Genomic DNA, 72,089 nt, shown 5'->3' with positions numbered 1-72,089 from the left:
TTTAAAAATCCAAATATATGACATACTTTTGGTCATAATGTACACTGCATTATTATTTTTATTATAATTATTTTTAATAAATTTATTTATACAAACAAGTAATATGTCATTTTTTCATCATTTTATAACTTTTTAAAACTTATAATTTTTTTATTTTTCCAAACGCATAACTTTTTAACACTTCATTATCTTAAATATTATATAATTTAAAGTCTTAAAAACAAGTCAATACTAATATCAATAAAATTAATAAAAATGAAATATTACCCTTTAAAATAATTAAAAAAATCACTCGTCTCAAAATCTCACTCAATCGGTGTTGACTTTAGATCTCATTCGAATTAAGAATTTTCACGATTTAAGAGGATCCAACTACAGGGAAATCAAGAAAGAAAGAATTTCTCCCCTTTTTTACCCGATCCTTTAATCTTAAGAATGTTAATTTTAAAATTTTCAAAGATGAATGATTGCTTTTCTCCCGCCCTAACAAAAAATTAGATTGTTTTGACAATTGATGCCATCCAAAAAGGAAACAAATGCATATGGGCTTTGGGCCATGGATGGGTGGAAAAGCAACAGCGGCGTCATGTTCCCTCGTCCGGACTACTACGGGCCCTCTCTCTCTCTCTCTCTCCAACTTTTCTTACCCAATCCAATCATGAGTTAGGTTAGAACTGTAGCAGATTAATTAATTATTCCATTCTATGATCAGTGGCCCAGCAATTAAGCAACCTTTCTAACCTTAAAATTTGAGTAAATTGTACCCTTACCTCATGATTTATGATGATTTGGGTAGTTGTGTGAGAAATTTTCTTTTTTTTTTTTGTAATTTAAAAGTGATTCCACTGGTTCTTATAATTTTTTTTTTTTTTTTTTGTTGAGACACCTTCTTCTTTTCTAATTATGCTATTTGAATTTTAATTAATTTAAGCTAAGTTAATTAATCATAATTAAGTTAAAAGTAAAATGAACTAATAATTAAAAAAAAAAAATGGCTGTTGGGCCGACTTTGGTGTTGTCAAAAAAAAATGTGATATTTTTTTCATATTTTAATTTTTAATTTTGAATTTTAAATTTATTTTCAATTTTGTGTTTTGAGTGTCTGTTTTGAGATATATGAAAACTTGTTTTTTTTTTCTTTCAGAAAAACTATTTCTCAAAACAGAAAAATAAAAAATACGTTTATTTTAAAATTTTGAAAATAAATATTTTATGATATTTTATTTAATGTACAGCCTAAACCAACTACAATCGTCGCCACCAACGACCTCGAGCGACCACCACAAGCCATAGATTCCCATGATCAGAGCCAAGTCAAGGGGGCTAACATACACAAAAATCAGTCAAATTTAACAATTGAGTTTTTATAGATTTGATTTTTAATTTTTGGCCAAAACTGAAAAATGCACTGTCAATTGCCATTAGCCACCGTGGCCAGTGCTTTCCGGTGATCAGTTGCAACCAACCGACATCCTTATTCCTATCGACCAATATATCAAAAAATTAGCAACATCTAACGATCGAATCTTCATAGATCTAAATTTAAACTTTCGGTCAAACTAACACCCTCATAAATGCATTGGTAGTTGGCATCGGCCACCGTGACCTGTGATTTCCGACTAAACTAACTACAATCGCCGCCATCAACGATTGTCAACGACCATTACAGGACATAGATTCCCATGATCAAAGTCAAGCCAATGGAGTTAACATATACAAAAATAAGCATATACAAAAATAGTCAGATTACTGAATTTTCATAAATTTAATTTTTAATTTTTTACCAAAATTGAAAAGCGCATTGTCAATCGCCACCAACCACCCTGGCCAATGCTTTTCGGCGATCAAATGCAACCACTCGACACTTTTATCCCCATCAACCAACATACCTAGAAACTAGCAAGATCTAATGGTCGAATCTCCATAGATCTAAGTTTAAATCTCTAACCAAACACAAAATTAATGATTTACATAGATGATAGCAGTTGACGACAGCTTGTGACGATGATAGTGATGGCGAACATGGTCGACGGCTGAGCCTTGAGAAAGAAGAGAAAAAAAAAAAAGAGAAGGATTGTTGCTTAGCGAGATTGGGACGCTCAAAAGAGCCTTTTTTTGCTTTTTCACATTTTGTACTTGTTTTGATTCAAAACAAATAAAATAATTTTTTGGCTTTTGAATTTTTTTTTATAAATTTTTTTCTTAGTTTTAAAAAATAATCCATGGTTTCCAGTTGATTATAATAGTTTTGGAAGTGGATCCTATTATAAGATCCAATTGATTATAAAAATCGTAGGCGATCAGATCCAATTTGATTTCTATTCTAGAACCTCTCAACAAAAGTTCCGAAAGCTGACCTCAAGAATCCATCGTTTTCGATGCCAAAATAATGGAAAATAATAATAGATTTAGAATCAAAAGATAATTTCCATCATCACCTATACTTACTTACTTCACTTAATGACTACTTTGATTTGTATAATAATAATAATAATTCTATTATTCTACTTAATTGGTCCAAAAGGTGAAATCGTTCACCTGGACGCCCCTATACCCGGCCCGACAGGATGTGGGGAGGTTAATCATGGTGACTCAGCCAAACGTAGTGGCTAGACCCGAGCTCACCGCACACAAGGAGCTCCCTTCACTTTGGAGAGAGGTACCCTCACATTGTCGTTTGCGAGACTCGATCCTCGATCTTGGTTCAAAATTTATCATGAAAAATACTTTGTGCTCTCTTTTTGACCAACTAAACTGTTCATACGGACTATTGTTCTACTTAATTAGTAAGTGGTAGAGCACCAGAATGAATGACAGGGTGGTGGTTGCGTTTCGAATGTCTCCATCTCACAAAATTCTCTTCAAGGCTCAATGCCTACTATCTATACCCACACAGTAGTTGTCGGTGCACCCCATTTCTTAATTATTATTATTATTATGAGATAATAATGCTAAACAAGTTTGGTATACCTTTCTCTCTTCTTGTTTTTTCCTCTCTAGTTGTTGCTAGAACTTACTGCTACAAAAGGATGGATGGGTTCATCCAATCCAACCCCATCCATTGAAGCTCATTTATTATAAATAAGATTTTAATGATAATAAAAATATTTTTATGATATAAATATATATTTTATTAATTAAAATATAAATTTATTTTTAATTAAAGAGAAATATAAAAAGTAAATTTATTTTGAACTAAAGGTGAATTATCTTTAGACTATATTTCTTTATTTTGATTATTTATATTTCAAAAGTTTATGTTTGAATTTTCATATATTGATAAATGTATTTTTTACCAGATACAAAAAGTAAATTTATTTTGAATTAAATGTAGATTGTCTTTGGACATGTTTTATTGTCTTGATTATTTATGTATAAAAAAGTTTATATTTGAATTTTCATATCTCGATAAATGTATTTCTTATTTATGTAAAAAATAAATTTATTTTGAATTAAATATGAGTTTTTTTTAGATACGTTTTATTATTTTGTTCATTGTTGTCTGAAAAAGACCTAAAGATTTTTTGAATTTCAAACTTCATATTGACCCTCTCTTTAATAGCTATTTTTTTGGAAAATGTATATATATAGAGAGTCTCGAGTAAAACAAATTTGATAGAGTATTCAAATAAGAGTGAAAATATTCAAGTAGTGCTAAAAGAGTGCTGACTAGTTGAATTTTCCATCGTTGGTGATTATTTAGTATTGTGTTTGGTTGTAAATTTATTATTTTTTACTCATATGTTATGTGAGAGGATTGTTTTTACTAAATGTGTGTGATAGTGGGTCTTACTTAGGCAATAAAAAATTTGTTGGTTCTAGTTCCAAGTAAAATCTAGTATTTATTCTCTTTAGTGAAATCTCAAACTAAATCACGAGAAAGAGGATTAAGTTCTTTAGAGCTGAACTTTTATAAGCACGAATAGTTTATATTTCTATAATAATTTTATAAAATTAAACTAATTAATAGTATTTTATCTCTAGTTTTGTTCGAACTGACCCGCGTTGCACTGAACTCAACCTCGACTCAGTGAGTCTCAGAGATATTGTGTAAGGACAAAAATTAGGATGAATTAAACTCGGAATAGCATGCTTTCTTGTATCCTACTATTTTTCTCTAATCATGTATGAAATATTTTATCATAAAGATAAATATAAAAAAAATTAATTAAATAAGGCAGTTGTTACATCACGTCACATAACCTAAATCTAATTGGTAGCACTGAAGGATCGAAACAGATTGTCCGAAAAGGAAGCCCCAAATCACTCCTGATTGACTGCCTGCCTTAAAGTCATGGGACCTTAAAAGTGGCTTCATTTGATTATTATTAATTAATTAATCTCGTGTCTTTATTTTGAACCTTTGTGACGTGGACGTCCCATCACTCCCACGTGGCGGATTAAGTTACGTGATTTACGACTCCAAATCATAGTAAATTTGATAGCAACTTTCTTTTTGCATCATAATTTATTTTTATTCGATTTAAAAAAATAAAAAACTAAATTTTAATTATTAAATATGTTCTTTTAAAAATTTTTATGTTTCCAAAAATATACACACATATATATATACATATTTCTAAAAATATATTAAAAGAGTGTTTGGGGCTACAGGTTTGAATACTTATAAACTGTTAGTGAAATTTAAACGCTGTATAATTTATTTAGTTACACATTTATTAAAAACTAAATAAGTTAAATGCTGCCAAGTTTAAACACTATTTTAACAATATTTTATAAAAGCTTCCCCCTATATTTTTTCAAAACACTGTTTTATCAGTTTATTTCATTAACTCAGTGTTTTACAATTTTACACTTCAAGAATTCTAATATTTCTAACTACCTTTGCCTTTAAATATTACAATTCTGGCCTTTATTGGTGCCGCCCTCCCATCTCCTTCTCGACATTGCCTCCATTTCGACCACCGCCTCTAGTCCCATTATCATCCCCATTGCCGTCACCTCCATCATCGTCTGCATCCTATCGCCGTCACCATCATCTCCATCCTTCCCCCCCTCTCTCTATATATATTTTAATGTCTTAACATATATATATTTAATATTTTTATAAATTAAATCTAAATTTAAATATAAAACATTGTATAAATATATTTTTTAATAATTATATATAATTTATCAACATATAATGGTAAAAATTTTATCAATCGAATATCAATTTATAATTTATTTTTATTAAAAATTAATATTTTTATAAATTTTATTTGTATTATTCAACAACATGTTCAATTTTAATTTTTTTTGTTAAAGTGTGATAATTTATCAGGTTTTTCAAATCAAACACATGACTATATAAATAATAACTTAAAATATATTTATTCAAACAAGTTATCAACTTAAACACTAAATAATTTTAAATTTTTACATAATTTTTAAGTAAAAATACTTAAAAACCATCTTAAAAAACGACAAGCCAAATACCCTCTAAAACTCAAAACTTGGTTGACAGTTAAAGAATTAAAAATGAAGAAACATTATAGCCAACTAACTAAAATTCAAGATGGCATAATTGAAGCATCAAGTGATTGGTTGGGGGTGGGGGACACCATAATGCAAACATTACAATCAGATCCAATCTTGGTGGGCTTATCATAATAACTTCTTGCTTTCAACTCTTTCCTCATCTTATTCTTACCAACATTAAATTTTCTCTATAAATATTAATTTATCTTTCTCACTTTCCTCATTTAAACACTAAATTTGTTTATATAAAATAAATTTTACTTTGTAATACGAGGCCGAGGCATGAGGGAGTCAAGTATCTCTCATACATTATGTGTTACAGCATAATACTCGAGAATTATATTCTTATATTTGAAATCTCTATACTTGCATATTTTTTTATTTAGACATTCGAACTTTTTGTTATTTTGAAGACACTCCGTGAATTATGTAATTCTGAGTCAATTGTATCTCTGAACTTTTTATCATTTCATTTACATCCATAAATTCATTGTTTTCGATAAATTTATTGAGATGTGCAATTGACTGGAAATTATATAGTCCAAGTGCGTAATTGAGATAACAAACAAAATTAGGAGCGTAATTGACTCGAAATTGTAAGTTCAGGGGTATCTAAAAAAAAAACGTACAACTACAAAGGCTAAAATATATATTTTGCCTTGAATATTTCTTGATATTGCTTAAGACTCTTTTTGTGCTATAATGCGAGTATCATTTTCCAATACTATAGTACTTTTTTATTCCAGTGAAAACATTCTCTGTGCTACAGTATAATACTTGAGTATCATTATCTAAAACTCGAGTATTTTTTAAATTTTTCTTAAAATAGTTGAATATTATTTTTAAGTTGATTCCAACACTCGAGTATCTATTACTTAAAGTCTAATACTTAATTATAAACCTCAAATACTCGATTACTTTTTCATCTAAATCTCAAATAGTGAATTATTTGTCTTCTAAACATCAAGAATTCGATTACATATATTTTAAACCTCAAGTACTCAAATATTACTTATGTTTCCATGATTTGTATTGTCAAACATCATTAGTTTTCAATTATACTTTAACATATTATTTTTAAAATCATTTATTCATTCATTATCAAAATAGTTTAACTTCATTTATTAAATTTCCCCTTTTTATCATTATAATTAGTATTAATCATTATCTTTTGGGCTTGATAAAGAAAAAATAAGTCTTTTAAATATGTTTCAAAAAATAAATAATATGAACTTAAATTATCAAAAGTAAACTAAAATACCTTATATATATATAAATAACTCAAATCATAAATAATTTGAATAGGATATACTTTATTTTTTAATATATAAATATGAACATAAATTTTTTTTATATATGTAATTTCTATTTAGGGGTAGATCCAAGGAGCATGTGGGCAAAGCCACGTGGCATGAACACTTTTGTGTGAATATATATATATATATATATATATTGATTTATGAATTGAGATCAGTACGAATTGAACCCCAATCTAACTTTTTTCAGATCTGCCCCTACTTCTATTTATATAATATATTATGAATATTAGCTTTTGAGATATGGGATGATGGTTGGGTGTTTTCTCAAACCTCTTCACATTGTCAAATTTTAAAAAATAAAAAAATATTATTAAATATATCAAGTGAATTTTAAAATGCTAATGAGTTTTCCCTTGAAGAATACAATAAACTTTACCCCTCTCTCACTCCTCACTTTATTGACTCTAGGTTCGTGGGTTTTGAACTTTTGGTGCTTTTAACCCATAATAGTCAACAAACTTGGTAGGTGCACCATATAACTTACAAATTACATGCATCAAGTAAATATTTACAAATTAGTGAATATTTTAATGTGCGGACCAATGTTATTTCTCTAAATTAGAGATAGATTTTGAATTTAATTAATATTTTTTTATTAAAAATTAAAAAGATGTAATATAAATATAGACATCTGTACTTTTTCATTTTCTAATGAAATAATGCTAATTAGATTGGAGATAAATCATCGTCTTCTCTAATTTAAATAAATAACATTACTCATAATGTTAAGAGTGAAAATTTTCTAAAAAATGGTCAAAATTCTATCAAATTATTATAACCGATCAAACGTATTCTTTATTTTTTTTTTTTTATCTCGTGACTATAATTCTATTCCCAATTTGATCCAACCAAATGAGACACACTTGACAAGGAGTGCAGATCTCTTCCACCATCCATGACCAAAATTGCGCCAAAAGGGCAAGATTTCCCCTTGGGATAAGAGATTGCTAATGCTGCAGCTTCTTGTGCTTTTCTTTATTTCATTTTTTGATCAATTATTGTCATTACTTTTTAAATTTAATAAAAATATTTAAAAAATGACATGTCTCTTTTTGACTTATAACTCTAACTTTACATATACTAAAATTTTAAATATAATAAAAAATTTAAAAGACTTTTCTTTTAAATTTTTGAAAAGTCTCCTTTCAGAACGAATCTTCCTTTGTCTTTTCTTTCTGAAAGCAAGCATGCCCAATCGACACGTGTCCCCCCAGATCCCCTGACACGTGTTATCACGATGACTCTCGGGATTCAAACTCTAAAAAAGTCAAACTACAGTACTCAGAAATGAACTTTTGATAATTATCCATCAGTTTAATTTTTCTTTCGATAATACGTTCTTCTTTTAGTAGCTAACTTAAGCATTGGAGAGTCTTCGCGAGTGAAAATCCCCTGTGAGCCTTTTGACCTTTCGTTGGTTGTTCTTAGTTCTCTCTGAAAGCCCACACCATCATCATTTCTGAGAGAGGTCCCAAACTCTCTCCGAAAGCCCACGTCATCATCATTTTCAAGAGAGATCCCAAACTCTCTCCTAAAGCCCACATCATCATCATTTCCGAGAGAGGTCCCAAGCTCTCTCAGCCTACTTCATCCCTTCCGAGAAAGGTATCAGCACGAAACCTATCCTGCCACAGATCCTTTTAGAAAGACTTATTCAGGAAGCCCAGATCCTTTCGAAAATGACCCTCTCCCTTAGTTGATCTTTAGTTGACCGACTCCTCGCAGCACCAGAATCTTCCATTGTAGTTTTCCCCTACTTCACATAAATTCTAATTGTTATATTTTTGGCAACAACAAATATCTTTCTATTTTTTCTCCTCCTTTTCCTCATTGTATTTTAAATTAGTTGGTGTTGTCACTCAAATATAACAATGGATTTATTTAAGGGTGAGTAGAAGTTTAGGTAAACCGAACCAAACCGACAAGTTCGATCGGTTTGGTTTGATTTTTCATAAAAAATAGTTCGGTTCGGTTATAATTTTTCCTAAAAATTGATTATCTGGTTTAGTTCGGTTATTTATACCAAAATAATCGAATAACCGAAAGTTACCTTAGACCGCTTCCTCGGGCTCCCGAACCGAAAGTTATTACTCGTAAGTCTGTCACCCAACACCCCCTCAAGGCAGCCGCTCACCTGGAGTCTGGAGACTAAGACCGATAGAGAGAGAGAGAAAGAGAGAGGGAGGGAGAGAGAGAGAGAGAGAGAGAGAGAGAGCCTCCTACAGACCAGCACAAATTGATGGATTTTGTGTCCATCGGCGCGTTGCCATCGATAGTCGGTCGCACCGGCCTTTCCCTTCGCCGTCTTGCCGTCCTCTTCGTCTTATTCGTTAGACCCACAACCAACGCCGTTCAATCACTTTCTTGTTTCTTTCTTTCCTTCCTTGTGCTTGGACGTTCGACTGACACCAACGACGACCAACCATCTACAAAGGTTACTCAAGTTAGTATCGACAGTTAGGTTAGAGTTTTGTAAGATTTTTCAATTATTTTTTTGACTTTCAGTTGGGTTAGTTTTTTGATGTATTTCTTTGTTTGCATTACAAGTTGTTCATTTGCATTTCCTTCGTTTGCACAAATGGATTTGTATTATCTCTTGTGTATTTCTTCTGTTCTTCTGCATTCTAAATGGGTTTGCATTTTTCTGTTCTTCTTCATTGTAAATGGATTTGTATTCTTTATTGTGTGTATTCCTTCATTTACACAAACGGGTTGCACAAATGTTGTTTCTCTATTTCTGTAAATCAATTTGTTTCTATATTAATTTTTGTATCAATTTTTGGTTTTACACAATTGATTTTCGGTTATCGATTCAGTTAACTCGATTTAGATTTCGGTTAATTCGATGTCGGTTAGTTGGGATTAGTCAGTCGGTTCAGTTCAGTTAGTACATGCAGTTCGGTTTGGTTTGGTTAGTATTTTTTTGTCGAATCGGTTCGGTTATAACCGAATGCACATCCCTAGATTTATTGACTAAAAACATCGTTGTCAAGCCATTTGAACTCTCTAAGAAAGATAATGATTAAAGGGTGTATGACAATCTCCGCGCAAACACTCTGATACTTAAATCAAACATTGAAAACTTGAATGCCATATTGAAATTTGTATCAAAGACATATTTTTTCAGAATGAAAGCTCATATATTTATAGAGAAATATGGACCTCTCTGAGATATATTAAAATTAAGATTTTTTATAAATAATATTTATCTTGACATTTCAAGAATATATTAGAATTATAATTCTTATGGATGATGTTTATCATTTTTGAAAAAATTTTAAATGTTAGAGTTATCTTATTTGAACTTTGCATGAGACCCCCCCTTGATTAAGGGGAAAATTACAATTTTCAGGGACAAAAATAATCCTCCCGTATAGGTTTCTAGGAGATTTGTTGGTCTTCTGATCTTCTGTTGCTGGGTAATCTCTAGGAAATTATAGCTACCTGTTAATCGAGAGACCTTTGCAATCTCTAGGAGACTATAGCCACCTGTTAATCGGGAGACCTTTGCAATCTCTAGGAGACCATGACGGTCTCCCAGTGCCCGGAGATTGCAATGGTCTCCTAGTTTTTCATTTTATTTGAGTTTTTTTTTTTTTTTATACTTTAAAGCTTGATTTAGTTATTTTAGGCCTTTTTAAGTTTTTATTCGCAACACATCAATTATAATTTAATTGTTAGTTTGTCACTTTCTATGATTTGACAATGTTTCGAGTATCATTAAATTGGTGAAATAAATAAAGAGATCAATAAATTGTTAGATTTTTACTAATTTATTGAATAAAAGAAAAAGAATAGATTGAGGGTAGTTTTGTTATATTAATAATAATAATAATAATAATGATAACTAAAAATGTAAAATAAACGATATTATTCTTGTTTTTGAAATCTTAAAACGATATTAAGTTTAATTTACTCTTAATTTTATTAATGGCATGAAAATTGAAGCATTTGATTTAGACATATTTACACGTCAAAAGTCACCAAATGAAAGATTGCCGCGCTGTGCTGTCACTTTCCCTCTTTCGCATGTGCTCCTACACTTTCACTGTCAGCCTGTACTCCTTAGAATCCATTATCCAAACCCTAATCGTACACTTTTTGCCTGTTCTCCTTTGATTGGGATGGAATAAATATTGTTCTTGCAATGGAATAAATATTAGTCTTTTTCAGATAAAATAATAAATTTATTTAATTAAAAGTATTGCCATCAAGTCATCTAAATCTATAAGAAAAAATAGTTAAAGAACGCAAAAAACTCCTTATATAAATATTTTAATACTTTAATCAAACACCAAAAATAATAAAAATTGTATTGAAATTAGTATCAAATATCTTAATGTTATAAGACTGGAATGGAATAAATATAAATAGGTAAATAGATTTACTTCAAATTTTAAGATTATCAAAATTTAAATGCGTTATAAATTATAATATTATAATGTAATGTTTATTACATTAAATACTCTCTTAAGACTATACTACTTGTACATCAAGGATTACACATTGGGCTACACATACGTGCAAATGACTAAAATATCAATCACATCTCACCACCTCACCTCATCGCGTCGTGTGCACCTCACCGTGAAAGATAATTTAATTATGTATCTCACCACCTCATGTTACCTTAGGTGAAGAATATTTTTATTATTTTAAATGTATTATTATATAGTCTAAGGTGTAATCAAGAAACAAATAGCATTTTCCCTTTCTCAAAGTGGCAAAGCAAATCACTGCTTGCTTACGTGTACAAAAACAAGAATTCGTAAATAGCAAGCTATATTTAAATATATAATTGATGAGCCTTATATTTATTCATTATTTATTATCTAAAACTAACGTCGTAAAAACCCACCAAACGACGTCGGTCACTCTACCATTGGAAAGACAAACTTGTTCACCTCCTCATGGCGTAAAATTCGAGAAGAGAAACTAACAAATAACAATGAAATTAGAGAAAAAGCATCACTAAGCAATCTTGCTTAGAGATATGCTTTGCTTCCTCATATGTATATTTCTTTCTTTTTAAGTGGGATCATCTTTCTTTTTTGCCAACTCCTTTTTGAGAAATTATTACAAATAATACCCCCAAAAAAGTAAAAATAACAAACAAAAGTTCTTTTCGACACCTTTTGTATACTTACGTTTTGAGATTGTATCCCAAAAATAATGTTACTTGCACATTCAGATTAATACTTCATTAATTAATTATTAATATATTTCTTACTTAAATAATTTAATAAAAATATATTAATAATTTATTTGAACAATAAATATAAATACTTAAATAAATTACTAATAGACCCCTCCTCTCCTCACTTGAATGATTAATTAATATAGCATCAAGGTGAATATCAATTGAATGAAGCACCGTCCTTTTTCCGCCCTTTTTGCAAACTTTGATGGGTGGGGTCTGTGATTTTCTTGACTCTAATGCGCTCCACTTGATTTTGCTTCTCCGAGATTGTTAAAAGGTTGTTGCTGTGAACTTAATCCCAGCTTTTCTTATTTTTATTCTTTCTTTTGCGGCAATAATTACTACATTGTAAAACTTGCACTACAGCTACAACGGCACACATTCACACTCACACTCCCCAATTTGTGCTTTTCTTCGTTTTCGGTGGGCAGGGCATGTGGGTTTCTTCATATCTCGGCCACTGATTCAGCATTTCAGATTTCTGGGTTCTCAAAACCTCTTCCCTTCTACTCCAATTCTTGTAACTTGTACTGGTTTCTGAGAGATTTGGGATCTGGGTTGTTTTCAGATTTCGGTTGAGATTGAGAGTGAATACTTTTTGGGACTTGTAGAGGGTTGCTATGGCAGGAGGAGGTCCACCGAAGCCGGAAGAGCCGGCGCCACACCCACCAAAGGATCATCTTCCCGATGTTGCCTATTGCATTACTAGTCCTCCACCATGGCGTCAGTCTCTTAGCACCCTATTTTCTTTCTTTCTTTATTTTTCCTGAAGATTCTGTGAGTTTAAATGCTAGATACTTGCGGGTTCTGATTCTCTGAATCTGGTTGATTCGTTTTCTTTCAAGTCTGTCTTTCTTTTTTGCTAATTTTTGGCATATATTCTGCGTAGATTCTCGTTGAATATAGCTTGATGAGCTTTTCGTTTTCCGCATTGGTGCCTTTTCTCGCTTTCCTCTTAGGCTTGTACTGTATGGACTGTAATTATTTAATACAAATGAATAGATGAATAAATATGAGCAATGAAAATAGGAAGAAAAAAACCATTGGTTTGCAGCTAAGAAGTTGGGGTACATGTTTTTACCGCTCAATTTGGAATTTGTTTCTGTGTGTTGCGTTTCTAATTCTGCCTCCGTTTGATTTTCCTTGCAACTCGAGGTTCGTAGTTGAGTCAATACGAAGTACTTTATTTGTTTATTAGAGTCCCCTTTTATGCTGTATAAGTCCTAATCTCCTGTCTCAAATATCATTAGAAAAGATGTCCCCAGCACACGAGTCTCCCTGCTTTGCGAGAGTCGGGGAGAGGATCGTTTTTGTATCCTGTCTTTCCCTTATCCCTTTCCCCCTTCTGGCAAAGAGGCTTTTACTAAGACTTGAACCCATAACCTTTTAGTCATGAAGGAGCAGCTTTACCATAACGACTAGGGCTTGCCCTCCTCAAACACCATTGAAATGTGAAAATTTATTTGCACAGTAAAATTCCTTTTTGAGTTTTTGGTTCTAAACAAGTTCCATATTTTTCAACGAGTCGTCTTCTGCTCCTTAATTTGATATGTAAAATTGCTATTACATTTTCTCATATCGCTCTTTTTAAGTAATTAATAAAAAAAAATTTCTCTTGAAGTACTGTGATTATATGTTTAATTCTATTCTCATAAAAGTTACTACTACTGCACAAATATGAAAGCAAGAATAAGCACTACTTGGATTAACCCTTAGGTTTAACAACTAGGCATAGAATAATTTTTGACTGTCAACCAATTCGTAAAAGAAAACCATGCCACAAAATGTTGTTGTAGAGTTTATTTAAATTTAGACATTTATATATCATTATGCCAAAAAAAGGCTTTTAGAGGGAAATTTTTAACAATATTGAATGTCACTAATACTAAGTGATATCTAAATCTTCTACCATTTTCATTTCTCAATCTAGTTTGGTTTGTCTAAAGAGCTAAGTTTAAACCTCAACAATATTAATACATAATTGTTAAGAAGGCAAAAATGTAGATGATTCATCCCTGGTGGAATTCTGAACTTCCCTGCAATGTTTTTTGGAAGTAAACTTGGTCCTGTTAAGAAAATTTTGTGGGACTTAGTTATCCCTGAGAAAGGAAATCAGGACTTGTCATCCATTCTCTTTTTCTGTCTCTGCTTTCTCTTTCTATCATGGGTTACTTCAATTCAACCTAGTAAAATTTAAAGTCCTTTCATATTGATTAGAAAGTCCTCGTTGAATTGAAGGATACTTTGCCAATCTGAAGGATACTTTGAATTGAAGTTCAATGCTTGCATGTATGTTCTTAACTCGTTATTTGATCAAACAGTCTAGAGCATTTTTGGTACATCTGATAAAATTTTTGGTACATTTCTGATGCAGCTGAGGCTATCCTTCTTGGCTTTCAACATTATCTGGTGATGCTTGGCACAACAGTTCTCATTCCCACTGCTCTTGTTCCTCAAATGGGGGGAAGGAATGTAGGGTGACAATGCAAATATACATTTTGATTGTTTCTTTCCTCTTTCCCTTTTTCCTTTTTGTTTTTAAATTTTTTTATCACAACGACCAGATGTTTGATAATCCAACTGTACCCTTGTTTATCATTGTTCTAGGAGGAGAAAGCAAGGGTCATTCAGACACTGCTCTTTGTTGCTGGATTGAACACATTACTGCAGACACTATTTGGAACTAGATTGCCTGCTGTGATTGGAGGGTCATATACGTTTGTTGCAGCCACAATTTCAATTATCCTTTCTGGTCGATTCAATGACCCAGACCCCATAGAGGTTTGTGAGCCACATGCTATGCTATTCTATTGAGATGGATGGAACATGAATGTAGTCCCAAGATGTAATGGTTATTGAACATAGCACCATATAATTAGTGTTAGCTCATGTTGAATTCTTGTGAAGTTCTTTAGGCACATCTGCATTTCTATAACCTTTTCTCCAGTTAAGGATAGAACATTTGTGTCTCAATATTTTTCCATCTTTGTCTAATCAACACCATAGCCATGTTTGGAACTAGGATTTTTGAATGGAAATGACAATGAAAAGAAAAATGAAATCACTTATTAACATGCAGTTTTACATCCAAATAAGCATATTTATTTGTTTCCCTTTGTTTTCATGACAGCAACATATCAAGCCTTAATCCCACTAAGTGGGTTTGGCTGCATGAATTCTACCTTGCCCATCATCTCTATTTTTCTAGTCATATCTTCTTTGAGATCCTTATAACTCATATTATAGCTAAGAGTTTCCCACCGAGTTTTTTTTTTTTTTCCTTCACCTCTACTTCTTTTTCTAAAGACTTATTCCATCCACTCTCCTCACGTGAGCCTCTATTGGTCTTCTTCTTCCATGACTGAACATTATTATTCACTAGGAGCTACTTTGACGTTACTACAAAATACAAATAACCCCACTTGTTATATATTTATTATGGTAGCATATCCATTGTAACCTTATCTTTCGTAAAGTTGTATTTTGAACATCCCGGTGCTTTATTGCTCAACATTTTGTACCACACAACAAAGTTGGTTTTATAGTTTTCCTTCAACCTTTCTTTTTTTTTTTAGCTGTGACAGAATTTTACTATTGCCTCAGATGACGGACACACTTCCTTTTTCTTTTTTAAATTCTTTTCCTTTCATTCCACAAATATTAGTTTTGCGGCCAATAGTTGGAGACGAACTGCCTTGCCCAGTACTAAGTACAAATGTTTTCTTTTCTTTTATTTCATTTTTTATTAATGATGGGCACCCACAATTGCTACCTTTTGTGTTCCCATTTTCTGTGGAAAAAATAACATTTCTTTTTATTATACATCCTTTTGGTATCACATCTAAAAAAAAAGAGAAGAAATTGCACATTTAGATGCTAGATTAATCTTGTTTGTTTTTGGTTCTAACAATGTGATTGGTACCTCCTCAGAGATTCAAAAGAACAATGCGTGCAATCCAGGGTGCACTCATTGTTGCTTCTACTCTTCAGATTGTCCTAGGCTTCAGTGGCCTTTGGCGTAATGTTACAAGGTTAGTTCCTAATCTGTAGAAATGCATGATATTATATATCATGCTTTGCCAAGTTATACTGTAAATTTTTTTTAACAGAAACTACAGTAACACATTGTCTTGGACTTTTTTTTTTTTTTTGACCCTAGGAGTATTTGAGTTAATGAGTTAGAATATGAAGGGAAGTTCTAATGATATTGTTAGGACTCGGGGCATAATTGTAATAAAGGCTCGGGTAGTAAAATAACTAATGGGCAGGGAGATGTATTTGGAGGGAAGGTACTGTTAGTTACTTTGAGATGTATTTGGAGCTATGCCTAATAAGTAGGCTGTTGTAGAAGAAGTAAAGGGTTTTTTTGGATTGAATAACAAACTCTCCCACCCTCGTTGCTCTCTCTCTCTCTCCCTCTCCTTCTCTTCTTATCTTTCTGTTCTAGATGGAAATTCCTTTCGGAATTTCAGCCATTATCAAACCCTAAGTCAAGGGCTTGACAATTTGGTATCAAAGCGGTAGGTCCTTGGCGGCCTTTCGGTGAGGGAATTTTGGGTGGAAGATCGACGTGCGGCATGGCGGAAGGCACTCGTCTCAAACAAATGGAGGGGCGTATGGAGGCCTTTGAGACGAGCGTGACACGCGTGCAGGAGGATGCAACGACCAACAGGGAGGATGTCACGGCCATTCGGGATAGCATCAAAGAGTTGGAACGAGGCTAAGAAAGGATAGATTTTTCCGGCCAAAAGATCGATAGTATGTTCAGTATGCTGTCGGCGTTGCCACAATTCAAATTGGCTGGAGAATTTCCTCCAAGATTGGGAATCGAGTCAATCTTGGAGAGGGATGGGATCTTGCCTAGGCCGGAAGGAATTAGAATATCGGACGAGTGAGGAGTTTATGAACGCGAATTGCAGGGTAGGAGCATGGGGTTGGCAACCCACAACCACACGACTGTACCAAGATTGGATATTCCGATATTCGAAAGGGAGAAGTTGAGGTGGTGGGTTTGCCTCTGTGAACGGTTCTTTGAATTATACTGCGTAGGGGAGGATCAGAAGGTGGTGATGGCGGCGGCATACCTCAACGATGTTGCCGATGCCTAGTATCAGAATTGGAGGCAGTTAGAAAGGCCACGGGTGTCGTTGGGAACTTTTTCGGAGGAATTGTGAGGCTGGTTCAGAGAAAAAAATATGACCGACATGGTAGAAGAATTCAATAAGCTGCGGCAACAAGGGTCGATAGAGGAGTACTTAAGGAGGTTCGAGGAGTTAAAGGTGATCGGAATAGCCCATCCCAGCTTGTCGAAGGCCTATTTCGTTTCAAGTTTTATCAGTGGCCTAAAGGATGACTTGCGATCAGTGGTGAAAATGTTAGCGCCGATGACAGTTAAACAAGCGACGAAGAAGGCCTGCTTGCAATAATTGACCTGGGAAGCAGTGTTCAAGAAGAGCAAGTCGTGGAATCACTCAAGGGCATAGCAGGGAAGGGGTATAAGCTTTCTTTCGGGGGAACATTCTAAGTTGGCAATGGGAGTGGTTGGCCAAGGAGAACCCAAGACTGGTATTAACTCGGGAAGTAATAAGAATTCAACAATGGATCAGAAGCGACAACTGGGTTTATGCTTCAAGTGCGGCGAAAAATACAGCCCTGGACATCAGTGCCGAAGATTGATGCTGAAGATGGAAGGGTCAGGCAAGGACGACGAGGTAGAGGAGGAGCTGTTGGAAGAAGTCATGGAGGAGGAAGGTATAGGAGAAGAAGATCACGGGGATGAAGGCGACCAGATCTCCTTTCATGCCTTAAAAGGTGGCTCCACTTGAAGGATTATCCAGGTGAAAGGCCAGGTGGGAAAGAGAGACTAGCGGTGTTAATTGACATTGACAACACTCATAGCTTCCTAAATAAAGCTACTGCTGTAGGCCTAAACTGTAAGATGATAGAGACGGTCCCTCTATCAGTCACCGTAGCAAATGGTAATAAAATGTATAGTCACTACAAGTGTTGTAATTTTACTTGGGTCGTGCAAGAAGTGGAGTTTGTGGTCGATCTTAGGGTGCTGGAGTTAAGGGGATGTGACATAGTCTTGGGGGTCGATTGGATGAAAACTGTTAGCCCGTTAACATTTGACTTTAATAAGTTGGAGGTGATAGTGGAGGTTTAGGGAAGAAAAGCTGACTTTGGTAGGGAATTTGGAACAAGGAGATTGCAAGCTAATTTCAAGAAGGAGATTACAGAAATTGATGCACAAGGATAGTGGGCAAATCACCCATCTGTACTCTCTAAGAGGTGTGTAGGTGGAGGATCAAGCAGCCAATGTGGAGGCCGAGTTGAACTTACTGCTGAATGAGGTAACCACTTGTGACAACTTGCACTTATTATTGACTGAATATAAGGACTTATTCCTGGAACCTACATCCCTACCACCCCAAAGACCTTTTGACCATTCCATACACATTAAACCCAATGCTGAACCTGTAAATGTCCGATCCTATCATTATGCACTAGTGTAGAAGACCGAAATTGAGAACCAAGTCAAAGATATGTTGGCACATTCTCTAATTCAACCCAGCCATAGTCCCTACGCTTCACTAGTGCTCCTTGTTAAAAAAAAGGATGGCACTTGGCGTTTTTATGTGGACTATAGACAGTTAAATTCCATTATCATTAAAAACAAATTTCCCATCCCCATCATTGAGGATTTGCTTGATGAACTCAATGGTGCAACCATTTTTTCGAAATTAGACCTTCGAGCTGGGTATCATCAAATCAGGATGCACCTATTAGACATACCTAAGACAACATTCCGCACACATCAAGGCCTTTATGAATTCACTGTTATGCTTTTCGGCCTCACTAACGCCCCAACCACATTCCAATCCTTAATGAACCACATATTCAGCCCTTATTTGCGAAAATTTATACTTGTTTTCTTTGACGACATACTTGTCTACAACCCAAATTTGGACCAATACCTAGCCCACCTGTGAACAACCTTTGAAGTCTTTAGGTTTAATCAATGATATATCAAGTTGTCTAAGTGTATATTTGCCAAGAAAGAGGTGGAATACCTAGGCTATATTATTTTCGAACATGGAGTCAGCATTGACCCGAAGAAGATAGAAGCAATGGTGAGCTGGCCAAGGCCTGCAACTGTTAAGGAATTGAGGGGGTTTCTAGGACTGACTGGATATTACAGAAAATTTGTCCAACATTATGGGATAATTAGTCGGCCTTTAACGGAGTTGTTACGTAAAGATAATTTCCATTGGAATCCTAGAGCGGAGGCAGCTTTTGGAGCTCTTAAAAAGGCCATGACTCAATCTCCAGTGTTGGCATTACCAGATTTCTCGAAGACCTTTGTGGTGGAAACTGATGCATGCGATAGTGGAGTGGGGGCGGTGCTAATGCAAGAAGGGCGGCCATTGGCTTACATTAGTCAAGGGCTGGCTCTTAAGCTTTTGGGGTTGAGTGTATATGATGAGTTAATTGCAGTGTTGGTGGTAGTGGATAGGTTGCAGCACTACTTGGAAAGCAATCCTTTTATAATTCGCATTGACCATGAGAGTCTACAGTTCTTACTCTAGCAAAGACTGCACACCCATTTGCAAAGGAAAGGGGTCTCGAAGCTCCTAGGATTGGACTATACAATTCAGTATAGGAAAGGGAAGGAGAATGTGGTGGTGGATGCCCTATCAGGAAGAGATGAAAAGGGGTCTTGTAAGGCTGTCATAGCTGTAACTCCAGAGTGGATTAAAGAGGTTGTGGACAACTACGTCAATACAGCCTGGTTGCAAGAGTTACTGCCCTAATTGGTTGTCCATCCCCATAATCAGAATGTCTATACACTAACCAATGGAGTAATTCGCTACAAGGGCAAAATTGTGATTGGAAAGGATGAGTAGCTAAAATCAAGAACCATGCAAGCCATGCATGATTTGGCAATAGGTGGGCATTTGGGGGTGCGGGCAACTTATCATCGAATTAGGGGTTTTTTCTATTGGCCAAGGCTGAAAAGGGCGGTGGTAAGGTATGTATTGTAGTGTGAAATTTGCTAGCGTTGTAAACATGAAACAGTGGCCGTGTTGGGGTTGTTACAGCCACTTCCCATACCGAAGCAAGTGTGGGAAGATATTTCGATGGATTTCATCGAAGGGTTACCTAAATCTGAGGGTAAAGATACAATTTTGGTGATTGTCGATAAGTTGACTAAATTTGCCTATTTCATCAGCCTCACACACCCTTTTTCAGCTTCAGAGGTGGCTAGGGTGTTCTTGGATTTAGTAGGGGAGTTCCATGGAATTCCTAAGAGGGTGGTGTCAGATAGGGATAAAATATTTACAAGTTCCTTTTGACAGGAACTGTTCAAGAGTATGGGAGTGGGGCTGCACCTCTTAACTGCCTATCACCACCTAGAGACAGATGGGCAAACTGAACGCGTGAATCAATGTTTGGAAGGTTATCTTCGATGCATGTGTTTTGCGAGGCCTAGGAGCTGGCATAAGTGGTTGTCTCTAGCCCAGTGGTGGTATAATTCGACCTATCACACAGCTATTAAGTGCTCTCCTTTTGAAGCTTTATTTGGGTATTGTCCACCCCTACTGCCAACTAATACGAGGACCTCAGCTACTTTGGCTGATACGGAGCACTACTTTTAGGAACGGAAAGAGGTTTTGGTTGAATTAAAGAGGGAGCTCTTGACAGCTCGAAATCGTATGGAACAGTCTGCTAACAAAAGGAGAAGTGCATGAACTTTTGCAGTGGGAGATCAAGTGTTCCTTAAGGTGAAGCGATTTTTACAGCCTGCTTTCACCAAGAGTTGTGTGTCTAAGTTTGGCCCAAAGTATTTTGGACCCTATATTATATTGGCTAAGGTCGGTGAGGTGGCATATAGGCTGCAATTACCCACGGAAATTAAGATCCACCCCGTATTCCATGTGTCATTATTGAAGGAAGCAGTCAGCCCTCATGTGCCAGTCAGTTCCTCGATACCTAATTTGGAGGGCGAACCTGAAGTGGAAGTCAGTCTGCTGTTACCAACTATCGAAGAGGATGAAGTGGCAGTTGAACCCCAGGCTGTTGTGGATAGAAGGGTGATATATCAGGGTACAACCCCTATGGCGCAAGTATTGATTTGGTGGTCTCACTTGCCTTCATACTAGCCTACTTGGGAGTACTTACCAGACGTATTGAAGCAATTTCCCCATGTTATCAATCTTCTTTGACATTCTTGGGGACAAGAATTATATCATGGGGGGGGGGGGGGGAATTTTTTAGGACCCGGGGCATAATTGTAATAACGGCTCAGGTAGTTAAATAACTAATGGGCAGGGAGATGTATTTGGAGGGAAGACACTGTTACTGTGGGAGCTATGCCTAATAAGTAGGCTGTTGTAGAAGAAGTAAAGGGTTTTTTGGATTGAATAACAAACTCTCCCGCCCTCTTTGCTCTCTCTCTCTCTCTCCCCTCTTTGCTCTCTCTCTCTCTCTCCTTCTCTTCTTATCTTTCTGTTCTAGAAGGAACCTCCTTTCGGAATTTTAGCCATTGTCAAACCCTAAGTCAAGGGCTTGACAGATATCTCTCCAGTTTGGTCTGGTTTTGTTAGTATAATTTGATTTTCTGAATCAATCTGATTTAAGCAGCATAAATTTGTTGTGTTGTGCATGGCTCCTCTTGTTTGTGTGTATGCAATCTAGTCATTGCTGCTATCTGGCAGCAGGAATTTAAAGACTCCATGCTCATTTGTTGAGGTTTCCTAAATCCATTTATCTCCCTTTCAGGTTCTTGAGTCCACTCTCAGCTGTTCCATTGGTTGCTCTGACTGGTTTTGGGCTCTATGAGTTTGGTTTTCCTGGGGTTTGTATACTTTGCTTGCAGTTGGGCGATTGTGGATTTCATTTTTGTTTTACTTTCTGTTAGGGGGAGGGAGGGGGGATGTGGGAGACATCCTTTTATGTTTTTTCTGATTTATCATTGTGTCCTATTGGATGTGACTGTTAGTTTGTTTTCTAGGTTGCTAAGTGCATTGAAATTGGACTGCCACAGCTTATCCTTTTAGTTATTTTCTCACAGGTAATGTTCTTTAGTGTATTAAGAAAAGTTTATTCTTTTTACTTATAGTTAACCACTTTGCTTTCTTCCATTTTAAAGTTCCAAAAATCCTGAAAACCTTCAGCTGTATTTATTAATTTTGTTTTGCGTGCAGTATCTGACCCATGTCATGCACCGAGGAAAATTTATCTTTGAACGGTTTGCTGTAATATTCACGGTGGTGATTGTGTGGATTTATGCTCACCTACTCACTGTTGGTGGAGCCTATGATGGTAAAGCGCCAAAAACACAGATAAGCTGTCGTACTGATCGGGCTGGACTTATTAGTGGTGCTCCTTGGTAAATACAATTCCCTTTTATTAGCTGGTAACCTTAGCATCCTTTATTAATCCGCGCAAGAATGATGTTCAAATTCCATAATTAAAGAATTGCTAAATTCTCGAACTTTGTCAATTCAGTCAATGAGGTCACCATAAGAAACTTGTGCTAGTTCATCATGCAGTGTTGTTTTTGAATACATGGAAGTGGCTTAAGTGGTTCATCATGAATATAGACAATATATAGAATTTATCTGCATTGAAGATGTTTTATGTAGATTTTACCCTTTTCTTTATGTAGTGCTAGCCTTGATAGCTATGTTTACTAAGCTTGAGTATGTTATGATGCACAAACTGGATAGCTATGTTTACTGATTTTCTTGGTCATAGTCCAAATGAAAGAAACTGGTTTCTTGCATTCTAATTCTGTTAAATGAAACTTTTCTTTACTATGCACTTATTTCTTTGATGGTTGTGAATGCTTCCATCCTGTGTTTGGTTGAGTTAAGCATTGTTCTGTGGTGCTAATGATGATGAATGGTAATGTGTTTTGACCAAATGCTTGGTTCAAGTAATAAATTAGTGCATGAAATATGGCTTGGTGTTATGGGTAACATGTGCAAGAACATACTTTAATTTTGTGGTGGTGTTTGCATTTGCAGGATAAGAATTCCATACCCCTTTCAATGGGGAGCTCCTTCTTTTGATGCTGGTGAAGCGTTTGCAATGATGGTTACCTCATTTGTTGCTCTTGTAGAGGTTTGTTCTTCTCTTGATGTAACAGAGGAAATGACTGGAATGCATTGTCACAGTTGTTCTCTTGGTTGTTATTGGCTTATCTGCAATTTCAGACCAATATACTGTGCAGCCTATTTATGTCCTGTAGATACAGACATCCCATTTTTCTACTATTAATTTTCTGCACTGGTTGATGCTGCATAAATGAGTTGTTTAGTCAACTCCACTAGGTTGTATTCGAAGGCTAGAAAACATTGCAAATGTTGATACTTGTTATAAGCAGGCCTACATACATATACTGATTCAGTTGTTCTTTCATCTTTATTTTAAGTCATGTCTCTTTATCTGAAATTAAGATTTTATCTTTTGGGTTTTCTTTTTTATGTATCCCTCATAAATAGCTATTTTTTATGTTTCTAATGATATAAACAGTCCACTGGCGCCTTTATTGCTGTATCAAGATATTCAAGTGCAACTCCTTTTCCGCCTTCTGTTCTCAGCCGAGGTGTTGGTTGGCAGGTAAATAAACAATGGTTCAGTTCTTTTGTTTTTCAGTAGTACAACTGCACTCAAGAATACGAGTTTTTCTTGGTCAACCTGCTTGTTCTGTGTCTGCATGATGAGACTCATGGGAGAACCCTTTCATAAACTTCTGACATCTCATGGTGCTAGAAGACAATCCCTTATGGTCCCCCATACTGAGTTTGACTCTTAAGGGCCCTGCTGATCACCTGGAAATGTTAGAGATGTGACCTCATGACTCAATGAATAGTTATTCGGCATTTATATCACAAGTTCACATCATTGCGACAAATGATGTGAACTTGTGATATAAATGCCAAATAACTAGCTGGAGGCATTAAGAGCGCACCCGGTCTCTGTTATCAAATCTCCTTTTTTATCATTTCAATCTCTTTTGTCACACTTTCCACTGTACCATTCCTCATTTATCTTTTATCTTCTTTTGGAGAGTTACTAGATTTTTCATCCTCATCTGTTCTCTGGTTGTTTATCTTCCTTGGATATGGTTATTAGATTGAATCATGGGTGTTGCAATCAGACAACATATATACTTATTTGTTGCCATTTTTCTCTTTGTCGCATGTTCTAATTTCTATTAAAAAGTTGTCTAGAATTTTTCCCTTTTGCATTTCTGTTATGCTGTTCTATGTTTCTTAGCAATGGACTTGATAAACTGTATTCCTTGGGGAATTATTCATCCTTGAAATTTCACGTGTTGGAACCCTTGCTAAGATGGTCTCTCTATGACCGTCTTTCTTCATGTTGCTGTCTAAAACAACATATGCAAATTTGTTAAAACTTGTGTCAGAGAACACTGAGTTCGCCTTTGCTCCGAACTAACTGTTCATATGTTGTTCCAGGGAATAGGCATTTTGCTGTCTGGTTTGTTTGGAACTGTCAATGGATCCTCTGTCTCAGTGTAAGACTCTTAACAATGAAAATTTTCGTGCTTTATTTCCTTCCGACTTGTGTTAATTGAGACATAACTTATGCGTCATTTTTCTTGGTTCAACTGCAGTGAGAATGCTGGGCTTCTAGGTTTGACTCGTGTTGGCAGTAGACGGGTTGTGCAAATATCTGCCGGCTTCATGATTTTCTTTTCCATTCTTGGTAAGTTGTTTGTCCAATGTTGTTGTGGCTCTGCTTTCAACAAAATCAATGCTTCTTCACCCCAGAGAGAGGGGGAGGGAGAGCCTAGCCTCATCACTTATGGACCGAATCTACTTGCTCAGGAAAATTTGGAGCCGTCTTTGCCTCAATTCCAGCACCAATTTTTGGTGCTCTATACTGCCTTTTCTTTGGTTATGTGGGTAAGTATTTATAATGCAATCATTTACCTAGCCGATATCCTCAAAACCTAATCTATTCTAGTTAACCATACATTTGGTTCGATTGCCTGCGCAGGGGCGGTAGGTTTAAGTTTCCTTCAGTTCTGCAATCTCAACAGCTTCCGGACAAAATTCATACTGGGCTTCTCCATCTTTCTGGGGCTCTCCATACCCCAGTACTTCAACGAATACACAGCTATCAACGGCTATGGCCCGGTTCACTCCAGTGGAAGATGGGTATGCAGTCTAAAACACATTTCAAGTTTATTTTTTTATTTTTTCTTCTCCCCCTCCCAGAACTCTTGACAGATAAACTGACGACCATCTTCTTTCTCTCCTCGGGCAGTTCAACGACATGATCAACGTTCCCTTCTCGTCAGAGGCGTTCGTCGCAGGACTGCTGGCATACTTCCTGGACAACACACTGCACAGGAGAGATCTTGTAGTAAGGAAGGACAGAGGGAAGCACTGGTGGGACAAATTCAGGTCCTACAAGACTGATACAAGGAGTGAGGAGTTCTATTCCCTGCCTTTCAATCTCAACAAATACTTCCCATCTGTGTAGCTGTTTGTTGTGCTGTGGGTCTTTTGCTTTGCTTCCCAATGCGTTCTATCTTACATATATATATATATGCTAGAATTGTGTTATTTACATCATATGTTCATGCTCTATGCCCCCCAGTACATTCTTGTTTGTTTATTTTGAAGTGTTGTAAATCAGTGGATGATGCGGATTTTGAAGTGGCAATGGAAGTGTTTGCTGCCATCATGTTCAGTTTAGGAAATAAAAATATATAATAATTTTGTTTTTCTTAATTTTTGAAATGTAGTTTCTCATGAGAATGGTAATTGATTTTTATTGAAAGTAGCTAGAGTTGGAAAATGGGTGGCTGGCCCGCCTCCTGCTTGGCCAACCCATTTCATGGGCGGGGCCAAACAATAGAAAATGGGGACTCAATATGGCACTATGGCCCTTAATTAAAGGGCTAAGGTAGGTCGGGCTGAGTCATGGGAGTGCATAATTAAATGCAAGAATTTATTATTGGAAGGTTTCGGTGGGTCGGGCTGTGGGTCACAAAGCACTGGCCCGACCCAGCCTGTTTGCTACAGTACCAAGCCTGGCTAGGGCGTTGGTTGGGTGGGCCCATGGATGGCTCAACCCATTTGCTATAGATGTTTTGTTAAAGTTATAAACATTTAGTTGGTTTTTTTCCTTTAATGATATTCTTATTTATAAAAAAAATTAAAATAAGTAAAAGAAAATATTAAAGCATCAAAATTATAAATAAAGTTGCCCATAACTTATGATGTATGGCATTTTGTCACACATTCAAATAAGGATTACAAATATAATTTATGAATGTAAATTTGATTTAACCCTTAATCCTACCTGCTTAAACATAATTTAATCAATAATTTAACTTTTATATTTTGGGTTTTTTTTTTTTTACTAAACTTATTGGTGTGGAACCATCAGGTGAAGTGATTTTTAACCTCTTGTATTTTAAATTTTTGTGTGTGATAATTTAAATTTTTTATTATTACGATTAAATCATGAATTCGGCCTATTTCTAGCTCGACAATTGAAAAATCCACATCATTGAACTTATAAGGCCTGAACATTGACAGGATTTGTAATATTAATCCACATCATTGAACTTATAAGGCCTGAACATTGACAGGATTTGTAATATTGATACGATTTCTTAGATCAAGCATTTTCTTTAATACTCTAATAATGATTATTGAAAAATAGACCGTTAGAATTTATTCGAGAGTCACCTGAAAAGTCTTGATGTTTAAGTTAAAAAGTGATAATAATATTAGAATTGAGAATAAAAATAATTAATATAAATTTAAAATACAGAAATTATAATCAAGCTGGCTAATAGTTAAATGACACTTATATGAACTCAAAAATAAGAAATGAGAGTGTAACATCCAAGCGAATGTTAAAAACTTGGAAAAAGGTGTTTGGCCAATTAGTTTGAACAATTATTTTTGGAGAAAATAATTTGTAAAAATTTAACTTTTTAAAAATAACACAAAAAATTTGTTGATCTTGCTATGTTATACGAAAATAAAAATTACATTAAACAAAGGAAGGTTGTAGTAATTTCTAATGAGTTAAAGGGCAAAAAATAAAAATAAAAATAATAAAAACATTAAATACAACATAAGATATAATGACTTTACGAGTCATGACTTGAAAAATGAAGCTCGTGATGTATGGATCCTAATGTTGGAAGTTTGTGATGTATGGATCCTAATGTTGGTGTGGGACTTAAAATTGTTAAAATTAAGATTTTAAATAAGATCGAATGAGAGTTCATAATATCATATCGTAAATTTGGATCGTAAAATCGTAAGGTTTTAGAGACAATTAAACATATTCTTTAATCTATGTAAATATAAGTTTATAATGACATAATTTTATAAATAAATAAATTAATAATGCCTAATAATATGATTATTGCAATCTTATTCCTTACTATGAATGAATATATGTTACCTATTTCAAAATAATTTTATCTATCAATTTCAAAAATAATAAATAATATGAAAATTTTAAATATTAAGTCCATATACCATCATTCATCCATTCAGGTTGAAATTTTTTTTATATTAGTTTATATAATATAAATTTTTATAAATGATATGAGTCTTAACCTAATATAAATAAAAATAACACACGTTGGTAAATAGATCATCTGGCCCCAATCTTGGCCCTCTCTCTCGGCTCAATCTTAGCATTCTCTCTCGGCCCATCTCTGGGCCCAATCTCAGCCCATCTCTTGGTCCTACGCCAGCCTACTGCAATATCATTACAACTCCCACTGGGTATTTGTGCGCTGCCTCATATCCCATCCTCATTAATGATAGATTCCATCCACATTAATTAAGGTTTCATCGCCACCATACTACCACCTAGGAACCTCAACCGGCGCTGGATAGTCAGGCACATCACCTGCAGACGCACAACGCATGCAAGCAAGAGAACATCTCATTCTCTTATATCAGTTAACTCTTTTCAGAGCAAATGTATGTTTTACCATCTGACCTATTGATACACTGTCATTTTCTTACTCTTATTCACTCGAGCGTCGGAGTGCTTGCAGGTGCCAGCCGCCCCCCAGACAGACCCCTCATCGAAGCCCGTGCCTTACCGTTGCGACCCCGCCTCCGATCGCCCCCTTTTGGTCAGGAAGGAATAATAAACTTTTATATTATAATCAATAATTATAATAAAATCTCTAACAAATATTCAATTCTTTAAGGAAACTAACAATAATTCACTTTTAAATAAAGGAAACCAACAATAATCAAATTAATGAAGGCATGCAAGAAGAAATTGATGAAGATATGGCGGGCCGGAATAATTGAATCAGACCAAGAAATTGCAAAAGAAGAAACCGATGAAACTGTATACCCCTTTACGCTAAATCAATGGCAGCACTGAGCAATCGTAGTTGTGAATTGATTCGTATTGCAAGGAAACAAATACACTGAGTAGGTGAGCATGAAAACCTCAATTCATGTTTATGAATCGATGGTGGCTTAGCCAATAGTTTGTGTTTGTGAATCGACAACGACACCAAGCAATCAAAGTTGTGAATCGACAACAACTTTTAGCACCAAGCAACCATGCGACAAAGGGAAATGACAGAAGACTGCGACGAAGGTGCTTGAGAGAGATAAGGGTTCGCAGAGGCAAATGACATCCCTCAAATTAGAATTAATACTATGCTGGCAAGAGACGAAAAAAATTACTCTTTAACCTTTTTGTGCATAAAAGCTAAAATTAGTAAAATCATTTTCCAACTCGGGATTCTATCGATTTTACCAAGTTGAATCAAGATTCACTCGAATTCTACCACAATTTAGATTTTATATGGGCATTGAGTCGTAAGGTTCCTGACATGTGAAATTGTAAAATCATAGGAGTTGAATCAGGATTTTGATAACAATGTGGGACTTACCATGAGATCCGTAATTGTAACACAATATTTAAAGCGAAAGGTTGATGGTAATATATGATTGTAACAAATTGAAAGTTTGGTTTTAGAATTTTTTAAAAAATAAAAATTTGATACATATTTAAAAACATGATAAAAGTTTCATATCTTTTTGATAATTAATCCTCCGCAAATCAACTTAAAGCTTAACTCACCTTAAACAAACGGAGAATTTACTCAATTAGTTTATTCTTAAAAATTCTTCAAAATCAATCTAATGAACTACAACTCTTAAAATCCCATCCTCAACCTCCACCACACTACAACTCCCTTTCTCTCTTCCTCCCAGAGCAACCCCTTAAACTCCTCACCTTCCATAGCCTAAAGTGATCTGGGTATTCTGTTAAGGTGGATGATTTGGGTAAGGAGCCACTCTTTCTTGATATTATGAGCAATTGAGTGATATATGTTATATATGTGGCATAGTAGACCATATAGTTAACGAATGTGAATTTGATTTCTCTAAACCTTACTTGCTTAATAAACATACCATACGAGCAAATTACATTCAAAATCCCTCATCTTGATGGTATAACACCAATAGTACTACTCAACCACCACCTACAACTTTCACCATATTTGCTAATACCTCTGTTGCTAGTCTATCCACCACCATTACCCCTAAATCCCTCACCACATCTCTCACTACCTAGAGTTTGCTCCAAAATCACCCTATAAACCCATAACTCCCTTGTTAATCCATCTCCAAATACCCAACCCAACAAAGATAAAACTAAGATTCAAATTGATCATATCAAAGTTTCTTTATATGCCCATTAGCATATTGAGCAAAAAGTTATCTCCACATCTTTCTCTTGTAATACCAAATCCCTCACAGAGTCTCTAGAAACTAAGCTCATCGAGCACCCTCATCCCATAGTATAAATGAAATCAATAGAAGAGATTCATGATACAAAAAGTTCTACCCTCAGTTATCCCATCACTGAGCTAATTATTTAGATTTTTTAGGCTCAAATTGTTACCAATTATCCCCTAAGTATGTAAGCAATAAGCCAAGCATCAAGCCTAGTTCTCCCTCTCCCCCTTACTAGTTGTGGGGTGCCCTAGGAAAATCCCAAAACCTCAATAAATCATAGAAGTATCTTGATAAGCCCGGATGACCTTGAAGAGTCTCCCGGGACTAGAGTCCCTCGGAACCTATAGAAAGTCTCTAGGACGGTCAAGCTTCAACATTGCATAGCCTAAAGACTTGCCTAGAGTCTCCAAGGGCCCAAGTCACCCGATAGGTTCGAAGAGTTTTTGGACCCACTCGAAGAATACTCACCAGGGCACTTTCTCCCCGATGATACCTCTATGCTCTCCGACCTCACTCGCTGCATCTTTTTTGGAGAGTCAATAGACTCTCATACCACGTGCTGTGGACCCCCACCATTTAATGTCTATAAATACCCGCCTATTCCATGACAAATAGATTTTTTTGGGACCTTTCACCACTTATTCTCTATCTCTCTCTCTCTCTGAGAAAATAATCTCGAAAACTTAGACTCTGGACCATACACAACCATCAGGAGCCTACTCTCCCAAAGACCCATATTGGATACACCACACATACATACTTCTGCATACATCTACATTCCATTTCTAGACATCAATGTCTAACTTAAGCATCGAAGGGCCAATGTAGGGAAGATCCCTGCATGCCTTCTAATTGTCTCTGTGTTGCGGACCTTGAAGGGAATCACTAATACGACGGTATAGGTAAAAATAAATTTTTTACCACGTATCAGATACACGCAGCAGAATATAATATACATGCCATACATAGCTTGGGTATTTAAGTAGCATGCATATTCAACAATAGAATACATAAATAAATGCATACCTGCTGTCCGATGTAAGTTTAGGGTACAAAAACTATTTTTGTACTGAGACCGTGTTCACCTCACGTTGTGGTTGTCTTAGTTTGTCCACACTTAGTATGCAGTAAAGTACCATTCTGAACACCGCTTCCTGTGCTAGGCACAGAGGATCTGAGTATCATTGGTACCCGTGTCTCAAAATTATATATGTAACAATTACACGTATAATTTCTATGATATTTTCAAAAAAAAGTATAAAGAATAAGAAGAAGAAGAAGAAGAGAACTATGTTGGAAGAGAGGAGAGAGATAAGGCAGAGGCCCTGACTGTCTTTTTATCAAATATCTTCCCTTCTTTAATTTTCTCTTCTTCAAATTCAATTGAATTTGGATTTTGCCGCCACTCCCACCTCAATTTTGCATGCAATAATTCAATATACTATGCACTATGCATGATTACTATACACTATGCACTATTTGTAATCCGTCGCCTGTAATTTCACCATGCAATATTACAATGCACGATGCATTTCAACTGTGCACTATGCAATATTGGCCGGGGGGCAAGGGTCAACTTTTGATCAATCATTTTCAGAGATATATTGGGCACATGATATTAATACCAAATGCAATATTATATGGTGTGTGACTTTCAAGCTTCACTAACTGCTAGCAATCAAATAACACCAAAACCCTTTTTAGTATTGGTCAACCCCTAGACCTATCACCGAAACTTCTCCAAATCCCAATGACGTTCCGTAAGTTCCTGAATTGCACCTAGCAGCGGTCTAGGTGCAATTCAAGATAGTATAGGTGGCAGTGAAGTCTCACTTCAAGTAAACCTATTATAATTGACGATTACCATGTGCTATAATTCATCCATCACCTAATGTCCTCACTAAGAGAGAGCTATGGAGTGACAAACTCACAAACTCAATAACTATGTGTCAGACCTCATTAATATGACTAGATGACACCTCAAGAAACACCTTTCCTGACTTTTAATATGCCTTGACTAGGGATTGTCCCGTCACATCAATAGTAGATCACATGGGACGTTCACCCCATCAAATACTGACAGGGGAGACAAATTCTATTCTCAACACTTGTCTCCATATACCAACAATACGGAACCACATAGATGAATGTTCTCACCTCCCAATTGGATGGTTCGGCTCATTAGCAAATCCTACACACCAATACACAAAACAATCATGTCAGTTCAAGTCTAAACATTAACACACCATCGCAATCTGATGGCTTGACCATTATCCACCAGACAATGTGGTTAGTTATCAGCGTCACATTCGGCTGATTTTTTTACAATGACCAATGACATCTCATGTCATATGGTGCATGACCTACCATCATCTTATCAATATCCCCATATTGAACGAGATATTAACCCCTGTGCTAGTCTATACTCGATTAATCAAAGTCCCCATCCAAAGAATCTAAGGATTAGGAATAGTTTAAGATATTTTGTTACCAAATAATCCTGTCATGCAGTCTTAACACCTTGAGAATAAGATTCTTACATAGAAGATCTAGAGACTTATTCATATAATTGATTGGAGAAAATATGAATGAAGAAAATATTATTTTTTTATTTATTTATACAAAAATACAATTAATGCATTAAAACGAGTCCATTAGATGTCATCCAAATCTAGCATCAGGGCACTCAACACTAACAATCTCCCACTTGCACTAATGCTAATTTACATCACATGTGCATCTAGTGTTACATCATTGGTAGGAATTAGATACCCATCTTCTCAAGATGTCGATCCAGCTGTGACTGAGTCATAGGCTTGGTGAGTGGGTTAGCTATATTATCCACTAAATCTGTTCTTTGGAATTGCACGTGCCCATATGCTATAATCTCTCGAATCAAGTAAAACCAATGCTCAATGTGTTTGGACTTCTGATGAGACCTAAATTCCTTCGTCTGCACGATACCTCCATTGCTGTCACAATACAAAGGTACTGATGACAAAATGGCTAGAACCACATCAACCTCCAAAAGAAACTTTTAGATCCAAATAACTTCCTTAGCACTATCACATGCTGCAACATACTCGGTTTCAGTGATTGAATTTGTTGTGATGGCCTGGTTGAAACTTTTTCAGCTCATAACACCACCATTCAAGAGATATACAAAACCATACGTTGATTTGCGATCATCAACATTCGATTGAAAATTGGAATAAGTGAATCCATCCACATGGAAATCACCCTTTCCATAAATCAGTAGCATATCTTTAGTCCTTTGGAAGTACTTCAAAATATGCTTAACTATGATCTAGTGACTCTCACTGGGATCAAACTGATATCAGCTTACAACACTTATAGCGTATGCAATATCCGACCTTGTACATATCATCACATACATAAGGATCCCAACCATCAAAGCATAAGGTGCTTTACTCATACGATCCCTCTCTTTAGGAGTATTAGGGGAGATATCCTTAGAGAGATGAACTCCAACCCGGACAGGCAACTACCCCCTTTTGAAATTTAACATACTAAATCTCTTTAGTATTTTCTCTAATGTACAAGTTTTGGGAGAGACCTATCAATTTCATGACTCTATCTTTATAAAGTTTAATCCTCAAAATATAGGTAGCATCTCCCATATCCTTTATGGAGAATACTCTAAACAACCAAGCTTTCGTAGGCATCATCATGTCCACACTATTACCTATAATTAAAATATCATCCACATACAAGATTAGGAACACAATGTTGCTCCCACTAGCCTTCTAATATACACATGGTTTATTTGAATTTCTCAAGAAACCAAACTCGTTGATCTCATGATCAAAACAGATGTTCCAACTCCCCGATGGTCGCTTCAGACCATATATTGATCTCTTTAGCAAACGTACTTGATCAGGATCAATGAACTCAAATCCACTCGGTTGTTCCATATAGATCTCTTCTTTAAGAAATCCATTTTAAAAAGTCATCTTGATGTCCATATGCCAGATCTCATAGTCATAGTAAACAACGATAGCTAACATTATTCTGATGGACTTCAACATCGTGACAAGTGAGAAAGTCTCGTCATAGTCAATACCTTGACGTTAACATTAACCCTTTGCCACCAACTGAGCTTTGTAGGTCGATACCTGTCCATCTAAACCGATCTTTCTCTTGAAGATCTATTTACACCCAATAGGAATAATTCCCTTAGGTAGATCTATTGAGACCCAGACCTGGTTGGAGTACATAGACTCTATCTCAGATTTCATAACTTTTTGCCACTTCAAGGCATCGATATCAAATATCACCTTCTCATAGGTGATAGGGTCAATTGAATTGTCACTGTCCCCATATAAGAATAATTCATGTATCTCCTTCACCGATAAACCATACCATTGATCTAGAGGATGGGGGCACTCTACTAGATCTATGGGGAACTTGTGGATGATCTCCCTAACTTGATTTGCCTTGCTTAATAATCCGATAAGGTATTTGTGGAATAGAAGACTTTTCTTCCGTCAAATTTATTTTCTTCCCCATGGCACCTTCCTAGATGAACTCTTCTTCCAAGAAGATACCATACCTGGCAACCACAGCCCAGGCAACATATGGTGCCTTACTCATACGATCTCTCTTTTCAATAGTATTAGGGGACATCTCTTTAAAGAGATGAACTCTAACCCGGACAGGCAACTGCCCATTTTTGAAATTAAATATGTTAAACCTCTTTAGCATCTTCTCTATGTACAAGTTCTGGGAGAGACCTATTAATTTCTTGACTCTATCTCTTTAAAGTCTAATTCCCAAAATATAGGCAACTTGGCAGGGGTCCACCCCTTATGAAAAGCCTTGCCCTCAAGTAAGAGGTCCCTCGGGGGTAAAACACCCCCCGAGTGAGGGCCATTTGGGGGTGAGGCAACTTCGACTACGCACAGGCGTGGCTGTGACCTCACACAGGCACGACCACGCGCAAGCCCAGCAAGCCTATCCACCCTTGCAAGGCCTCAGCCCCATGCCCTTGAGTGGGTTTTATTCAGGGGTCAAACACCCCCAAGTGAGAGCCACTAGGATGTCACGCCTTAGCGCGAGAGCGGCCCTGCGAGCCATTTGAGAATGAAGCTTATAGAGGTTAGACATCATTTCCTTAGCGTCCATGTCCAAAATGAAGAAATATCTATTCAGTTTATCCCAACAAAATTACAATTAGCGGATATTTTCACAAAACCCTTACCGCAAGAAAGATTTGATTTTATTCGAATGGAATTAGGGATAATAAATCATTTTTGAATAGTTGAGAACATTTTTTACCATTGTTGCGTTATATGTTTATTCCAAAATGTCTAAATGTGTTCTCTTATATAGGAATGATAAATATGTTCTAAATGGAAAAATATTTTTACGAAAAATACTATTTTTCAAGTAATTTTATTATTATAATTTTAAATACTTTCATAATTCATTACTTGCAGTATTATTTTCTATGATGGGTATGACATACCGTTTCTAGTCCTTAATGGTACATCTATATTTTCAGTACTTTTTGTTCATCATCCATCATATTTTATATGGATTATGATTGGTTAATTTCTCTCACGAATTATATTGTTTACATCTTTATTCTTTTCCCTAACGTTTTTTTTATTATGATAAAAAGATGAAGAAGAATGAGATTTTATGAAATTGTATTTTTGAGTTGCAAATTTTTATGTGAGGGAGAAGAATGTATGGGAGATTATGTATGTGAGGAGATTATATGTATGAGAGCTAGGCAATGAAGCCAAATAGGTGCATTCAATGCAAACAGGTTTGGTCCTTTACTTTTTTCTTTTTACAAAATTTTTTATCTATAAATCTATTAAGTTAAATCCAAATTATTTTATTTACCTAAGCTATCAGTATTTTTGAAATGGGGAGCTTATAGTATAAAATTAAGGGAGAGATTGAAATATTTTCTATAAAATTAATCATCTCAAAAATCATATTTTTGTCGTCATAAAAAAGTGAGAGAATGTTGAGTCAATTTGATTTATTTAATTTTCAATTAAGTTTTGATGATTAACAAAAATGATATTTTGTACATAATTATTTTTGATTAATTTATAAAATATTTTGACATAATTTATATATTATCAAAATTAGTATTTTTTATTAAAATTATTTTTCAAGTAAGTAAAAATTCATGCAAATATTTTTTTTTCAAAATTTCGACTAAAAATCAGTTTTTCACTATTGCTACAGTACTCTATAGTGCGTTATAGTGTTCCGACCATTGTGAACAATAATTCGATCGTTATGAATAGTAAATTTGATTATTTTGAATAGTATTTTCCAAAATTTCTATAAATACCTTACAAATTCAGTTTTAAGACATCCAAATGCTTCTATTGCATGTCCAAAGCACTCGAAAACTCTTAAACAAAGCATCCAAGCAATCGAAAGCTCTCAAAGTATCATTGCATATCCACCGAAAAGTCACAAGGTAAGAAGAGAAAAGTTTTTCAAGTCTTGTATGACAAATTCAAACTTCTCCATTTGAGGTTACAAATTTATTTAATTATTTATATTTTATTGCCTTGTATATTTTTTGCTTATTTATTTGTTTCCAAGTATGGACAATTATTTGTAAAATTTTGAAGTATCGTTGTGGATTGTATATGTTTCCTAAAATCGTTAAAATCTAGGTAAATCTAGTTTTCAAAGTAAGATATGGTGGAAATCTTTGTGTAATGGTTGTCTAGAACCCATTGTAATCTAGGTGTGTATCTAGTTTCCAATGTGAGCTAGTGTGAAAATCTTGGTGAGATTGATTTAGTAGAATTCTAAAGGTGGTTAGACCTCGGAAGAGTGGATTAGGTGTGTATAGAAATACTGAACTACTTAAAATTGCCTATTGTCTCATTTTATTTATTCTTGCTATATTTTGTGCCTTACATTTATTATCAATCTCAAATATCATTTATTATATTTATCAAATATATATATTCTCCAATAAAATCATTAATCAATAATATTTATTAAAATTATAAAAAAATTTAATCACTCAATTCACCTCCTTCTTGAATAGCCATGCCTTAAGGGACCAACACCTACATCTGTGGTTGGGGATTCACTCGTGATGCCTTAAGGCGATACCTTCGTGGAAAATACCTCAATTGAGAGAAATTGACCTTTTTAAAAAAGAAAAAAAAAGAATGCTATTTTTTAAGGAATAACATGCTAGTGGTAGTAAAACTAGGTGTGGCCATGAGCACCTTAGTTCGAGCAGCTAACTTTTGGGACTCCATTGATATCCTTCTTCTAGATGACTTGGGGGCTCATACTGGTGTTGAGAGACAGCGACATCCAGAGGCATAGTTAGTGCTTGTCCCAAGGAGATGGCCCTTTGTTTGTAGTTTATCTTGTAAGATGAAAGAGTTTCATTATGTGCCCTTAGTTTGTTTTAGGCGACTCGCATTCATAGAATCAATCAGACATGGGCATTTTCAAGTGTTATGGGAAAGTTTACTAGAGGTACTTCTTGAATGTTTGCTCGTTTATTCGCAAAACTATTCCCTTGCTAATTGTTTGAGTATGCTGTTTAAAAGAAAGAAAACATTTGTTCAAGTGCTTTTGTTTTCTTTCAGAAGTGATAGTAAAGAGAGGACCACATGGGTGCTTAAAGGGATATGCTCGCTTGGGAGCTATGTCTAGCAAATGTTTTTCCCATATCCTCTACTAGCTCGATGAGGTAAATAGAATGTTGGGTAAGGCTTCATCGTGGTAGATATCTTTCCTTTATAGAAGGTGCAAACACTTGCAAGATGCACGTGCACCATCTCCATCGCTGTTCAAGATGTGAAGGAGAAATGGATGCTGGAGACCAAGGGAAATATGAGCTTATGTGAGATGGATGAAAATAGGTAACCCTCTTCTTGGCAATCTAAGGCATGCCAAGGCCTTCTTAGCCTTTTCTGCCATTTTCTCCCTCATTCCGTCTGTGGTATGCAAGGGTAGTTTTGAGGGAGGATGGGCATATAGTGTGAAGCTAGATGACTATGGCCAAGTGCCTTTGCGATAGGAAAAACTGACTATCCGAATAAGTGATAAAAACTTCGTCGGGCACTAGTAAGGCCAATTTCGTGCTTTATCTCCCATTTTGGGAGATCCTGATGTTCCATGATATGTCATTTGATAGGCCTTGGGTTAGCTCATGAAACATAAGGGCAATCCGGGAGGAGTTGCTCGGTGATTTCTTAGTTTGAAAGTCGACGAGTCTTCTAGAGAAAGTATGCACGATTATCTTTTCTTCCCCAGGTATTGGTTTCGAAGACCTTTGGTGACACTGGCTTGCAAAAGTTGAGGTCGGCCCAGAAGAACTAGTTCTAATTATTAGGGCTTCCTGGTATGAATTTGGCGACGGGTAGGAAATCTTCTAAAGAGCTTTGAGGTGACTCTTTCTTTGACTTTTTGTATGTTTCCCACAGACAACGCAAAATTGTTGTTGTTAGGATACAACAATTAAAATTTGTTTGCTGTGAAAAAACTCAACGAACAACTGGAAGAACCCAAGGTGCTATTTGGCCTTTTTACCCTGATTGCAAGACTCGATTGAGAAAGAAGTCATCCAAGGTGGACCCAATCCATTGGCCCGGAAAAGGCTCGATTCGCTGGCTAGGAGAATTGTGGAGTTGGAAAAACTGGAGTTGTTGAGAGACGGTAGGAGATCGTTCACCCCACAAGCAAGTCTACGAAACATAAAGTAGTTAGAGGCACGCAGGGATTTCTCCCTCGCGAGCCCTCCGATGTTTAAGTCAAAATAGGTCATCATGTAGGGCAAAATGAAAAGTAAGATGCACTGATGTCGTGCATAGAAGTATAAGAAGAAAATAAGTGTCGTTTTAGTTACTTGAGTTAGGCATACTTTGTCTATATGGATTCGTGGGTCCACGAAACTGAAGAGTTTAGGGCTATTTATAGGCATCAAGGGCGGATAGGGACACATGACACACTCGTGTAAGGATACGGTGCTACTTCTCAAGAATGGGTGGTGAGCCTTCCCTATCCACTATGTTGTCTCAAGGTTAAGCTCAAAAGGGCCTTTGGAAGAAACGCCACCAATGGGAAAAGACTTATGGGAAGAAGTAGACTTGGAACAGGCGAGCTGTATGTCGCAGGAAAATGCGAGGTCATGTAGACAGAGAACGTATCTCCATAGATTTCTTCAAGAGCGCAACTCAACTAAGGAAATCATGCAGGTTTAGAAAATTTGTCACAAACGAATTATGGGAGATTAATAGATTCCTTAGGGGAGAAACTCTAACCCTGAGAAGGTCTTTCACCAAAAGGATTGCCTTATTTAAGATTGTTAATGCATTGTTACTTCAAAAAGACTTTTCTAGTGGGTTATGCCACAACAATGATGGAAATGGGCAATCATTAGTTGTTTCAACATTGATCTTATCCTGCCAAACAAATGGGTTTCCAAGATCACCTATATCCTAAATGTTCTCATATGCATCCTTATCTTTCTCAATACTTAATAATTGGTGGGTGCTTAATATTGATAGGATATTTGTGCCCTTTGGCCTATAGGTAAAATGCCAAAGAGCAATACATTCCATTGAAATTATAAAGGGACAAGTCCTTGTTCTTAAATTTCTTGAAATTTTAATTTTCCTATAAAACATAATATTTCATGTTTTTCAATTAAGTACCAATTAAGAGAAAAAAAACAAGTAATACTAAAAGTGAAAGTTAAGAAATACCTTGAGTTTCTTATCCCACCAACCATCATTAGCCACAATTGTCTTCTTTGTTTCATCATAACCCAAACTTGACTTTGCTTGTGTTATTTGCTTAAAAATTGTCCATTCATTTTTCATAGCTTCCCAATTGTTTTTCAATTGTTTGTTATCATTACATCTTCTTCCCATTTGATTAAAAATTTTTACCAAATTTTTTCAACCATCTTCACTTATGAATGACCCCAACCTATTTCTTTTCTCAATTTCTTTCTTATGAACTCTAGAAATTGAAACTGGTTTAGGTCATTCCACATCGCAAAGGTTCGACATATATCAGGAATATTATTCATCTTTGTGTATTTCCTTTTTTCATCTATATGATAACCAACAAAGACAGTTTTTCTTAACGTGATAAATTTGCTTTTGATTAGATTACAATGTTGTTTCACTAAACTAATCCAAATTAAAGGATTATCAATACATGTACTTATTCTTTTTTTTTTTCAAACACAAAAGGGCATAATAATACACAATAGTCACAACACAATAAAATAATACCAAATAAGTTCATGGTGAAATTACAATTTAACAAGTATAGCGAACTCGCATATAGATCACCTGCTGCAACTATAAATGAGGGTATGCAACAATTTTTCTCTTCTTTTTTATCCCTCTCTATCTTTATATCTTCCATTTGCTACTAGGTTATAGTGATTAGAGGTCCGAATCATCACTAGGTTGGAAAGTGAGAAAGAGAGATGGAAAAAAAATGATAGAATAAGGTTTGACAATAGTTGAATTAGTCTAGAGGCAAAGAGAAAACAAAAGATGGATGTGAGAGAAAGAATAATGAATACTTTAGTCATTTTAAACAAATTAATTGAGGTTAAGTAACAACAAGAGGTTGGTGTAACATTGTTTCTATAATGAAATAAAGTCACTTCTAATTTTAGAATCTCAAAAAGTACTACATTAATTTTAGGCTAAATCTCATGAAAAATACTTAGATATACTTAGTGTACGAGCTTACCCATACATTAAATAGCTGAGATTATGAAATATGAATAAACAATTTTAAATTTGGCCAAACACAAAAACAAAGTAAAGTATGAATTAGCCATATTTGTATTTATTGAATGACGTAGCATAATCCTAGCCATATATTGTTTGCATGAGACCTATACAAAGTGTGTTCCTAAGTATTTTTCAAATCTCACTAAAAATACTTAGGCACACTCGATGTATGACCCAACCCATACATTGAATGGCTAAGATTTGTAACATGTCTACAAATTTTATATTTGAGGAAACATAAAAATAAAGTAAAATAAAAATTAATCAAATATAAATTATTAAATAACGTGATATACTCTTAACCATATAAATTAATATACTTTAAGTATTTTTCAAACGATCGTGTTACTTATATATGAAGGGTTACACCTTAAACTACACACATGTGTGCAAATGACTAAAATACCCCTCGTATTTCACTATTTGGCGCCATCTCACTACCTTGAGTAAGGGGTATTTTAGTTATGTGCTTCACCGTATCATGTTGTTTCATCGCATCACACTACTTCACCATCTTGAGTAAGGGATATTTTTGTCATTTTAACTATATTATGTAACCCAAAAAATATAAATAATATTTTCATTTTTCAAATCTCAAGTTACCGAATATATTTTTCTCCATACAAACAAAAATATAGAGAGGGCAACCAAACAGTAATTTTAAATTGGAGGGTTGCTTAGTGCAATTAATTATAATTTAACAAGCATGGTAAACTCACATGTAGGTCACATATGACGCAACTATAAAATGGGGGCAAGCAACCACCTTTTCTTCCCCATCACCTGAAACCGCCCTTGTTCCGAATTTCCTCTCTGCTTCGTTTTGGATCGATCCGTGGAGCTGTGATATTGAAGGCTTTTCATTCTCGCTATTTTCTCTACCATCCTTCCATTCGATCAAAACCTGAAAATTCGCCCAAATGAAGCTCACTGTGAAGACTCTAAAAGGGAGCCACTTCGAAATTAGGGTTCAACCCACCGACACAGTGAGTCCGCCCAATCTCTATAGCCATGCGTACATATGCACATTTGTATATGCATATCTCTGTATGTAGGCGTCTCTATATGGACACAACACGTTCTATAATTTCTATACCCTGTTCAGGATTTTCGCTAGAGTACTGTTTTGAATTGTTGAGGGAACGGTAGTTTTTTATTGACTTGTTCCAGCTTTTGGTGAGGGGGAGGGGGAGGTCTTGAGTTCCAAGTCTCCTAATTCCCAACGTTGGCCCCCTGATGGAGCTCGCTTGGTCCCCTGCCATGATAATCCGGGTTTTAAGGGTGAAGGGGCTTGTGATGTCGCCAATGAAGCCTAGCAGGGTCGTCCGGACCCTTGAAAGGCAGTTGGCTGGAGCCCATCCTGTTACCCAAGAATAGGGTCTGCCTTTGGGCCTATGAGTGCTCCCCGATAAGTCGGGCATGGGCTCGGCCCTCCACTGTGGGATTGCCAGAGGTTGTAAGATTTACCCCAACCGGAGTGTCCCTCAGGCACGGGGCCTTACCCTTTTTAATGAGAAAAACAAAAAATTAATATTAAGTCAGCGCCTCAGTGGTTCTGTCATGTGCTTTAATTAATAGAGAAGTGGAATTTGTTTGTGTTTCTGTTTTATTGGTGTAGCTTTGGTGGTTTGTGTTATAGAAAATGAGATGAGATTGGAGGCTCCAACTATGTTCACTATTGGTTGGTCTTAAAATGACAAGGATAGGATGAAAAGATTGGACATTAGGTAATACATTTTCTTGTAATGTAGTAAACTGTTTTTAAGATACCAACTCATTGTTCCAGAAGATTCTCTAGGTTTACAAATTTGAAAATGATCAAATTAGGTCTTCGCATGCATTGGGGAAAATTAATGCAAGGTTAATATGAAATGTGGGATTGCCTTTCGATAATATTTCTTTAGTGATCATTCTGATTATATCTTAGATGAACAATTGGAGGTCAAAAATTACTTGTAAGACTGGCTGAAATACAAATGTGTTGATTGAAATGATATGGCCATTATGCAGGTTGGTCATTGACCTAGGAAATTGGTGTTGCCTTTACTATTTGGACACTAATGACAAATAAAAACCACAAACACAAAAAAGGAAACATTTAGTTAGCATCTGTATGATCAAGCCTAAAGAATTATTATTTGAAGCTTTCTTCATACATCTTGGCGGAAGGAGTAAAGCTCATATTGTTTACATTGAGTAAAACCATATATGTTCCCAATTCCTAGTAAAGTAGCATCAAATATTACCTAAAGAGTAAAATTCCAAATGTTTCATCCAAATGTAATGGAAGCTATTGAACCGACAACAAAATGAAAATTATGGAAACCAACAATGTTTGCAAAACCTATTTAGACTCTACATATAATTTAAAAATTGGATACTAGAGAGTTATAGAAACTACAATGCTAACATTTTCATTGATTACATTTGTATGTCCACATGTTAATTGACCCTTAAACTTAAATAATGGGATATATATTCGAAAGTTGAATGTAGGTATATGAGCACATTGTTAACAACTAAATATAATGCGCCTAATGTTATCAAAAAAATTGACAGTCGTTTAGAAATTTAATTGAAATTAAATGAAAACTTAAAAAAAGAGAGAGATTTCTACATTTTATCCATGTTAGAGTCTTGAGATTTTATCTGTGTCATATTCAGTGGACACATGGTGCTGAATTTGTTAACCTCCCCCCCCCCCCAAAAAAAAAAAAAAAAAAAAAAACCACACACACACACAAAAAAAGATGCTGAACACATTGGTGGTTGTAGGAGCAAAGCATGTAGAAGAGAAGATTATTTTGGAAGCTAAAAATGTGGATCTCTTGTTGGCCCATTTGATCAATTTAATTTGTTGGAATGCGTTTTACAAATTTGTATTGGAAGTTGAAATGGCATGTTAAATTTAATGACATAAAAATTTTATATCTCATTAGAAAGTGTGCTCATATTTGTTGAAATATCACTTTATATGATCTTAGATCATGGCGGTGAAGAAAAATATTGAAGATGTACAAGGAAAGGACAATTATCCATGTGGTCAACAATTATTGATTCACAATGGAAAGGTTTTGAAAGATGAAAGTACTCTGGCAGAGAATAAGGTGTCTGAAGATGGATTTCTTGTTGTCATGCTTAGCAAGGTAACTTCTTTATTTGGGAATACTGGTTGTGTATACTGTGCTTATGTTGGTTATTGATCTTTGATGGTTGTTTGCATGCTGCTGTAGGCAGAACTTTTTAATAAGAAGATAAGTGTTGTCATTACATCCTCTTTGGGTCTGGTCCTGCAATAATGTTTCCTTGATTTTTAGCACGAAACCCTTGTATTTAGAGTTTATCCACATCCACACAAATATGTGTGTGTATATATATTATATTCTATTACTCTTCTTTCCTACAGAGTAAAACTTTGGCCTCAGCTGGGACTTCATCTGCACAGGTATTCCTGTCTCCTATGTGCTCATTTTTTATGGAATAATGTTTTTATTACCTTAATATGACTGCTAATCAAAATGTGCTTTATTGATTTGTTTGGATAGCCTGGATCTACAACTCAATCAGTGTCTAATCCCACTCCTGCACCAGAAGCTCCTATACAAGCACCGTGAGATAAAATGACATTTTTTTTTTCTTTATATCTTTGTCATTCATATCCCAACTCTCTGTAGTTCCCAACTCTTGTTATGTAGGGCCCCAAAGAGCACCTCACCTTCTTCCAATGAGGCAACAACCACGTATGGGCTCTTTCTCTGTCTCTATCTGTTTTAATTTTACACTTGTTTTTTTTTTTTTTAGCCCATGAAAGGAGTGAGGGCTCTTAGGATGTGTAAAGGTTGTAACGCATCTAAATTTTAGATGGATATGTGTATGTCTAGGCACTTGTCACTCTATAATAGGAGGCAAGCCTTCATGATAAAAGAATAGAAAAAAAAATAATAATTCATTTTGGATCAACATATGTACTGTTTGAAAATATCAAATGTTCCTACAATAAACACTTAAAATGCTAATCCGAGATGGTTTCTGAGTTTTGATTTGGTTATACTATCGAGCAATGCTGGTCAGAGTATGGGATTTGTGGAAGCAAGTTTAATCATCAGTAAAACTTAAGTTAAAGAGAGGGTACTACCTATTAAGAAACCAAAACGCCAAAATTGATGACATGGTTATACAATCCATGGCCTAATTGTGATATAAATGTTTGTAGAGTACTTTACACGTTTAAGAAAAATCTATATGGAAAATCCACTTGTTCTTGGTTGAAGCACAGGTAACTTTTGATCATGTGTGGACAGCCAAGATTGTTTGGATTACAAATTTGTTATTAAGGCAGACTCACTGTACCCACAGATTCTCTATTAAGTCTAGTTGATAAATAAGCTACCACAAAAGCTTGTATTATTGGTATATCAACTGACATACTGATATTAAGCTCAAACTTTAGGTGTTGTACTGGAAACCTGTGGTTTTACTTGATTTAGGCCTATCACCTGCCAACTAGGCTTTAAGCTGCTTGATAGCCAAATAAGTAAGGTCTGTTCGAATTTGTTTTTAACTTTGATGTGTTTGATTCTGTTTTTTGTGTTAATTTTTTGGGTTGAAAAATTGAAAACTTAACATGGTGTTGATAATGTTTCGATTTTTTCAGTTTCTAAAATCAAAAACTGGAAATGTTTAATAAATTTTTTTTGTATATTATTCGGTGATTTAATATATTTAAAAGTATATTTAATATTGATGGAAAATACCATTGACCGAAAAATATTTTGACTTTATTCTCTCTTTTGATAGGAAAACCCATTGGGCCATTGGTCATTCTTCTTTTTCTTTTGTTTACGCGAGAGAATAAAAAGATAAGAAAGGTTAATGTTTGTGTTTGACTCATTTATTGTTGATGAGGGTTGGTGAATCCTTGATGATAGTGGGAAAGAAGAATAGACAATGCGAGATTGAGGTTTCAATGTGTTACAAAGCTTGATTTCGTAGGTTTGGGTTCTACTATTTGGAAATGAACACCTAAAAATGAACACACTTATTTGTTCTTATAGCTTTTGGAAAAAGTAAAAGCAATTTTGATTTTTTAAAATGGAAACAAATTAGTAAATATTGTTTTTAGAAAGAAAAGGAAAAAACTGAAAACTAAAAATGGCAAGAAATGAAACAAACACTTAGCTAACTCTCTCATTTTAGTGTTGTATTTTTAAGCTATTCAATGAATGTTGATAAACAAATATTACATTGGGCTGTAGAAAAGAAGGGGAGCAAGCCATAGAAAAGACAAAAATTGGTAAAATAGTTGTTCGATGGGAGTAGAAAGCACGGTTTAGTGCACTATTTAACATGATGTTCAAAGTTATGAAAATTATAGAAGGATTAAACTTCCTAGTGTTATTAAAGGGTCGCCTAGGCTCAAGGCGCACCTTTGGCGCCTAGAATGCTCCCAGGCGGGCGCAGACCAGCCAGGCACGCCTGGCTTTTTTTTAACTGTTTGTAGGTTTTTTATTTGTAGGAATTCTCAAAATTCTTGTATATTCCTAGAATAGATTTACAGTCATATTTAAGGTGAGTTTTGACACCTTCGTAAGGAAACTATCAATCTATCTTCTAAGGAAACTAGCTATTAAGGAAACATATACAATTAGGAAACTAACTAATTAGGCAGCTAATTAATACAGAAAGATAACTAATTGTACATTCCATATCTACATTAGGAAATATAATCTTTTGCATTCAATGGTGAGCCAATTAGCTAAGTAAGTCTTTTATTTCCATTATTCCAACACTCCCCCTCAAGCTGGTGAGTGGATATCTTCCATTCCCAGCTTGCCAACAATCTCTTGAAACTTAGAAGAAATTGTGTAACTAATCAAGGGGAAGAACAGCAGCAGCAGCAGCAGATTCAAGAAGAAATTCTTAAGTCTCAACCACCTTTTCAGGTGTGCTCTTGAAGAAAGGCCTTTGAATCAAAGCACAACCATTCATTAACCCTGGAAAAAGGTCCGATACCTAAGGAGGATGAAAGAACTGAAATAGCAGTACCTATTGATGAAAATAACAGAACAGACAGTGTAGAAAGTATAGAGCCAACTGCAGACCCTTAGATGTTCCAATTGCTTGGAAAAAGGGGGTAAGATCATGCACTAAATATCCTATATCTAATCATGAGGTATATTCTCGGTTATCCCCAAATTTCAGGGCACTCATTGCCAAAGTTGATGAAGTGCAAATTCCTAGGAATATCAATGAGGCTCTACAAACACCACATTGGAAAAGAGTTGTGATGGAGGAGATGGAAGCACTAGAGAAAAATGGCACAAGGGAAGTGGTGAGTTTGCCTCAAAATAAAAGTGTGGTAGGAAGTAAATGGGTGTTTACAATAAAACACAAATCTGATGGGAGTATTGAGAGGTATAAGGCCAGATTAGTGGCCCAAGGATTCTCCCAAACACACAGTATAGACTATGATGAGACTTTTGCACCCGTTGCAGAGCTCAATTCTATACGTGTATTATTATCCCTTGCAGCCAATTTAGATTGGGAATTGCACCAATTAGATATCAAAAATGCATTCCTCAATGGTAACCTAGAAAAAGAGATATATATGAAGATCCCTCCTGGTTTTGAAGAAAAAGGAAAAGTTTGCAGATTGAAGAAGTCATTGTATGGGCTGAAACAATCCCCTAGGGCATGGTTTAAAAGGTTTAGCACAACCTTAAACTAGCTAGGGTATCAATAGGGGCATTCTGATCACACTTTGTTCTCTAATGGCTTGGAAACTATTTTTTGTGCTAATAGGAATTAGGACGACCTCCATAAAGCATTTACATAAGAGGTTGACTTTTGGATGGTTTTGACTTCCTAATGTTGGTCTCAGTTCTGGCAATTGCTGATGAGGGAAAAAAGATACGAATGGCATGTTTTCTCAAAATTGTAAGATAAGATAGATTCAAATATTCCCCTACTCGAGATGAACTAAATAGTTGCCAATTTGTTGAAATCTGTTGCTGAATGATTTTTATATGGTTTGCATTGTCCACATCATAAGTTTTGTTTACTTATCATTGTGGACTATTTTCTTTCATTTTACTGCTGGAGGCAGTGGATTAGCTACAGTCTCTAATACTAAGAAAATATGAAAATGCCTAGTTTGACCAAGCAGTTCTCAAACCATACATTTTCAGACTTGGTTGGAAATATGCACCTGAAACCCTAACCTTTTTTGGTATGTGGAACAAGATTGTGGTGTGCCACATATCCTCTAAAATATGGTATTGTTGCTGTGTATTTGTATGCCCACTGGAATTTAATGTGTGTATTTGGAGCATTTTGACAATAAAAGATTGAATAAAAAAAATACTATTCTCTTGTCCAAATTAATCACGTGCAAGCATGAACATTATAACCGATTTTTCTTCTTCTTTTATCTTGGAAAAACTCTAGTCTGCTCCCAAGGTAAATTTTTTTTATTAGATGAATCCCTATACTTTAGTTCGTTTGGTAAATAAAGGATATTTTGAGATAACTTTGGACCACAAAATTAGCCATTTTAGAGTGAAGCTATACCATTTTCAAGAGCAACTATTTTATAATCAGATTGCTAGGGTGTTGTTTTCTCTGTGATATGGGATTCTCAAAACGAAAACTTGGAAATGCATGTGCCTATTAAGACTGAATTCAAATCAGTTGCTTGAATTCATACTTGGATACTTATTTGGCACTCCATGTGCACCAGCTATGTATAATCTCCCCTGTAAAAAATTCTAAACTAGTGAAACCATGGCATGGAGCTTTTGTTGCAGTGTTTCTTCAGATGTCTATGGGCTGGCTGCTTCCACTTTAGTTGCTGGTAGTAATCTTGAGGAGATCATTCAACAAATAATGGATATTGGTGGTGGCAATTGGGACAAACAAACTGTTGTCCGTGCACTTAGAGCTGCTTATAACAATCCAGAGCGAGCTGTGGATTACCTGTATTCAGTAAGTTCATAGAACTTTTGAATAATTTTATACTTGGGAACTTGCCTGCTGCTAACTTTTCTTTTTCTTCTTTTTTGTTTTTTAAACAAGGCTGTTCTTAAGCTTTTCATAGCTTTTAACAATGCCAACAAATTTGTTCTATTCAGGGTATTCCAGAAGTAGCAGAGGTTGCAGCGCCAGTGCCTAGTTTCCCTATGAACCAGGCAACTTCTGAGGGAGTTGAAGCAGGTGGTGCAGCAGCTGATGCACCCACTTCTGGGGCCCCTAATTCATCTCCGTTAAATTTGTTTCCTCAGGTCTTTCACTATTGTAGATTGATTGAACTTTATCTGCATGTCTTTTTCCTTTTCTGTGTTCTGATTTTGTTTAACCTGTAACATCTTTAGGAAACAATTCCTGGTGGTGGCAGTGGTGGCCTTGGTCCCCTTGATTTCCTTAGGAACAGCCAGCAGGTTTGTTTCCTATCTAGGAAGATATTCCCTTTCTTTGCCATTGTATCAGATTGAAAAGTTTACATTTATTGGGTGATCACATGAAACAAACTGAAATTCCAATCCATCAAAATATGTGACATATAGAAACTCAATGAAACACTTAAAAAAATTGTGAAACAATTAGTTAAGCCTATTAAATGAAGATAATGATCTATATTTGCCTTTTGTTTAACAAACACTACACAATAAATATAATATCTTATATTCATTAGAGAATTTGAAAAAGTCGAATGAAGATGAGGGATAGGGAAGTGAAGGACAAAAGACATTACAAGTCACTCATTTTCTTTGTTCTTATGTATTGGTTCTTTATGAAATCAATAGACCTTTGTGATAAATATCATTACTGTTACATTAGCCTTTCTACAAGGTACACTTCCTTAAGGCGTGCTTCCCTAGAATTACTTTGCTTATAAAAAATAAAAATTACTGCTGTTATATTTATTTTTTATACCTGCTAATACCATTACTACACTACCATTCCCTATCTTTCTATGTTAAGATGGTAAACTCATTCCTTTAAACATTCTATGTATGAGTTCCTAGGAATATACCTTCATTGACTGCTATTTCAATCTTTCCAAAAACAGCCGTTGTTCACCCAAGGACCTCCCACCTCCCCATTGAGCTTTATTTTTGTATTAATTGGATACTTTCATATACCGGTATACAATACATTAATATTGTTATTTCTGCGTTTGTGTGTGGATTTGATTTTTTAGAATATGTTGCACAATAGGATTGCTTATACACGACAACATTAATTTGCTAATATTGATTTGACAGTTCTCAGTTCAACAATAACAATAGTCACAACCCTTCTAGGTGGTATCAGCTTCATAGTTCTCATTTAATGTGGAAAATTTCAAATTATGCACATATACCTTTCATGTAAAGAGATTTATAAGTCTCAAGCATCCAATTATTTATTCTTGAGTTTCTATGTGCTTTGCTGTTGGTTTTAATTTTTGTTTACAGAGGTTTAAATACATTTCAAATTCTTTTATTGTTTACTTTCTGGTTGTAAAACATCTCCAAATAAGTACTTGGAAGAAGACATCAAAAATGAAAGTTCGATTCTTACTTCCCATTGTATAATCTGATGCCATTTGTTTTGAGGGCAAGCTTGTAAATAGGAGTATAGTTTAATGATTTTCATTCAAGTAGTTGGATCAAGCTTCTTTCCCCCTCAGTTACCATGTGATGATAAGAAATTAGATTTTATGGATCTGCATTATACATGGGAATGTTTATTTGAATTTTTCAATGGCACTGAATTTAGTATTTCTTCATCAGTTTCAGACATTGCGTTCAATGGTGCAAGCAAATCCACAAATTTTACAGGTTTGAGAGCATCTTATTTATTTAGATAATATATGGTATTTTCTTTATCAAGGGTTTATTACCGTTATTTTGGCTGTACACAGCCGATGCTTCAGGAGCTCGGAAAACAAAACCCCCAACTTTTGAGAATTATCCAGGAGCACCACGCTGAGTTTCTTCAACTAATAAATGAGCCTGTTGAAGGTTCTGAAGGGTGAGTAATCATTGGCATTTTTTACTTATGCTAAGATATGGAAGTGAAGAAACTTTTGTTTTGTATACTTTCCCCAACTTTTCTCTAAGAAGGGAGATCGGGGCAAGCTCAAAAGGGGGAAATTAAATAAACTTCTGCTTCCATGAAGGAAACATCTAATTTAACTAATTTTAACTTTTTATGGCCTTAGAAACAGACTTAACAGTTGTCTTCCTGAGCAGCCTGGTACATGCATCTAGAAGAGTTGCTCGAGGATGTATCTTCCTTGGGATATAAATTGGATGGGAGGATATTGTGTGATTGTGCTTCCTAGTATGCGGATTCTTTTTGTGTCAAAATTGATATTCAGTACCATGTTTGGAGAATCTATTGTACAACATTACTGAACTTATTCATCTTCATTATCAAGTTCCTGAGCTTTTAATCATGTGGCTAATAAGGCCTGAAAACTAAGATGTCCTATTTGCTGATTGCTCGTACATCTTAAAACTCTGTTTCAGGGAATTATTTGATCACCCTGAACAGGACATGCCGCATGCTATTAGTGTCACACCAGCAGAGCAAGAGGCAATAGAACGAGTATGATTCATTTCATGTACTATTTTGGTTTCAGATTTATTTCTTCTATTAGAGTAATTAATTTTTCTTTATATCCACTTTTTAGCTTGAGGCTATGGGATTTGATAGAGCGCTTGTAATTGAGGCTTTTTTGGCCTGTGACCGCAATGAGGAATTGGCAGCAAACTACCTATTGGAGCATACTGGAGATTATGAAGATTAAATGGTAATCTTTATTCAAGAACTTTACTAATTAATGTCTACTGGCACTTCTATATAATTTATTGTATGTAGTATGTTTATATATTTATTGGTGAATGGACCTTTGGCATATGAATTGCATTATTATTTAGAGCTCTCAAGAATTAAGGTGTGCAAAAAAGTGAGATGAAAGACAAAAAGCAACAGGCCTTGAAAGAGAAAGCAAAAAAGAATTAGCATTCCAATGTTATGCATGCTAGTTATCATGATGCCCCTCCTAGGTGGGATCCCCCTCCATATAGAGGCTAGAAATGCATTCCTGTTAGGATATGGTTTCTGTCAAGGAATAAGGATAATTTAATCCAAACATGTTTGAAGTATGTGCTGATCATACTGTAGAACCTATTCCTAATAAGATTGTTGTAAGCGAGTTGATCATACTGAAGTATGTACATTCCTGTTATAAGCAAGTTGACTCATTTAAAACTACGTGACTCGTAAACTCGTTTGAGTTGACTCACGAGTTTGACAACAATGGTCCTATCGTGAACATGATTTGGGTGCTGCAATGCTCTGCTCCATCCCTGGACTTCACTTGGCCAATTTGTTGTCGGGATTGCTCCATCCACGGGAGGTGGGCAACTTGAAATTGGATCTTATGGGAACTCTTTTCATTTGATATAAGTCTTGATCTTACATATTACTTTATAATGAATTTCAGGATCGGACAAATCCTTCTAATGTTGTAATACCTCACCCCCAGGAAATCACTTGTTTGGCCTTACTTTGTGAACTTGCCCAGCATCACTTGGCCCTCTTTTCCCCTTTCAAAGTTGTCATGGCCCTAGGGTTTCAACGGAGAATTAGTGCCAATTTTAGGAAGAATTAGGGTAGAATTTGAGAAAGGGAGGGGAAAATAGAAAGAGGCGGAAGAAACAAGGAGATCGAGAGAGAATAGAGGGAAAATCGGAAGGGGGGAAGATAGGAAGAGAAGCTGAGGGGGAGAAGAGACGGGTCCGAGAGAGAGAGAGTTTGGGAGAGAGGCGAACAGATGTTTCAATTGATATTTTCTGGATAATCCCCACTACAACAGCCTAGTAGCTTTATATAACTACTACAACAGCTTAACAGAAAACACAAGATAACTACCCTAACAACTCAACAGATTACAAGATAACTACCCTAACAACATAACAGAATTAACTACTACTCCTGAGGGATAATCTGCTATACTCTACCCTACTGTAAACTCTTATTCATCCTAGGGTCCTGACAAAAGGTAATTCATACTTTTATCATTCTGAGCAAGGTGGCCTCTACTTGAGTGCTATTGAGGTCCTCCTCTCTGACTATCCTATTTTGACTAAAGTGCATCTTATGGTTGACAGTCTGGAGCCTATAAAAACTTTGTACCCTCTAATGTGTTAAGGGAAACCAATCTGTGTTGATGTTGGTTGTCCCCTCACGCCCTTTTTTTCTCCTTTTCTGGTAAGTCGTGATTGTTATAACAAGATAGAGCGTCATGTATGACGAAGAAACAAAGAAAAACAAAAGAGAAAGCTATCTACATGCAAGTAGGTATCATTGAGAACTAGGTTGCACGGAAACATAAACGGGAAACGTTTCCGATAGGAAATGGAAACGCGGAAACGGACATTTTTTTTAAAAAAATAGACATAAATAGGGTTCGAAACGGGAATGGGGGAAAACGGCTCCTATGAGCCATTTCCGTACAACATAGATTGAGAAAGTCAGCAAATGATGATAGACCAAAAGGCGTATACTTCCGCTAGAGATGGCAAATGGGCCCAGTGGCCCATGGGCCGACCTAGTCAGCCCGCCTCACAGCCCAGCTTGGCCTGATATTGTACTAGGCCCGACCCACCCAGCAAAATGAGAGTCGTGCCAAACTAGCGATATGTGGCTCACGGCCCGGCCCGCCAAGCCAAAATGGCCCGTGGGCCGGCCCACCAATTGGCCCGCTAAAATGGCTCGACCTACCAAAAAATAAAAAAAATATTTAAAAATTATGTTTGTAATTAGTAATTATAAACATATTTTAAACATAATAATTAAAATTATGTTTGTAAAATTATGTTTACTGTAAACATAATTTTATTGTAATGTTTATAAACAATGTTTATTATGTTTGTAAAATTATATAAACATATTTTAAAAAATATTAGTAACATTTGAGAAAAAAAATATTTAAAAATTAAAAAGTAAATGGTTCACGGGCCGGCCTGGCCCGCTTTGGCTCATTTATTAAGGGCCACAGGATCGTGTCAGGCCCCAATTTCCATTTCCCCGGCCCGGCCTGTCTCTCTAGCGGGCCTAATTCGGCTCGGCCCACCAAATGGGTGGGCCAAGCGGGATGCGGGTCGGGCCAACCCGGCCCACCCAACCCATTTCCCATCTCTAGCTTCCGCCAGGGCCAAAAAAAAAGAAAAAGAAAGAAAAGAAAAATGGGAATAGTTACTCTCAAGCAATGAATGGAATGCTTCGGTGGCATGTCCTACCCAAGGACAGTATCATGTGGATGTAGAGGTTGACATCATCCTCTATATACCAAAATAGACCAAAAGTTTTTTATCGTCTCTGCCCATGTTGTAATTTGATTTTACATTATGTTCATGTTTGATTAGATTTGAGTGGCTGATTCATTTTCTTGTTGGGCTCATGCTCGCAGTTATTTTACTTTTTGATAACTTTGTCACCGACATGAATGAATGTGTTATCCCTGACTTTGTGGGTGCAGTCATATATCCAGGTGAAGATGAACGGATGCAATGTTGTTGACATGTCCCAGGAGTTTTTTTAATGTAAGCGGCGCAACATGGTGAGAAATTCAGGTGGCACTGTGGATCATCTTCATTTTTTTTTGGGGGGGGGGGGGGGGGGTATTTATGCATCATATGACTGGATGGTTCACTTGGTGGGCTGGGTTGGGTTGGGTTGGGTTGTGCAGTGCAGTTGATTTTTTTTTTTTTTGTGGTAACCCGTTGTTTCTCTTTCTGTTGGAGTTGGGTTGTGGCCCCGAGAGAGATTCTGATACTTTTGAACGTTTTTTTCTCCTCCTCCTCCTCCTCATCTGGCCTTTGCCAGGGAGGGAATTATTGAGAATTCAGATGTCAATTTAATTTAGTTTGGTTCCCCTTTTTTCCGAGGGGTGAGTCACTGCTCGAGTTGGCTTCTCTCAACTATTTTGTTGTAATTGCTGTTGTTTCAACAATAACCCTTAATAATAGCAATACCCAATACTAATGTTTAAAGTCGAATGAAAGAAAAATGAATAGCCCAAGCCAAGAAATTTACTAAACTTGTATGAGTTTGGCGACAAAGTTTAAGCTCTTATAATAACAACATAATAACTGCAGCACAAGACTGAATCTAAACAATCATAGTTTTAAGTCACGATCGGAATTTTTTAAAGGTCAAAACTTGGTGGTTGCCATTTTGGTGCCCCTTCGTCTGTTTCGTATTGCATTTTGTTGTATTGTAGTTGTGGTGATATATTGTATATTATGTTATGAAAGCAGTATTTGTATTTGGTAGTTGAGTGAGGTGAGGTGGTTATTAATGTTAAAAACAAGTAATAAATATAGTCCAATATAAGTTGTTTTGCTTTTTGGAAAAAAGATAATAAAAAACAAGGTCCCTTTAATCTTTAACATTTTTTTTAGAGAAACTGTCGCTAGTTAAAAGTAAAAATAAGTTTTACCAAACTTGGCTTTTTTAAAAGTTTAAAAGCAATAATAGATCAATTTAGATATGTTAGACGGATTGGCTAGATGAAATTCGTCTTTCGACCCTTGTCTAAAAAGTTGAGTCAAGTTAGCTTCTTAATAGAACGGGCTTTATTGATCTCGATTCATTGATCAAATTAAAGGTTCAGTTCAATTCACGAAACTGTTTAAAAGTGAGATAGGTCAAGTAATTAAGATCTTGTTTAATCTCGGATAATAATTGGTTGAGTCTAATAGTAAATTTTTGACTTAATTTTAAAAAAGTTTAAAAATAATTTAAAAAATATGATTGTTTAATAAAAATGCATAATATATTTTATGTATGGGTGCAGTGTATTTATATAACTTTTTTTTTTTTTCTTATTGTGGGTGTTGGGTTTAAAATTGAGATTGGACTAAGATTATTTTTACTTCTTTTTAGACTAAAAATTGAATTGAATTTATTAAATTTTGAAATAAACTGAGTCTTTTCCTATCTTTCATTTCAGTAACGCCTGGTTTTTTATATTCAAAATGTTGATGTGAGTCAGTGTTGTTAACAGGTTGAGGTTGAGAATCAATCCTACTTAGTACCTTCTCTAACACAATAATTACCCCCAAGCGATTAAAATATTTCCAAAAAGAATATTAATTTTCCTCAACTTCAATGCTATGCTAAAATTGCTGCTCATCTGCCTTTGCAACATGAAAATTACAATAAGTTGTAATAGCAACTTCTCTCTAAGTTTTAGCTTAGTAAAATTATTATATCTACTTACTTAATTTCATACGTTAACCACTGGATCATGGTGGTAAGAGAAGACTTGTGATTAAGTAAAAGTTTTAAATTTAATTCTCTTAGACTTCTTTTTATTTTTATTTTTTTTACTAAACGGGCGGATAACATTTCTCCTATTCCATAAGAACTGGATGGTGGTGGTAAGAGGAGATTTGTGGTATGGTAAAAGTTTCAAATTTAATTATTTTAGACTTTTTTTATTTTTTTTTACTAAGTGAACGGATAACATTTCTCCTAATCTATACATTAAGAACTGAATGATGGTGGTAAGAGAAGACTTGTGGTCAGGTAAAAGTTTCAAATTTAATTTTCTTAGATTTCTTCTTTTTTTCATTTTTCTTACTAAGTGGACGGATAATATTTCTCATATTCCATATGTTAAGGACTGAATAATGGTGGCAAAAGAAAACTTGTGGTCAAGTAAAAGTTTTAAATTTAATTCTCTTAGGTTTCTTCTTTCTTTTTTTTTTTTTTCATTTTTTTTACTAAGTGGACAGATAATATTTCTCTTATTTCATACATTAAGGACCGGATGACGTGGGTAAGGGAATTGTGGTCAAGTAAAAGTTTCAAATTTAATTCTCTTAAACTGTCTTCTATTTTTTTTTTTCCCGAGAGTGGATAGACAACATTTCTCTCATTTCATACGCTAAGGATTGGATAATGGTGATAAGGGAAGACTCGTGGTTGAACAAACGTTTTAGATTTAATAATTATAATGATCGAAATATACATTAGACTAACGGTTAATATGACTTGAAATATGATTAATTTATCAAAGTTATTTTTAAAATACAATTAAGTGTTAATTTATATATATTCACCAAAGCTATTTTATAGGCTATTGTTTATTTATTTATTTATTAGTATTTTAAGTTTATACAAATTATTAATTAAGCTACATAAAATGTTTGGGATGACAATTTATACCAACAAAGAGCCTTCCCATCTAGCAATCAATGAATTTTCAATATAAGAAGAAACTTAAAGGCCTACATGTGTGGTAAGCGGTTGGAGTGGATGACAGTTACTAGTTTTTAGTATTTTAAAGAAAGATTTTACTTTCAGTTAACAATTAAAATAAATAATTATTTTACCTTTATACTCTCTCCTCTTTTCTTTCTAAATATATTTTTCTATATTACAGAAAAGACATTTCAAAAATGTATTTTCAAAAATATATAGATAGTATATGTAAATACTAAAAATATATTTTAAATAAATTAAATATATATTTCCTCTCTATTAGTAAGAGGAAATATTCTTATTAGTTTATGCATTTATCATCGATCAGTAAGTGTGTTTTGTAACTAAAAAAAATAAAAATATATATTTATTTAAAAATAAAATACATTTATTGTACTGTAAACATTACACCTAATGCTATCCATTAATATATTATACATACGAGAATACAAACTTTTACTAATTTAACATGGTTGAAGATATGAGAACGTTATCGTTGAATTTCAACATATACACGCATGAAGACAAATCACATAAGAAAGAAAAATAAGAATGTACGATGTAGCCCTTTTGGGTGACTTTGGGAAGTACATCCCATGCTATCCCCTATGTTTTGGTTCGGTCTATTTGAACAAAGTTAATCTATTTATTAATTTTTTTTTATCTTTTTATATTATTGTCTATCAATCATAAATACTATTTTTTTTAATAATGTTATTTATCAGTTTCAATTTAATTGGCACAATTTTATTGAAAAATGAGGAAATACAGGTATATAGATTTTAAATGAAATTATAAAAACTAAACTGAAGATGAAGACGTCTCTAATTTAAATAAATAATATTTTTTTTAAATCACCATTTTTGCTTTTTTTTTTTTTTTTTATAACGTACCTCTACCCACGCCAATGCAATGTGATTGGAGGTGTGAGAACGCTATCGTTGAATTCCAACAAACACACGTAAGATGAGAAATTACATAAGAAATAAGGATAATAATGAATAATGTAGCCCTTTGGGGAGTGCACATCACGTTATCTCATTCATTTTGGTTCGACCCATTTGATATAGACTAATTTATTTATTATTTTTTTAGTAATGTTATTTCTTATTTCTAGTTTAGTTGGCATAATTTTATTAAAAAATAAGAAAATACAAATGTGTAGATTTCAAATGAAATTATGGTAATTAAACTAGAGAAGAAGACGAATCTTTAATTTAAATAAATAATAATAATATTATTATTTTGAATCACTTTATTTGTTTGTTTTTTTTTTTTTTTGGTTAACGCACTATCACGAGCGTTCCCGTTGTTTGGCCCCATGATTTCATCAGGAGAGCTAAATTAGGAAATCTATTAGACAGGTTTCAATCCCTAGCACAACTACAAGACGATAAATATTTTTTATTTTTCAAAATTATTCATTGTCGACCCAAAAAATAACACTCAATACATTCTTTATTTTTTTGCCAATTAATGTACGCCCTGGGGGCTTGTTTTTCTGTTTTATAGCGTACCACTACCTACACTAGGAGAAGGAAAATATTTGGCGCGCCTCTATAGTTAATATTAATATTGCTTCAAGCCCCACTGTCTAAAGCCAGAGCTTTCCACGTATCAGAACTGTGTGGGGGCTTCACTCTTCTCAGAATCAGCGCCTAACGGAATTTAGTACTCAAAATCAAACCAGAAACGTAAGTGTAAGAGGCAGTGGCGGTGGCCGCGGCGGTGGCGTTTCCACGAATCTATAAATATCACACCCCGGATACGATCGATTGATCGCTCTCGAGCTAGGGTTTTATTCGGGGTTCCGAATTCGTTTGACGGTAGGGTTGGTACCGGAGCAGGACTAAATGGAAGGCGGCGGTTGGGATGATCAGTCTGAAAAGAAGAAGAAGAGACCTCATTCGAGCGCTTTCTCCTCCCCTTCTCCCCTTAGCCACACTGTCAGCTTCCTCTCCCTCTTGTCTGCTCATTTCTTCTTTCCTTTAAGCTTTTGTTCGCGTTTATGGAATTCGAGTGTGTATCTGTGTGCTATCCCCTTTATTTTTGGCATGCGATTAGGGTTTCAGTTGCATCGAATTGACTATCCATGTATGAATTGACGTTCTCATAAATTTTTGCTGGCCCGAAATGGAATTGCTGTCCATTTTTGTTTATGTTATGCAAAGATGAGTGCCTTCTTTCATGAACCATGTTTTGGAGCTCTGTGTAAGTTAGCTTCAGGGAAAGGAACTGGGACTTTGGTTCCTTTTTCTCATCTGTATGTTGAAACAATTTAATGAAGGAAAGAAATAGAAGAAAGATTAGTGTGAGGACCCTACGGATGTACTAGGGATTCTCTTCCTCATAAGAGAATTTGCCTTGTCACGTCCTTCGGACCTGACAATTAGTTAAATTTTCTTTTGGCTGGACTACTTTGTAGAGTTGATCCAACAAGGGCTCTTTTGCACAAGCCTTAGGCCACAACATAGAATATGTGCAAGTCTTGCAACGTATTTGGGTCTTTGACTTGAACTCACTAGATTGAATAAAGAGTTCATACAAGTCTTTAGTCTCTCGCTTTCTCAATTTGTCTTCCTCTCTTTGGTTTGTTTTTGTGTCTTGGACTCCTGGTCCTAGCTTCAACACAATATGCATGATTAGATGATGGAGCAGATGCATCAATTCATGACGATGTTTTCAGCTCAACAACCGGTAAGACTCTCAGCTGAATTTCCTCCTAGGGAGAGGTCGGAGCCAATCCTTCTTGGAGTGGGAATGGGACACCGGCTAGTAGGATCGTCTGAGTTTGAATTAGAGTCGGAGGTTGTGGGGGAAAATATATTAGAACAGAGATCAGGAACTCAGGCTAATCGGAATCAGCTGAGTTTTCTAGCACCAAAAGGAGATAAGGAACTCAAGCAAATTGGAATTAGCCGAGTTTTCCAGCACCAAAGCTAGAGATTCCACTCTTTGATGGAGAGAATCCTAGATGGTGGGTAAGACGTTGTGAAAGGATGTTTACCCTTTGCCAAGTGCCTGAACAGTAGAAGATTACCCTGGCTTCTGCTTACCTTAATGACATGGGAGATGCCTAGTTCCAAGGGTGGATTAGGGTGAAGGAAGGTAGCCCCTTGAGTGTATTTGTGGATGATCTATGTGAAAGATTTGGAGATAGGAGCATGATGGATGTGATTGAAGAGTTTAATAAACTCAAACAAGAAAGGACAGTGTAGACTTGCCAGCTCAAGTTTGAAGAGCTAAGGTCATTAATGATGGTACATAATCCCCACTTAACCTAAGGTTATTTTGTGTCAAGTTTCATTAGTGGCCTAGGAGATGATGTGAGGCCAATGGTGAAGATGATGCAGCCCTGAACCATCAAACAAGCGGCTGAAAGTGCTCGGTCACAAGAGCTAACCACAGAGGCCTTGATGAAAAACAGAAGGTTTAAATGAAAGGACTGAGCTCAAGTATTTGGCTGGTGGGGAATAGAGTAATGGGAAAGGAGATGGGGCACGATAACAAGGGTGTCCTAACATTACCAGCTGCAACCCTTGTTCTTGCAACATGAGGGAAGTTGGTAGAGTAGAGACATCAGACTGGGTTATGTTATCGGTGTGGAGACAAGTACTTCCCGGGGCATAGGTGCAAGAGATAACTACTATTGTTGGAAGGAGAAGGGGATGAAGAAGAGGAAGGTGGAGAACCCTTAGAGGCTGAAGGAAAGGATAAAGGAGAGATCTCCTTACATGCACTCAAAGGGTTGGCCAACAGCAAAATCATCAAGGTAGAAGGAAGAGCACATAATTGCCCATTAATGGTACTCATTGACAGTGGGACTCATAGCTTCTTGGATGAAGCTATGGCAAGGAAGCTAAAATGTGAGGTCACTAACACTCACATTTTTTCAGTAACAGTAGCAAATGGCAGTAAGATCCTAAGTCATTCAGCCTGCATGGGGTTCTGTTGGGAGATGTATGGGTAAGATTTTGTGGCTAACTTGAGGTTATTGAAGTTGGGCGGTTGTGATGTTGTGCTTGGGGTGGACTGGATGAAAGATGGAGGTGACTTTTGAGAAAGATGGAAGAAAAAGGACCCTAAGGGGCCATGAATGTATGTAAGATAATCTCGAGAAAGAAGTTGCAGAGGATGTTCAAAAGCAAATTCTACCTAGTGGCATAGCTATTCTCCATTCATGCCATGGAGTCAGCAGGGGAAAATTTGGAGTAAGAAGGGCAACTAACAGTGACTGTGGGTAGCCCATTCACAAGACCAGTGGAAGGTACATGAAACTGACTCCTTAACGTGCTTTTAATTGAATTTAGGGACCTTTTTACTAAACCAAATTCCTTGCCACTCAAGAGACCCTATGATCGCACTATCAATCTTAAACCCAATATAGAACCTGTCAATGTAAGATCCTACCATTACCCACCTAGACAGAAAATTGAGATTGAAAAACTCATCAAAGACTTGTTGCAAAAATCTATCATCCAACCAAGCCATAGCCCGTTTGCATCACTCGTGCTACTTGTCAAAAAGAAAGATGGTTCATGGAGATTTTATGTTGACTACTGTCAACTAAATGCTATAACCATCAAAGACAAGTTCCGCATGCTCATTGTGGAAGATTTACTTGATGAGCTTAAACATGCTTCTCTTTTTTCCAAGCTAGACTTTAGATCAGGCTATCATCAAATTTGGATGAGGCCTGAAGACATTCCCAAAATAGCCTTCAAAACCCACCAAGGGCACTATGAATTCATAGTAATGTCATTTGGTCTCACCAACGCCTAAGCTACCTTTTAGGCGTTGATGAATCGGATTTTTGAGGCCTATTTACTCAAATTCATCTTGGTATTTTTTGATGATATCTTAATCTACAACCCTTCATTTGCCAAACATCTAGACCACCTGAAAACCACATTTGAGGTCCTCAGATTCAATAAATTGTATGTTAAGGAGTCAAAATGTGCCTTTGCACAGAGACAGGTGGAGTGCTTAGGCCATATTACATCCAATGCAAGGGTAAGCATTAACCCCAGCAAGGTGGCAACTATGGTTGCTTGGCCTAGGCCTAACAATGTTAAGTGCCTTAGGGGTTTCTTGGGGTTAACCGGTTACTACCGCCGGTTTGTTAAAGACTATGGGATAATCAGTCGACCCCTGATCGAATTATTGAAGAAGGATGGATTCACTTGGGACTCTAAGGCAGAGGAGGCATTTTGTAAGCTCAAGAAGGCTATGCATGAAGTATCAATCCTAGGGTTACTAGACTTTAGTAAACCCTTTACCCTTGAAACGGATGCTATCGCCGGTTTGAAATTTTGTTACAGCAAAAGTTGCATACACAGTTGCAATGGAAGGGAAGGATAAAGCTGATGGGCTTGGATTATGTAATCCAATATAGAAAGAGAAAGGAAAACTTGGCTGTTGATGCACTATTTAGGTGCCATGAGGAGGGTAGTTCTACTCCAATCACAATAGTGATCCTGGATTGGTATCAAGAAGTGACCTCCAGTTATGAGGCTGATGGGAATGCTAAGGAACTTTTTTAGCAGCTAGTGGTGGATCTTTCAGCAAAACCAGGGTGTACCCTTACCAATGGCCTAATCAGATACCAAGGGAAGCTGGTGATGGGGTGGTGACAATCTAAAGAAGAAGATATTGGAAGCATTACACGATTCTCCCGTAGGGGGACATTTGGGCATTGTGAACACCTATCACAAGGTCAAGCGGCTTTTCCATTGGCTAGGGCTAAAGAGGTATGTGATGGAATTTGTGTTGAGTTGTGATAGTTGTAGGAGATGCAAGTTAGAAATAGTGGCTACCCCAGGGCTATTACAACCTTTGGATGTTCCAGGGGAGCCCTGGGAGAGTATGTCAATGGATTTCATTGAGGGACTTCCTAAATCGGAAGGGAGAGACTGCATTATGGTGGTGGTGGATAGGTTTACAAAATATACCGATTTCATAGGCCTGACTCATCCCTACACTGCTCAGGAGATAGTTAAAGTATTCTTGGATCAGGTGGTAAAATTTTGTGGTACCCCCTAAAGTAATAGTGTCTGACCGGGACAAAATTTTTACTAACCTACTATGGACAGAACTGATGAGATTATTGGGTGTCAAACTTAACATGTCCATTGCTTATCACCCAGGATCAGATGGCCAAATAGAAAGGGTAAACTAGTGCTTGGAAATGTACTTACATTGTGCGTGTTTTCTACAGCCAAAGACTTGTTATAAATGGCTTGCAATGGCTCAATGGTGGTACAACTACAACCACCACAACTCCATAAAGATGTCTCCCTTTGAAGCTTTTTATGGTTACAAGCCACCTTTGTTACTAGCTCTGGGTAATTTCTCTACAGTGGCAGCCCTAGATACCTACCTACAACAAAGGTAGCAGGCCTTGAGAGTACTCAAAGTTGAGTTAGCTACCTCCAAGAATTGTATGAAACAATTTGCAGATAAAAGGAGAAGTGAGAGAATTTCAAGTTGGGGAAGTGGTGTATTTGAAGCTCAAACCAGGTCATCTGAAAGCCCTACTCCAGAAACCCAACTCTAAGCTAAACCCAAAGTTCTATGGTCCATTTCCAATTGCAACCAAGGTAGGCAATGTGGCTTATCGGCTATAGCTATTAGAGGACTCCAACATCCATCTGGTATTCCATGTATCACTCCTCAAGAAGTCAGTGGGAGCACAACTAGTGAGCTCAACCCCGCCCTCCATTCCCAACACAATTGATAGTGCTAGGGAGCCTATAGCTATAGTAGACAGAAGGGTCAGTTACAGGCGAGGGGCTCCTATTACTCAGGTTCTCATATAGTAATCTAACCTCCATCCAGACAATAACACTTGGGAGTATCTTCTAGAAATTCTCAAGCAGTTCCCACAAATGGCTAAGCTTCTTAACATTTCTCGAGGACAAGAAAATTTTGAAGAGGGAGGTAATTTGTCATGTACTAGCAAGATAAGAGGGAAATACTATAATTAGAATATACTGGAGCAGGAGAGTAGTATATTAGAAAGTATGCAGTAAGAGGTTGTACTTAGTTTGTTGCTGCATTGAGCAGCTTGTACATTCCCAGCACATGTAAGCGGTTACCTGCACATGGGGGGGGGGGGGGGTAACCAGCTATAAGTAAGAGCTGATTACACCCCACGACATATATGAAAATTCTGATTGTTCTCTCCTGTTCTATCTTCTTTCCTCCCTAAACCTCTTTGATTTCTCCCTATTTCTCTCTCGATCTTTCTATTGATTGCGAATTCTCAGTCAGATCCTTTGGGAGTGGACAATCAACTAATTCAATTTACTGTGTAATTAGCAACCCTGAACCTCAGATTCCCTACCACCTAACATCAACCACACATGCAACATATTTGAAATCTTGAGGGTTAGTTTAGAAAAATCACAATCTTTAATTGTTAAGTGAGCCAAGCCAAAGACTTGATCGAGTATAATTTTTCTTGGCCAAATTAGCTACTTGACTAGGGGAGCTCCATGTCACACCCTGATTACTCCCCTAAGTTGACGTTCGACACTTAGTGTCATACCAATCCCTCTTGGTGCTAAGTAAGCCTTCCCTTCAAGCTTTCGAACCCCACATGCTAACTATTTTAGAGAGAGAGAGAGAGAGAGAGAGAGAGATTTTAGAGAAAGAAGCTCTGGAAATGCCTTACTTGAATAGAAAATGGAGAGAGTACGAAATTAGAGGGCTGGAGGTATATATAGCCATCCACCTATTCTAGAATCCTCCATCATAAATACATTCAAGAACACTCTACCAACTACTAGCATCCATCTTCCAAGTACATTTATGAGGGATAGTCTAGAACGTTGTATAAGATTAAAGGATATATATAGCCATCCACATATTCTAGAATCCTCCATCGTAAATACATTCAAGAACATTCTACCAACTACTAGCACTCATTTTCCAACTACGACATTTATGAGGATAATCTAGAACATAGTAGAAGATAAAAGGATATATGTAAACATCCACCTATTCTATAATCCTCCATCATAAATGCATTCAAGAACATTCTACCAACTACTACATTTATGAGAAATAATCTAGAACATAGTAGAAGATAAAAGATATATATAGTCATCCATGGACTATGTAGAATTACTTGGATAACTTTGGAACATTTTGGAATGCATTGATATAGTCTTCACCATGCAGCACCATATCATTGCTCAGTCAAAGAGTCAAAATTGCGTGTTGCCCACATGGAATAAACTCCCAAAAGTCAGCTTGTGACATCCAACTTAGGATTTTGCTCACTCTCTTTGCAAATCCTACACATGCAAGGTTAGGTTATTTCTCTATGGAAAAGTAGGATTATAACCTCAAATCACCCAATGAGGTAAAACTACAACTTACCCGAACCTGTAAACTCACAGTTGTCCCACTTCTCTTTAAACTCAGTTTTTGCTTGAATCTTATAACATTTGACACGTGCAAAGAGATAATTGGGATCTGAGGACTATGAGGAGTTGGATTATAACTCTGGATTCAGAGAAGGATTGAAGAAAATTTGAAGAGAGGCTCACCTTGTAGTCAACAAAGCTGGTCAAGTGGCAGCCATTGTGACTGGCTTTTTCCTCCTCCTCCTCCTTTCTCATGTTGTCCTCCTCCTCTAGCATGCTCTAGTTGTGGCAGCTAAGCTCCTAGTGTCTTATTCTCTTCCCCGATCTCCATCTTTCTCTATTTCTCACGGCTTCTCTCATCCTTCAAATTCTTCATCTCATTTCTTAATCTCGGCTTAATGCTACAGTGGGTTGATAAATCTCCACTCACTTGGCAACTTATATATATATATATAATATAGCTTATTTATTTACTAAGGAGTTCTTCTCCAATCTTCCTCTTAATTCTCTCTCAAATCCTTTGCCTTTGCTGGGCAAATCCATGTATATATATATATATATATAAAAAAAAAAAATATACAATGTCATGTGGGTCCCTTTTCCACCATTCTCTCTTTATGCATATATAGGTTATCCAAATTAGACAAGGGCCCACTAATTTTATTTATACCCTTTCTGCATTTAATTTATCAAAATAATGGAATTTACCTTTATTAATTTTGTTTTTGCCCTTTAGGTTTTATAAATTTCCTTCTTGGACCCCCCCCTACATTTATTTAAATCTCGGGTTACTAAACTTAACCCCAAGATTTGCTTTCGAGGGTGTGCTTGTGCACCCTTTTGGTTAATAACGAGCTGGGTTCTTCGGGTCACATCTCACTGACTCTTTGGGTCCTCTATTTCAATCTCAACCACCCTAGGGTTATCTTTCACTCCAAGTGGGACCTCCCTTAGGGCTTTGTTAATTTTCTTAAAGTCCCTTTTGGAGATTCAGTTCTCATAACTGACACTACTAAGTCACCTAGTTGGACCATTTTGCCCTTGAGACCCACTAGAGTCTCATTTGGTCCAAGTTGTCTTAGTCTCATCTTAAAGATATGGAACTCACTCTCTCTCCACACACCTCCGAGATGTAGGCTCAAGTTGAGGGTGTGAGAGGAAAACCCATAAATATTATATAAGATATAATATCTTATAAAGGATGTAGCCATAGATGCAAATGGATAAAGGGCTAGAGTTCATGTGCCCAACCCCACAGAGTGGGATTAAGGCTCATCTTGTTGTGTTAACCATTGTTTCTTATCTATTGTTGGATTGTTAACCGCCACTTGATCTAAAAGCTCAAGTTATTAGATAGAGAGTTAACTTTATTTTTTATATTATCATTTTTACTCTCAACATGCCTTCTGATAGGTGCTAGTCTTCATTGCATAATTAGTCTGAACATATGCAACAATTTAAACTTTGGGTTAGCACTGAGGTTTGAACTCATGATCTTTGCATGCTCTTATTTCATGTTGAATTGTTAACCATCATTTGACCTAAAAGCTTAAAAGTTGTTTTATATTATTATTTTTACTCTCAACATCTATTATGTCTTATTTAATTATTTTAGACTTCGTTAATTAATTTAAGATTTATCAGTGCACTAAAAACTATATTTACTATGTTGCGAAAGCTTAACATACAAGAATATATTATGCCTTAATTCCACTAGGTGGACTTACATGTTTGTACAAAAGCTAAGTTATTTTATTGGTGATAGCTGGATGTTGTCTGAATTCTTTTGTCCAATTTTTTGGACATTGATGATTTCATCATCTTTTAATGCGTGGCCAGACAACTTGTGATATGCAAGAAAATTGACATTTTTTTGAGTGATTTAGAGACCAATATAAAATTATAGATATGTTTGAAATCACTTGGTACATTCACAATTGTATAGTTTTTTATTCAAGGATATGGATGTCTGGTGGTCAGGGTTTGGGTAACCCCCAAAAGAATTTCTGGCCCTGTCTCTGTTATGGTCACATGACTATTACATGCTATATTTGTAGCATAGGAGTAGTGCTGCAATTATTGCTGCTGCTGTGAAGACCTTAATTAGAACAGGGTTTGCGCTAATTGCTTCTTGCTTCTTTTATTTCTTCTATATGCCCTAGCTTTGACTTTTTTTTTTAATTGGATTTCCTTGTACATTATGATATATGTTCTATACATTATAGTTTCCCCACTATGATATCCTCTTTCATTCCTATTGCTTCTGGTGTTTTACTTTTCTGGAAAATTCTTCTTTTGCACATAGTGGTAAGGGAGACAAATATCTAAGGCATACTTTATTAATACAACAATCCCAAAGCTTAATCTCATTAGGTGGTCAGGAATATTTTATCAATAAAATATGAATATCTTAGCATTGTTCTTCTATGTTAGGTTGATGCTGCCGCACTCCAGAATCAGAATCAGAAACTTGTTCAGCAGTTAGATGTACAAAAGCATGAGTTGCATGACCTTGAAGGCAAAATCAAAGAATTACAAGACAAACAGGCTTCTTATGATAATATTTTGATTATTGTGAATAAACTATGGAAGAAGGTAACCTTTTTGTTTTCCATGCCTGCTTGTTCTCAAATCCTTTACTCTGTTAAGGTTTGTGTTATCTGATTGTTCTTGTCTTTTGGTAATTTTTATTCAAATAGTTGGTTGATGATTTAATCCTACTTGGAGTACGAGCTGGACCAGACCAATATTTTTTACAAGCTTTGGATCGTTTAGACCATTCCAGAGGTTATTTTTGGAATAATTTGTTATCATGGAATAGCATTTTTATTTCATTCATCAAATTGCTGAAGATTTTTTAGGTTCTGAGAACTTAGTCAAATGCATTGATTCAACTTCTAGGTTCTGTTCCATCATGTCCTGCGGAGGAAGTTTTCCTTTGTCGACTACTAGAAAGAGATTCAATTGGATCCAGTCAAAAATTTGGATCTTCTAAAGATATTGAAGAAGCTCTTGCTGTGCGTATTGCTTCAACTCAAGAGCTGATGAAGTCATTGCAAAATTCCATTAACACTCAGAGATCAAGAATTCTGAACATTGCTCAGGCTTTGCACAAAAACCCATCTGCTAATGGTGAGGAGAAACCTTGACTAGAAGTCTATTGAATTATTTTTCATATTTCTTAGGCATTGCTGAAAATAGTTTTCTTTTGCCCTCTTTTCTTTTTCTAATAACTCACAGATATTAAGAGCCAACTATCTGCTTTTGACAATTTGATGAAGGAGGAGGCTGCATTTCTGCATGAGGCAATTGATGTTCTTCATTTGAAGCATAAAGATTATGCTAATATGTTACGGACTTGTATTCAAGGTCATTCTGTGGACCAATCTGAGATAAATCGTCTTGCAGGTATCTGAGATTGTTCATGTGTCTTGACCTTATGTTTTCAGCATAGTTGTTACAGTAGAAAAATATATCTACACTAACATAACATATTTTGCAATGCTTACTTATATTTGTTTGATGAGTAATATGTAAGATATACATCTATGTACACCATATGCTCATACATGAATGTGTTTCTTGAGTACTTTATCCACAACTTATCTATTTCTCATGATTGTGTACATTGTATTCCGTAGAATGAGTATTGGTAGGTAGTTGACACCTTGATATGATTTATTGAATCTTTATGTTCTGTTTTCAATCCTAAAGGTGAACTGGATGAAAGCATGGCAGAACTTGAAGAATGTAGGAGAAAACTAGTTAATCTGAAAATGCAGAAGGGCACAGCATCTGGAGTTCATACTTCAGTCCCAGGTTCAGCAAATGGAAGTTTGTCACCTGAAAAACCTGCAGATAGGACATTGCGTTTACTGGAATTGAAGGATTCAATTGAGGAAACCAAGGTATTATCTTTTCTGAGCATCTGTGTTTGTTTTTGTGTGAAAATATATCTTGTGCATATACTTATATTGATGTTGAAAACTTTATTTAGATTCTAGCAGCTGACCGCCTGTCTGAGCTTCAAGATGCACAGGAAGATAATCTGATCCTGTCAAAACAGTTGCAAGATCTTCAGGTTTTAGAATTGAATTTATTTAACGTGTAATTTATATTTATATTGACAATAGCTAGTGAAAGTTGTTTCAGTTCTTTGATTTGTGTCAGACTCTAAACTAGTGATGTGTTCATGTAGGATGAGATCAAGGATGGGAAGTATGTTTATTCTTCTCGTGCATATACTTTATTGAATGATCAGCTCCAACATTGGAATGCCCAACTGGATCGCTATAAAGGACTGATGGACTCTCTGCAGGTTAATTTGTTTTCTATAATTTAGTTACTTGGGTTTTAGATACTGCTGCACACTTGTGGTCCCTCTAATGGTGTAGGTACAGGCTGACAGGTCTTCCATCTTGAGAAGGGAGAAGGAATTGAATGCAAAAGCAGAATCACTGGATGCTGTGAGGAATGATATTGCCAATTCTGAGTCCAAGATTGAAGAACTAAAGCTTCAATTACAGAACAGCATTGTTGAAAAAAATACACTGGAGATTAAAATGGAAGAAGTCCTGCAAGATTCAGGTGAATCTGTTAGGCTACAAAAAGGATGTCTGTCAATGGCCTTTATATTCTAAAATTTGTTACCTGTTCCAGGTAGGAAAGATGTTAAAGCAGAATTTCATGTAATGAGCTCGGCTTTGTCTAAAGAACTGGAAATGATGGAAGCTCAGCTTAACCGTTGGAAGGAAACTGCTCATGAAGCCAATTCTCTACGAGGAGAAGCTCAATCACTGAAAGTTTTATTGGGCGAGAAGGTTCCTTTTCATTTCTGTTGGATATTACTTCCTCCCCACCCCTTTCATGACAAAATTAGATGGTCAACGAACTTTCTGCCATCTTTTCCCCCTTTTGGTGAGCAGTAGTATGTATAAAGAAAACCACTGAAAGGGGCAAACCATTACAGGATGAAAATTTCAAGAGGAACTTTGTCAAAAGAAGAAAAGGCTCCAAAGACTTAACTAAATCTTCCTTGACCCTTGACAAAGGGAAACAAGAATGGTTCCTTTGAGAATTCTATTGGTCTTGAATTCCTCAAATGCTATATATGCTGCATGACACAAAAACGAATCAACCTCCAAATACTCAACTTCCCATTCAGACAAGCCCATCCCCAGCCACTGAACATCAAAAGGAGAGACAAAAAGTGTGCATCTTTTCCCTTTTTTTTTTAGCTGGAAATAGAAGAGCCTATAGTAGTTCTTTATTTCAGAAATTATTCTTGGAACTTTTAAAAGAAGAGCAGACTGCTTTAATCAACAGTCCTATGTGTCTAGAGCTGCTGCTGATATTCATAACATTCATCAAGAACACTATGTATACAGTTTCCTGGTTAACCATGGTCATACTCCCTGACAAAAGTTCATTGAATGCACCGTTGTCCTGGTTTCTAATGCATCCTCATCCTGTTCCTTTTTATCCCCTAGTAAGCCTTTTCTTCTAAATATTTTTTGATAAGTAAAGCAAAAGTAAGGCAGTACTGTTCCATCTGTACTGTGGCAAGGTGCTACTCAACCACTAGACTACTGGTGCATTAATTTTTTTTCTTCTTTTTTTTTCCCCCCATATTAAATTCTTTCCTGCTGTGTGCATGCTTTCATTGTCATAAAATTCAAGCCATTGCATCATCAGGAGGATGCCATGAGGATGTAATCCCTTTGCTAGGGCTGATGCCTTTAAGTAGCTTTGGTCATGAAAGCTCACATAAGTACTACCGAATGAAAGATCAAATATGAGATTGAGGATCATTTTCTTCCGATAATTGACATTAATTTCAATGGCCTAGTAATTGTCCAAAAATGATTTTTGCAAAAACATTTATTATTGGTTTTGGGCATTTTGTTGGGGTTTTCTGAGATACTGATTGCACACAGTATGTCTTGATGTACAGTTTGCTACTCGTTTGGTTATACTTTTTTTCTGTTACACTACTTCTGTCCTCTGAAATACATTTATTCATCTATTTCTGTAGACTGGTGAGTGCAAGAGCTTAGCAACTAAATGTTCTGAACAGGATGCAGAAATTAAATCTCTAAAATTGCTTGTAAGTTTCACTACCCCTAACCCAGATTTGTAACCTCCTGTGTTTATGGTTCTCTTTGCTCATCATTCTAAATAAATAACTGTAACTTGTAAAAAGCCATTGGTATCTGATCCCTTGGGGACTATATGACAAGCGAGATCATCAAGGATATGAAATTGCTACAGGTTGAGAAGATGCAGAAGGGAAAAGTAGAATTGCAAATCCTATTGGATATGCTGGGGCAGCAAATTTATGACAACAGGTAAGTTTGTGGGAGTTTTGCTCAATAAGGGGTTAGGGAACCCACTGAAGTTACTTCTAGTCATTGGATTTTTTGAATGGTTCTGCATTATTTTGATAAAAGCGAAATGGCATGCATTTGGTCTTATGAACTGATGAGTAACAGACATTCGCACCTAAATAGTATACATGGAGGTGTAGTAGAGTGATGGGTACTATAATATGCTTCACAAAGTCTTTGAAGGTGACCTTTCCTTTAGTTTTTAAAGGTCTCTTTCTCACTCTCTCTCTCTCTCTCAAAAAAAAAAAAAAAAGAACAAGAGAAGTTTCAGTTACTGTTCCTGCAAAGACAAAGTTGTATCTGGGTCGTGCTAATTTACATTCTCTCTTAGACCACTGAGTAAGGGAGCTCAAGAGGTTTAACCCATGCATTTCTTAGCTGGTATACTTGTGATTAGGCATTATCTTAATTAGTAATTTAGTACCATTAGCTGACCCCACTTAGTTGGATAAGGGATTGAGATTATTGTTGGTGTTGGTACCCTTGTGC

At 35.8% G+C, this 72,089-nt stretch overlaps 3 protein-coding genes across 6 annotated transcripts in view; all 3 read left to right on the top strand.

Annotated features, from left to right (window-relative positions):
* Positions 1-12,191: 12,191 nt before the first annotated feature.
* LOC127795762 (nucleobase-ascorbate transporter 6-like) lies at positions 12,192-25,784 on the top strand. Of its 2 annotated transcripts, XM_052327635.1 has the most exons (15): positions 12,192-12,277; positions 12,569-12,723; positions 14,375-14,472; positions 14,608-14,781; positions 15,931-16,031; positions 21,784-21,859; positions 22,016-22,075; positions 22,209-22,393; positions 23,034-23,130; positions 23,542-23,628; positions 24,492-24,550; positions 24,650-24,741; positions 24,864-24,941; positions 25,036-25,196; positions 25,306-25,784. In XM_052327635.1, exons 2-15 carry the CDS (start codon positions 12,621-12,623, stop codon positions 25,522-25,524), a joined length of 1,590 nt encoding a protein of 529 aa, XP_052183595.1. In that variant the 5' UTR covers positions 12,192-12,277; positions 12,569-12,620; the 3' UTR covers positions 25,525-25,784. The 2 variants fall into 2 exon arrangements, with proteins under 2 accessions (XP_052183595.1, XP_052183594.1); XM_052327634.1 differs by lacking the exon at positions 12,192-12,277 and having other exon boundaries at positions 12,331-12,723.
* A 15,558-nt stretch (positions 25,785-41,342) lies between these two features.
* On the top strand, positions 41,343-54,529 carry LOC127795216 (ubiquitin receptor RAD23b-like). The gene is made up of 13 exons (XM_052326754.1): positions 41,343-41,565; positions 43,564-43,725; positions 43,986-44,024; positions 44,125-44,189; positions 44,275-44,319; positions 48,385-48,562; positions 48,709-48,858; positions 48,949-49,014; positions 50,353-50,400; positions 50,484-50,593; positions 51,094-51,172; positions 51,258-51,377; positions 54,111-54,529. The coding sequence occupies exons 1-12, from the start codon at positions 41,500-41,502 to the stop codon at positions 51,372-51,374; spliced, it is 1,125 nt and encodes a 374-aa protein (XP_052182714.1). The 5' UTR covers positions 41,343-41,499; the 3' UTR covers positions 51,375-51,377; positions 54,111-54,529.
* A 3,905-nt stretch (positions 54,530-58,434) lies between these two features.
* Positions 58,435-72,089, top strand: part of LOC127795642 (E3 ubiquitin-protein ligase BRE1-like 2) — an 18,230-nt gene continuing 4,575 nt past the window's right edge. The window contains exons 1-12 of one of the 3 annotated variants that reach the window (XM_052327439.1): positions 58,435-58,788; positions 67,648-67,809; positions 67,914-68,001; positions 68,116-68,346; positions 68,455-68,622; positions 68,929-69,122; positions 69,212-69,295; positions 69,413-69,532; positions 69,609-69,801; positions 69,874-70,034; positions 71,249-71,320; positions 71,485-71,561. In XM_052327439.1, the coding sequence (XP_052183399.1) occupies positions 58,696-58,788; positions 67,648-67,809; positions 67,914-68,001; positions 68,116-68,346; positions 68,455-68,622; positions 68,929-69,122; positions 69,212-69,295; positions 69,413-69,532; positions 69,609-69,801; positions 69,874-70,034; positions 71,249-71,320; positions 71,485-71,561 (1,643 nt within the window). In that variant the 5' untranslated portion in view covers positions 58,435-58,695. Of the gene's footprint in view, positions 58,789-67,647; positions 67,810-67,913; positions 68,002-68,115; positions 68,347-68,454; positions 68,623-68,928; positions 69,123-69,211; positions 69,296-69,412; positions 69,533-69,608; positions 69,802-69,873; positions 70,035-71,248; positions 71,321-71,484; positions 71,562-72,089 lie in introns of those variants that run through there. The other 2 variants (XM_052327440.1, XM_052327441.1) reach the window with 2 other exon arrangements.

This window comes from Diospyros lotus, chromosome 2 (genome assembly GCF_014633365.1).
Source record: "Diospyros lotus cultivar Yz01 chromosome 2, ASM1463336v1, whole genome shotgun sequence".
In the NCBI taxonomy this organism is placed as follows: domain Eukaryota; kingdom Viridiplantae; phylum Streptophyta; class Magnoliopsida; order Ericales; family Ebenaceae; genus Diospyros; species Diospyros lotus.
The sequence above is the reverse complement of the archived record's forward strand: the minus strand, read 5'-3'. Positions and strand labels throughout refer to the sequence as shown.

Excerpts from the sequence above, each read along its gene's own strand:
- LOC127795762 (XM_052327635.1), top strand. The coding sequence starts at position 12,621 with ATGGCAGGAGGAGGTCCACCGAAGCCGGAAGAGCCGGCGCCACACCCA. Across the intron at positions 22,394-23,033 it reads CTTATTAGTGGTGCTCCTTG|GATAAGAATTCCATACCCCT; the intron begins GTAAATACAATT and ends TTGCATTTGCAG. Across the intron at positions 24,551-24,649 it reads AATGGATCCTCTGTCTCAGT|TGAGAATGCTGGGCTTCTAG; the intron begins GTAAGACTCTTA and ends GTTCAACTGCAG.
- LOC127795216 (XM_052326754.1), top strand. The coding sequence starts at position 41,500 with ATGAAGCTCACTGTGAAGACTCTAAAAGGGAGCCACTTCGAAATTAGG. Across the intron at positions 44,025-44,124 it reads CTGGGACTTCATCTGCACAG|CCTGGATCTACAACTCAATC; the intron begins GTATTCCTGTCT and ends TTGTTTGGATAG. Across the intron at positions 44,320-48,384 it reads TCCAATGAGGCAACAACCAC|TGTTTCTTCAGATGTCTATG; the intron begins GTATGGGCTCTT and ends CTTTTGTTGCAG.